This window comes from Ricinus communis, chromosome 10 (genome assembly GCF_019578655.1).
Source record: "Ricinus communis isolate WT05 ecotype wild-type chromosome 10, ASM1957865v1, whole genome shotgun sequence".
Lineage (NCBI taxonomy): Eukaryota > Viridiplantae > Streptophyta > Magnoliopsida > Malpighiales > Euphorbiaceae > Ricinus > Ricinus communis.
This window is the reverse complement of record NC_063265.1, coordinates 4,494,300-4,551,232: the sequence shown is the minus strand read 5'-3', so window position 1 is coordinate 4,551,232 and position 56,933 is coordinate 4,494,300. Positions and strand designations below refer to the sequence as shown.

The 56,933-nt window shown below is 31.1% G+C and overlaps 9 protein-coding genes and 1 non-coding gene across 13 annotated transcripts in view; 7 read left to right on the top strand and 3 right to left on the bottom strand.

Annotated features, from left to right (window-relative positions):
• Window positions 1–868: 868 nt before the first annotated feature.
• LOC8258373 (putative cyclin-D7-1) lies at window positions 869–3,145 on the top strand. The gene is made up of 6 exons (XM_002531506.3): window positions 869–1,556; window positions 1,656–1,742; window positions 1,822–1,923; window positions 2,038–2,257; window positions 2,487–2,620; window positions 2,711–3,145. Exons 1-6 carry the CDS (start codon window positions 1,296–1,298, stop codon window positions 2,954–2,956), a joined length of 1,050 nt encoding a protein of 349 aa, XP_002531552.2. The 5' UTR covers window positions 869–1,295; the 3' UTR covers window positions 2,957–3,145.
• A 4,621-nt stretch (window positions 3,146–7,766) lies between these two features.
• LOC112536698 lies at window positions 7,767–7,874 on the bottom strand. Its single transcript, XR_003080672.2, has one exon. It is a non-coding gene; the product is annotated as a small nucleolar RNA R71 (small nucleolar RNA).
• An 11,695-nt stretch (window positions 7,875–19,569) lies between these two features.
• LOC8258375 (light-harvesting complex-like protein OHP1, chloroplastic) lies at window positions 19,570–20,417 on the top strand. Its single transcript, XM_002531507.4, has 3 exons — window positions 19,570–19,844; window positions 19,973–20,095; window positions 20,211–20,417. The coding sequence occupies exons 1-3, from the start codon at window positions 19,689–19,691 to the stop codon at window positions 20,277–20,279; spliced, it is 348 nt and encodes a 115-aa protein (XP_002531553.1). The 5' UTR covers window positions 19,570–19,688; the 3' UTR covers window positions 20,280–20,417.
• A 525-nt stretch (window positions 20,418–20,942) lies between these two features.
• On the bottom strand, window positions 20,943–24,719 carry LOC8258374. Of its 3 annotated transcripts, XM_048380092.1 has the most exons (13): window positions 24,430–24,719; window positions 24,199–24,334; window positions 24,020–24,093; window positions 23,885–23,931; window positions 23,637–23,787; window positions 23,520–23,564; window positions 23,242–23,446; window positions 23,079–23,140; window positions 22,868–22,968; window positions 22,310–22,364; window positions 22,137–22,187; window positions 21,883–21,949; window positions 21,353–21,494 (listed from the first exon to the last, which is right to left on the bottom strand). In XM_048380092.1, the coding sequence occupies exons 1-12, from the start codon at window positions 24,590–24,592 to the stop codon at window positions 21,927–21,929; spliced, it is 1,113 nt and encodes a 370-aa protein (XP_048236049.1). In that variant the 5' UTR covers window positions 24,593–24,719; the 3' UTR covers window positions 21,353–21,494; window positions 21,883–21,926. The 3 variants fall into 3 exon arrangements, with proteins under 3 accessions (XP_048236048.1, XP_002531554.2, XP_048236049.1); XM_048380091.1 differs by lacking the exon at window positions 21,883–21,949 and having other exon boundaries at window positions 20,943–21,494; window positions 24,430–24,713; XM_002531508.4 differs by lacking the exon at window positions 21,883–21,949 and having other exon boundaries at window positions 20,943–21,494; window positions 24,199–24,331; window positions 24,430–24,712.
• A 2,201-nt stretch (window positions 24,720–26,920) lies between these two features.
• On the top strand, window positions 26,921–28,236 carry LOC8258376 (thaumatin-like protein). The gene is made up of 2 exons (XM_002531509.4): window positions 26,921–27,275; window positions 27,361–28,236. The coding sequence occupies exons 1-2, from the start codon at window positions 27,203–27,205 to the stop codon at window positions 28,032–28,034; spliced, it is 747 nt and encodes a 248-aa protein (XP_002531555.1). The 5' UTR covers window positions 26,921–27,202; the 3' UTR covers window positions 28,035–28,236.
• A 464-nt stretch (window positions 28,237–28,700) lies between these two features.
• Window positions 28,701–31,463, bottom strand: LOC8258377. Its single transcript, XM_048380093.1, has 6 exons — window positions 31,103–31,463; window positions 30,761–30,903; window positions 30,571–30,621; window positions 29,962–30,183; window positions 29,743–29,845; window positions 28,701–29,515 (listed from the first exon to the last, which is right to left on the bottom strand). Exons 1-6 carry the CDS (start codon window positions 31,186–31,188, stop codon window positions 28,933–28,935), a joined length of 1,188 nt encoding a protein of 395 aa, XP_048236050.1. The 5' UTR covers window positions 31,189–31,463; the 3' UTR covers window positions 28,701–28,932.
• A 6,381-nt stretch (window positions 31,464–37,844) lies between these two features.
• On the top strand, window positions 37,845–39,678 carry LOC8258378 (probable E3 ubiquitin-protein ligase RHC2A). Its single transcript, XM_002531511.4, has one exon. The coding sequence runs from the start codon at window positions 38,022–38,024 to the stop codon at window positions 39,090–39,092; it is 1,071 nt and encodes a 356-aa protein (XP_002531557.2). The 5' UTR covers window positions 37,845–38,021; the 3' UTR covers window positions 39,093–39,678.
• A 2,531-nt stretch (window positions 39,679–42,209) lies between these two features.
• On the top strand, window positions 42,210–43,222 carry LOC8258379. The gene is made up of 2 exons (XM_002531512.4): window positions 42,210–42,572; window positions 42,814–43,222. The coding sequence occupies exons 1-2, from the start codon at window positions 42,310–42,312 to the stop codon at window positions 42,953–42,955; spliced, it is 405 nt and encodes a 134-aa protein (XP_002531558.2). The 5' UTR covers window positions 42,210–42,309; the 3' UTR covers window positions 42,956–43,222.
• A 117-nt stretch (window positions 43,223–43,339) lies between these two features.
• Window positions 43,340–48,959, top strand: LOC8258380 (amino acid transporter AVT1F). 2 transcript variants are annotated; one of them, XM_048380184.1, is made up of 11 exons: window positions 43,340–43,902; window positions 44,338–44,621; window positions 44,812–45,026; window positions 45,137–45,160; window positions 45,263–45,443; window positions 45,556–45,775; window positions 47,825–47,960; window positions 48,066–48,231; window positions 48,338–48,381; window positions 48,475–48,537; window positions 48,638–48,959. In XM_048380184.1, exons 1-11 carry the CDS (start codon window positions 43,826–43,828, stop codon window positions 48,731–48,733), a joined length of 1,506 nt encoding a protein of 501 aa, XP_048236141.1. In that variant the 5' UTR covers window positions 43,340–43,825; the 3' UTR covers window positions 48,734–48,959. The 2 variants fall into 2 exon arrangements, with proteins under 2 accessions (XP_048236141.1, XP_015582331.2); XM_015726845.2 differs by having other exon boundaries at window positions 43,340–44,013.
• A 7,699-nt stretch (window positions 48,960–56,658) lies between these two features.
• Window positions 56,659–56,933, top strand: part of LOC8258381 (aspartic proteinase PCS1) — a 2,066-nt gene continuing 1,791 nt past the window's right edge. The window contains exon 1 of the mRNA XM_002531514.4: window positions 56,659–56,933. This exon is cut by the window's right edge and continues 1,791 nt beyond it. The gene's annotated coding sequence lies outside the window, so the exon portion shown is untranslated.

Sequence of the window (56,933 nt, the reverse complement as noted above, 5' to 3'; positions counted from 1 at the left end):
ATTCTAGTATAAATTTATTATAATTTAAAATAATATTCTAAATAATAAAAATAAAATAAGATGTAATAAAATTTAATATAATCGAGTTCGGGTCAAATCCAAACCTGATTTGAATCCGATATGAGTAGTAAACTAAAATTTCAAATATTTTTTAAATTCATTTATTATTATTCGAATTGGTCCTGTAAGGGTTCAGTCGGGTCAGATATCCGAAAATACTCGCTTGACTACCATACTTAAATATGTAATTACAAATCGTGATAAAAACATATATCTCAATGCTAAAAAGATTTTTTGATTCGCAATGATTTAGTCATCTTTACTCCTATTATCACTCATCTCATTATCGTGTTGTTCGTATTTGATAATATGAGTTTAGAATTTGATAACCCTAATTTTGTTAGTTGATCGTCAAATCACAGTTTAAAAAATTATTGACATGATTATATCAATTTAACTGTTAAATAACAAAATTAAAATTTATTAAATTTAAATTCATATTTTTAGATATTTACAACATAATAAAAAAAATCAGAGTAAAAAGAATAATTTCTTTTTTCAAATTAAAATTTCTTTAATATAATTTCTTAACGACTAAATATTTTTTTATCGATTTGTAACCCATAATTTTTTTTCTACTCAAAGTTGTAAATCATTGAAAGTTGTCCTTTTATCGGACATTGCGCCCTTAATCCAGCAGTTTTTCCTATTCTTAGGAAAAATAGAACGAAAAGCAGTAAAAGCAGTTGCCTGAGGTTGAAACGTGGGTCCATTACCAGCTGGACAATGGCAACAACTTACGTGAAATAGAGGGGTCCACGGAATGGCTTAAATATCTCCCTGTACTTACTTCGACTCACTCGGTGATGATGGTGGTGGTGGTGGTGGTGTTGTGCGCGCGCTGTCAACTGCTAATCTAAAGCATAACTACAGTAGACAGTACTCATTCCCGATATTGAGAGAAGGTGCACATTTATGCAAAGAGACTCCATCAATGTCATCCTCGTGCAATCACGCAATTGGTTACTGCAGTCAAAACAAATATATATATCTATTCATGCAGCATTTACCCCTTCTCATGAGGGTCGTCTCCTCTCTTTTATATCTTTCTCTTCCTCTTCAACTACCTTAATTCTCTTTTTGTGTTAACTGTTAAGTACGAACTGCATAGCCACAAATAATAATTCAGAGATGATTTTCATGTCAGACAATTTCCCGGGTCCCCATCTAAATTTGGTACTCTAAATTTCCTGCTATATATAGTTGTACAGGTTTGTAACAGTTTCTTTCAAACTATGGATAGTTTTCTTTGTGATGAGGAGTGGCTCCCCAGTCCTAGTAGTACTGCTTCTGGTCACTGTACTCAATTTCAGAGTAATGTTAATGTAGATAGCTATGATGATTCTTTCTATACTACCAAAGAAGATTGTGAGCAGGCGCTTTCTTTATGCTTAGAGAAGGAGTTAAGTTACATGCCCCAACAAGGATACTTTGAGCATCTACAGTCTAAAAATTTGTTCTTCGCTAGGTTTAAAGCGGTTCAATGGCTTATCAAGGTTTTTTTTTTCTGTTTCCCTTTTTCTCCCCTTCTTTATTGTATACATATATATGGCATATAGAGCTCTATGCTCACATGTGAATTTCATTTTTGCCAGTCTCGCAGTCGGCTGAATCTCTCCTTTGAGACCCTTTTCAACGCAGCTAATTATCTCGATCGGTTTATATCTATGAATCAATGCCTTGTAAGGGATATCATCAGATCACGAGCTTTTCTCTTAATCTTATTTAATCATGCTTTAAACTGTTTTTAATCATATATAGGAATGGAAGAATTGGATGGTGGAATTATTGTCTGTGGCTTGTCTATCTGTGGCTTCAAAGTTTAGTGAGAGTACATATGCTCCTTCTTTGCTTGAAATCCAGGTGACTACTATAACTGTAGCTAGTACTTCTTTTCACCTGCAGTGTTACAATGTATATCCCCATAGTCACTAATATATATACATCTGCCCCATGTATTTATGGTGGTGCTTGAAGATGGAGGACATGGATCACACATTTCAATCAATCACAATCCAGCGGATGGAGTTGATGCTATTACAGGCATTAGGATGGCGTCTTGGCTCTACTACTGTTTATTCCTACGTAGAACTGATGATGATGATGATGGTTATCAACAATGACTTCTTGAAATCTCATCTTCGGAAGGATTTAATAGTTGCCCGGGTCACAGAACTGATTCTTGGAACTATACTAGGTATATTCTTTTATTTGCCTAATTATTATGATGCTGTACTACTGCATGCATGACAATGCTCGTTGCTATAACTTTGTACATCATGCAGATGATTAATTTAATGTATATTTGGATTATCTGTTTCTGTTAAATGGACTGTGTGAAAAAATACGCACTTGAGAGAGACATTAAATTCTAAAAAAAAAAATCTGCATCTTCAAATAACTAAAGAACATCGAATGATATGCAGATTGCAAATTTGCGGAATTTAGACCAAGTATAGCTGCTGTTTCTGCTATCTGGTGTGGACTAGAAGAGTTAATCCCATCAAAGACCAGCACCCAGCTTACTTATATTACAGGGTTCCTTAATAAAGATCAGAAGGTAATGACTTATAAAATCCTAATTTACATACTTGAAAGTAGAAACTAATCAAGATAATGTTGCATTGACAAATTATTAATCAACTAGCAGGATGATATAGTGAAATGCCATAACATCTTGGAGCAGAAGCTGATAGATCAGCTCTACGACTTAGCAGCTTGTGAGAACTCCAGTTACTGCCCTTCAAGCCCTGTGACAGTTCTGTTGACCGAGAGGATTGATGTCTATGATTGCCATGTTGATCTCTCTCTTTTTAAGATGCCATCATCAAACACCAATATTCTTGAATCAACCAACAAGAGGAGAAAGCAGGAGGCAAATGAAGTGAGAAATTAAGGTGTTCAGAAGAAATCAACAAGTTATTTATCATGTATTTGTTAAACAAATTAGGGTGATAAGGGCTGTGGATCACTAGCCTATGTGCTGCAGCAGAATCAGTGAAGTACCCACAAAGTGGGCATATTCAGTTGCAGCAAATTATGTTTTCTTGTAACTCTATTTTATGCAATGCTTCAATAAAAGTAGGAGGAGGTTATATGATAAAATCATGAGTATGTTAATCTACAGTATCCATGAGTATGCATAACTCTTTTTCTCATTCAATCCTTGACAGTAAGCTTTTCAAGAGCAGTAGCAGTTGATGATCTAATGAGAGTTTCATGTATCTAATGATACCATCAAACGACTTGTCATTTATACACAAATCCTTTCATATGACAAGCCGTCACGTTTCTTTATGCAGACTATCCTTACTTGGATTTTTTTAAAATATTTTTATTAAAAAAATAATTAGATTAGATTTCATTTTTAAGAAATATATTTTCTTTATGAGATTGATTTGTAACTTCCTATTTTAATTTCTTTAATAGAAACATTAGAGAATATAATATAATTTAGAACATATTAACTGCATTTTGTTATTGTCTTTTTTATTATAATTTCCTAATTAATATAAGAAAGCTTTTGATTTATAAAATTTCAGAGAACTCTTTGGTTGTATTTTCTTTTTTAATTTTAGTATTCCAATTCTTAACATCAATGAATATTTCATGCTTATTTGTCTGCCAGCCATGGATCAATAAATTTATAGAAAATTGATTTTAATTTTCTACTTAATATTTTTATAGAAGCTTTTGCTGCATCACTTAATGAAATGCTTAATAATCCTTCACTTGATCTTCTTATTTGATCCGTCGAAGCGAGAAGTTCTGTGGCATGGCTGTGCTTTAATTTTATGGGGAAAAAACAATTATCGCATGACTTCTTTTCATCAAACACCAACTTGTTCACCGGTGGATATGCTTCCATTCAATTCCAATGGAAAATCATTTATGACCAATCCAGTTCAAATATATTTTTATTAACTTCACGATACACTATAAGAATTCATGTGCTTAGCGACGAATAATATTTGTTATCTACCAACGGTATTACCAATTGATATTAACATACAGGTTTAGCAATGGACTAGCGAAGTCAACCCAGCGACGGTGTCATTTCCATAGTTAAATAATTAGCGGCTACTGTTAGCTGACAGTTTTAGAATGCTCTAGCAATGGCATTTAGCAACGGTAGCGAATATCATTGCTAGATTTGGCAGGATGTTGGTATCAATTTTTGGCATTAATGCAGAGGTTTTAACGACGAATACTAGTCATTGTTATTATTTAAAATGTAGCGACGACCGGTCAGGCTCAATAACTCTAAAAATTAGTTTGGCAATGTTTGATTATGGAAATTTAGCGACGGACACGAATTCCTGTGTCACTAACTCTTAGTAAGTATATCGCAACAGTCCCCCTTACTCCCTCTCTTTCCTTCACTCACACACACACACACACACACTTTCTCTCTCTCTCTCTCTCTCTCTCTATATATATATATATATATATATATGCCATTTCTCCCTCACTCCTTTCCCTCACCGATGACCTCTCCATGTCACTTCGGTCCTCCCCGCCCCGCCTCCTGTCGCTAGTAAGTAGCGACAATTTTTTTGTTTAAGTTATGATTTTTTGTTATTACTCGGTTGTTATACTCCCTTCCCTTTCTCGATGTCCCTCGCCTGAATCTCTCCACCCCTTGTCGAATTCCAAGTATTATTTTTAATTTATTTTTTGTGATTTTTATTTTAATTTGTTAAATTTATTATATTATTTTATTGTGATCGCCATAATGACTCATCTTATGATTCGGATTAATTTTTCATTTTATAACTTTATAGTACATTTTTCTAAATAACTGTCTTTTTAGTACATTGATAAATTAATAGTATTATACATTTTTTTTTCAAATTAATCGCTCTTGTTCAATTCCACATCTAATATATAAATAAAAAGTTACTAGGACCTAATTCATATTATCTTAATCATAATTATTAGAATATTTTAATTAAAAAATATATTTTTTACTGACATATTATTGACATAATTAAATAATAATTTTTTTCTAATTTTATCGATGGCATAATGACAGTAAATTTATTTTATTTTATATTAAAAAATATTTAGTGGTGGCTATTAGCAACAGAATGTTGTTGTTATTTACCGATGACATTTTGTCACTAACATGAATGACGATGATGCAGATTACAGCTTTAGCAACATGCTGGTTGATGTTTAACGATGGCTACTGTCATCACTAAATTTAACAACAGACGATTGACAGTCAAGCTATTACGACAAGCTCTTTAACGATGCATGTCAGTCATCGCCATTCCGTTGACAATTTATTTTATTGACGAGATTCTCTATTTAGTGATGGCATCATCATACTAAGTATTGTTTTTTGCCGTGTAATTTGCATTGAAATTTTTAAATATGACAAAAATTTAACAGCAACTTTAATGGTACTATCTATTTTGAAGAGTACGAGCATCTTAAAGAATTAAAATATAGAAAGTGAACATTTCATTTAAATCTATTCGACTCGTTATATTTTATTTTATATTGTATTTTTCTGTATAAGTATTAATAATTTAATTTTTTTATTTTTTTCCAATAGAGAAAATAGAATCTAAATTTCAATTAAGAAATGCATATAAACTTATGTTGCATCTAATAAAACTAAAATAATAATATAAGATTTAGTTCTCCATGATCGATCTAAATTGTATATAGATATTTAAGGATATTTTAGAGTGTTAATGATTTGTTTCTATATATAATATGGTATAAAGATGTGTTTTACCTCACTTTAGTTTTTCTTGTCTAAATTCAGGAAATAATGTAAAAAAGGAGAATTTGAATTTAAAACGCACTAATGGGCGCTAATTGGACTGCGGCTATTAAAGGCTCGAGAATCAGACACGTGGGCTATTAATAGTTTCGCCCTAGCTTAGAATCAGACATGTGGACTATTAAAAGTTTGGGCCTAGCTTAATTCATTAAGGCCCAAAAAGGAAATTCTAAGTAATTATTATGTAATTATTAGATAATTATCATTTGAGTAGATTAGTTTGTTTAGGACAATAAAGGGATAAACTAAAGGAGTTATTTAGGGAGGAAAGAACTCTAAAAAAGGGAATCTTTACTAGGAGTAGAGGTGAATTAGAAGAGGGACTTCTTCGACTACTGAATCTCTGGAAGACAAGAATTCTATTGTCGGCAGAAAATTCTGGAGTGAATCAATTAATCTTTGACATCTTACTAGCTTGCGTGGCATCACTCTTTGAAGAATCGGAGAAGCTTTTCGAAGACGTGGAGAAAGAGGATCATCTTCTTCATTCCTTGAAGAGCCCTTTGAACTTTGAGGGAGTTTTAATTTTTTGTTTTATGAATCTTAAGTCTTTTTATTTAATTACAATGATCGTTGGATTGAGTATGTTAGGCTAAGTCTCATAAGTGTTTAGTTTGGTTTTTTTACTTATGTTTGAACCTTATATATTTTAAGTTTAATGAATGATTTCTTTACCTTCATATATTCATTAGTTTCATCTATTATTATTGATTGACCATCATATCAATTCAATAGTAATATGTGTTATGAAAATCTTTAGGTTAAAAGTATTAGAGACATCATCTTTACTTTAATCTATGTTGGTTAAGAAACCTAAGTTGCATCATTAGCTTGAGTAACTTAGGGAAAAGGCACATCACCATCTCATTTGTTAAATTAGGGCTTAAGGGAATTAAAGGGATTACTAAGTAAAAGCTAGACTAAATACTATTTTATCATATAGTTCATATTAATCATTCTAGTTGCATATTTACTTTCTGGTTATTTAATTTCTTTTATTAAACTAAGATCATTCTCAAAACATCGGCTTAGAGTGTTTATATTTACTTTCAGTAATTTGTGTGATAGTTGGTCTTTATGATATATGCTCTACAATTTCTTGTGAAATCGACCTCGTGGTGAGCTTACCCGAACTACCATTCGGTTCATACACTTACGAGTACTTATTTAGACACAGCAAGTTTTTGGCGCCGTTGCCGGAGAATTGTGTCAATATTATATTGATTAATTGTCAAATATCGTTCTTGTGATTTTTCTTTTGTGTGTTGCATGTTATTTATTTGTGTTTTATTTTTTATTAATTCTGTTTTAAGTTTTTTCTGAAGTTTTTCCTTTGATTTTGTATGCCTAGCAGGAAAACGAGATTAGGTGATTCATCAACTCAAAATCCTTGTAACTTGAGATCAACTGTTAAAAAAGCAGAAGGAGACCAAGAGGTAGAGAGTGAGTTTGTACCTCCAAGAGGAATTGAATTTGAAAAAAAGCCGGAACAAGAGTTGGAAGAAGCGGTTGTGGTAATGGCTAATGATCAAAGGGAAGTTGCAGCGCAAAGGCAAATGGCCATGAAGGACTATGCTCGTCCGATAATTGGTAACACTACTTCATGCATAGTCTTAGGCGATGCATCTAGGAATTATGAGCTTAAAAACATCCATTTTAACATGCTTCTGTCATTCTATGTATGCCTAGTGAGGATGCATTGACATTCATTAGAGAGTTCTATGCTATAGTTCACACATTCTCATTATCTGGACTTAATGAAGATCAATTAAAGATGAGATGTTTCCCTTACTCATTAAAAGATAAAGCAAAGGCTTAGTTAATGACCTTGCCTCCTAATTCTTTGATAACTTGGGATGAAGTTTACCAAAAATTTATGAGTAAATTTTACTCACATCAAAAGACCAAAGAATTAAGGGTTGAGATTTTCAATTTTTATCAAAAGGATACTAAATCCTTTCACGAAGCATGGGACCGCTTCAAATCACTTTTACTACAATGCCCACACCATGGATACCCACTTCCTGTTACTAACCAATCATTTTATGATGGTTTAACACAACAATACTAATGTATGGTTGATAATGCAGCTGGGGATGCTATGCTAGAAAGAACTGCTGATGAGGTTTAAGACATCTTTGAGATGTTAGGAGCCAATTCACAACAAAAGAGTGTGAGAAAAAAAAGAGTATGAGTGAATGAAGTTGTATCTAATAATGAGATGGCTATGCAAATAGCCGAATTAACTAAACAAGTTAAGATTCTTGCTTCAAATAAGAATGTACAAAGCAATGAGCTATGCGGTATATGTGGTGCTTATGGTCATGGTGCTAATGTTTGTTCGTCTTATGAGACTTATGCAGGAGATGATTATGAATAGGTTAACTTGATGGAATCTTATCAACCTAGGCAACCTAGGAATAATCCATACTCCAACACTTATAATCCAGGATGGAGGAATCATCCAAATTTCTCTTGGAGAAATAATGATCATAACCCACCATAAATACTAAGGAACCAAAACCAGCCCCAATATCAGAATCAAGAGCCTCAATACCCAAGAAACTAAAACTCTCCATTCCCTAATCAAGGACAAGCCCCTCAAAGAAAACCAAGTTTGGAGGAAACACTCAAATCCTTTATGATGGCTACCCATGACAGAATGGAGAGGAATGAGAAGAAAACTGATTCCATAGAAGCTTCAGTAAAGCGATTGGAAATTCAAATTGGGCAAATTGTTGAAGCGGTACAAGAAAATAAGAAAGGAAAATTGCCAAGTCAACCTGAGCAAGCTAAAGCAATCATTGTTCTTAAGGATGGTGAGTTATTTGATAATAATGTTGAAAATCTAATTGAAAAAGATTCTTCTTACGCAGGTACATCAAAAGAAGGTGGACTAGTTGATGTAGAGATAACTGAAGGAGGTTTACAAAAAGAAGGAAGAATAGAGCCCAATCTTGGGCAGAAAGAGAAAGACAATGAGGTGTTTTCAGGCCCTGAGTTTCATAAAGCAGCTTAGCCTTATAAGCCTCCTATTTCTTTCCCTAACAGATTGAAAGAAAGCAAACAGGATAAGCAATTTTTTTAAATTTTTGATATGCTTTCTAAAGTTAACACTAATTTGCCCTTGTTGGATGTGATCGGGAATATGCCAGCTTATGCTAAGTTCTTTAAGGAACTGAATTTCAACAAGAGGAGATATGGGAACAATGAAAAAGTTATGGTGTCTGAAATAGCAAGTGCAGTTCTCCAACAACAGTTACCTCCTAAGATGAAAGACCCTAGGAGCTTTACCGTTGATATTACAATGGGGGACAAAAAGGTTGTTAAAGCCATATTGGATTTGGGAGCGAGCATCAATTTGATGCCATATTCAACATATGCACAACTTGGCTTAGGAGAATTAAAGCCAACCACCATATCTCTACAACTAACTGATAGGTCAATTAATTATCCAAGAGGCATAGTGGAGGACTTGCTGATTCAAGTAGGAAAACTGATAATCCTTGTTGACTTTGTGGTTCTAGACATGGAAGGTACATCAGCAAGGGATAAGGAGCAAACAATACTTCTTGATAGACCTTTCATGGCAACTACCAAGACAGTTATTGACGTGCACAATGGGAAGCTGACTATGACAGTCTTGGGAGAGATTGTAGAATTTAAAGTGTTTGATTCTCTAACTATATCTCCTAGTACTTCAATTGATGAATGTTCATATGTTGATTGCATGGATTATTTTGTTTATGAAACATATTTACAAGATAAGGATGATAAGTTAGAAGTTGCATTAACATTGGAAAAGCATGAAGAATGTTTAGATAAAGAAGTCTTAGACTTACATGATAAGTTAGATGAAGCTATTCCAGTGTTACCTGATGAAAGCACTATTGAACCTTTAAATTCACCCATTGAAAGCAAATCAGAAATTATTGATGAACCACCTAAGGTTGATCTTAAGGAGTTGCCTAACACACTTAAATATGTCGTCTTAGGAGAAAAGAATACATATCCAATGATCATAGTCTCTAATCTTTCTCCTTTAGAGGAAGGGGCAACCATTAGAGAATTAAAAAGGCTTAAAAAAGCTATTGGGTAGGGAATTTCTGATATTAAGGGGATCAGTCCAATAATGTGTATGCATAAAATTATGTTAGAAGACAATTCTAAAGCGATTAGAGATACACAACGACGACTTAATCCCAATAAGTTCAGAAGTTATTAGATGAGGATATTATATACCCTATAGCTGATAGTAATTGGGTAAGCCCTGTTCATGTAGTGCCTAAAAAGTCAGGCACAACAGTTATTAAAAATGAAAAAGGGGAGTTAGTCCTCATAAGAATGACAACGGGGTGGAGATTGTGTATTGATTATAGAAAGTTAAACGCTGCAACAAAGAAGGATCATTTTCCTCTTCCTTTTATTGATCAAATATTAGAGCGTTTAGCAGGACATGAATTTTATTATTTTCTTGATGGACTTTCAGGATATTACCAGGTACCCATTGCACCTGAAGATCAAGAAAGGACAACTTTCACATGTCCCTTTGGAACTTTTGCGTTTAGAAGGATGCCTTTTGGGCTATGCAACGCTCTAGCAACATTCCAAAGATGTATGCTTTCTATTTTCTTTGACATGTTAGAAGACTGCATCGAGGTATTTATGGATGATTTCTCAGTTTTTGGTTCATCATTTAATGCATGTCTAAGTAATCTAACTCGTGTATGCATGTCTAGGTAATCTAACTCGTGTACTTGAGAGATGCATTGAATGTAACTTAACATTGAGTTGGGAAAAGAGTCATTTCATGGTTAAACAAGGAATTGTGCTAGGACATGTTATTTCTAGTAAAGGTATTGAAGTAGACCAAGCTAAAATTGATTTAATTGCCAAATTGCCCCTCACCTACTTCAGTAAAGGGCATTAGAAGTTTTCTTGGCCATGCAGGATTTTATAGGCATTTTATTAAAAAAATTTCTAAAATTGCTCGTCCTTTAACTGAATTGCTGGCTAAAGATGTTAATTTTATTTTTAATGATGCATGCTTATCTGCTTTTAACATCTTGAAAGAAAGATTAACTAGTGCACCGGTTATTGTGGCACCTGATTGGTCTCTTCCCTTTGAAATCATGTGATGCATCTGATTATGCTATAAGAGCGGTCTTGGGCCAAAGAGTTGATAAAGCGTTACATGTAATATATTATGCTAGCAAGACTCTTGATGATGCTCAAGTAAACTATTCGACAACTGAAAAAGAATTTCTAGCTGTTGTATATTCACTAGACAAATTTAGATCTTACTTGGTGGGATCTAAAGTCATTGTTCATTCAGATCATGCAGCTTTGAGATATCTTCTAACTAAGCCTAATGCTAGGTGGGTGCTCTTATTGCAAGAGTTTGATATAGAGATAAAAGATAAAAAAGGGAGTGAAAATGTAGTAGCCGATCACCTTTCAAGGTTGATTTCTGATTTTGATAACCTTGGTTCTAAAAAAGTAATTAATGAGACTTTTCCTGATGAACAATTATTTGTAGTAAGTCATGAGCCATGGTATGCTGACATTGTTAACTATTTGGCATGTGGTGTTATGAGAACTAACTTAACTTGGCAGGAAAAGAAGCAATTTCTATCAGGATGTAAGCATTATTATTGGGATGACCCTTATTTGTTTAAACATTGTTCTGATCAAATGATTAGAAGATGTGTTCCTAAAGATGAGCAACAAAGCATTTTGGCCTTCTGCCATGAAATGCATTGTAGGGGTCACTTTGGTGGTAAGAAAACAGCCTACAAGGTTTTGCAATCAGGTTTCTTTTAGCCTTCATTATTTAAAGATGCTCATATATTTTGTGCTAAATGTGATAAATGCCAAAGAAGTGGAAGTATAAGCAAACGAACTGAAATGCCTCAGACTTTTAATCTGGTGGTGGAACTATTTGATGTATGGGGTATCGATTTTATGGAGCCATTTCCACCTTCTCATGGTTATGAGTATATACTTGTTGCTGTTGATTATGTGTCTAAATAGATAGAAGCAATAGCTACACAAACTAATGACGCTAAGATAGTATGTAAATTCGTAAAAGATAATATTTTTAGTAGATTTGGAACACCTAGAGCAATCATTAGTGACGGGGGAACACATTTTTGCAACAAGGCATTTAGCGCCTTACTAAAGAAATATGGAGTAACCTATAGAGTTGCAACACCTTATCACCCACAAACACCGGGACAAGTGGAAGTGAGCAATAGATAAATTAAGTCAATACTCGAGAAATCAGTGCGCCCATCTAGAAAAGATTAGGCTATGCACTTGAATAATGCCTTGTGAGCATATCGAACGGTTTATAAAACACCGATTGGAATGAGTCCTTATAGATTAGTATACAACAAAGCTTGCCATTTACCGGTCGAATTAACATAAAACATATTGGGCTATTAAGGAGTTTAATATGGACTTAACTAAAGCAGGTGAAAAGCATTTGTTGCATCTAAATGAGTTAGAAGAAATGCGTAGTGAGGCATATGAGAATGCCAAGCTATACAAAGAAGGGACCAAGAAGCAACATGATAAGAGTTTACTTCGTAAATCTTTTATCCCTGGAATGAAAGTATTATTATTTAACTCACGCTTTAAACTTTTTCCAGGAAAGCTTAGATCCAGATGGAACGGGCCCTTTAAAGTAATAACGGTTTTCAATCATGGTGCGGTAGAATTACGTAACATTAAGACCCAAGAACAATTCAAAGTTAATGGCCATCGCTTAAAGCCATACTATGAAGGGATGACCTATGGACATGAAGTGGAGTGCATGGAAGCACCTCCAATTTGAAATAACTTTTGTCAATGTCTAGCTATAGACAATAAATTTAGCACTTGTATATTACATATTTTCTATTTTTACTATTTTAGTTTTCAAGTTAAATTATTTTCTCGCTTTGTTTTTAGGAACCTGCAAGAGATTCAACCGTCCGAGCACGTGCACGATCATCATCTACAAGAAAAGAGCATCATGTGGTAACACTTAATTTACTAGTTGATATTGTGCTTCAAGTATTTATAAGATTATGTGCATTAGATAAAGGTCAATTAGTTAGGATTTGAGTATCCCTTGCAATGCTTGTCTTTAGTTAGAAATTTAGTTTTTTCTATTAGTATTAGATACAATTCTGTTTTTTTGAAGAATAAAATTCCCATGAGGTGTGGCGGCACCCATGGGCCAAGCACCATGACGCGGATCTTGAGCAAGCACCGCGAGCCGCGGATTCGCCGAAGTTTGCAATAGCGGCGCCGCGACCTCATGGCGCATCGCTAAAGCGGGGAGGTGCGAGAACCCTAAAAAAAAAAGATAAAAAAAGAAAAAGGAGTGAGCAAGTTTAATTTGAAATACATTAGGACTCCAAAAGTTATTCATCTCCCACTAAAACAACAAAAAGAATTTTATTTGAATTCAAAAACACACCTTTTCTCTCCCTTCCTTCATTAACACAACCTCATATTTTCTCTCTCCTCATTTTTCTTTCTCTCTATACAAAAAACCTCAATTTTTCTTCCAAAACTTTAAAATCTTTACCCACCAATCCCTATTCTACCCATCCCATAAGTAAATAATGGCCTAAAGAAGAGAACAAGAAAGGAAAAAGGGGAAAGAGATAGTCTCAAGCTCTCATGAAGAAGAACAAAGCTTAAAAGCAACTTATGGAGCTCCTTTTGATCTTTATTCCCATGAAGAGGGCAATCGATTCCTTAGCCTTGCTTCAAGAGAGCAAGTTTCATGTAAGTTCTTGGATGCTCCCTCTCTAGTTAAGTTGAATATTTTTGAGAGAATGATGATACTCTTGGATAGATTAGGATGGAAGGATTTTACCTTTAACTCATTGTCATCATATAATGAATTAACTTTAGAGTTTTTCACAACTCTACATTGTGATCCTTCCAATAATAAGGAGTTTAAGGTAAGATTGTTTGGGCATAACTATACTGTTACTATTGATGCAATTGTCCAAGCTTTCGGTTTAAAGAAAGAAGGTATTTGTGAGCAACATCATAAGTTTGATTTGGATAAGTTTTAGAAAAACTAACGGGTCAAGACAAATATGATATTAATAACATGTCAAATAATGTCTTCAATGATCATTGTTATTTGCTTATTTCAAAATTCATGTGTGGAGGCATCTTTGGTAGGAAAGAGACAAATAAGGTGACGAAGCAAGATACCCATAAATCTATTTCTTCGGCATACTTTATTATACAAAGTTTACTAAGGACACCGGCTAGACCTAAGAATTGTATCGGGTTAGGACATATTGTTACAGGGTTGGCTATGTATCTTTGTAGTTTTAATCCGGAGTCTTCTCCATATGAGGCATCACCCTCCGCGGGCAATTTAGACACTAATGCATTGATTAGAGCTAATTTGATAAATTTTCGTGGTGGTCCTCTTACTTTTAAGCACGGATCGAGTGGAGGTAGTAGTAGTGTGGCTAGAGATGAGCCACCAAGAGATGATATGGAGGAAGAATTAGATAGTGAAGAAAGTAGAGGGCAAGAACGGGGTAATCAAGGTTGGCACCAAGTTTTAACTTAACTTTAAGCAATGAACACCAACCTTAACCAACGGCTTGATGCATTTTATTCTCGATTGGCTAATATGGAGAAGAGTCAACGTCGACAAGCATACAAACTCGATTGCTACTTCGAATCCGTCGACTTTGATGCTCTTTCACCACCATCATCCCCGCCTCATCATTGATTCTAGCTTTGTGCTAAGTTTTTTTTGGTTTGTTTTAGGATTTAGCTATCTAGTTACCATAGGGCATTTGCTTTGATATTTTTAGCTATCTTAGGATTTCCATGCTTTATAACTATTTAGGATTTTTGTTGCATTTATTTTATAATAATAACTTTTAAACTCTGTTTCATTTATGATATTTTATTTTAAGCTAATTAGTTCTTATCAATGATGATTCTCTAAATCTTGTTTAAGGTTTATACGGGATGATGATTACTTATGGCCAGTGGTGATTAAATGACACTCCAATTTCCAAAGGAAGTACTCTATCTTTTTCTCTTTTATGTATTTTTTTTTATGATTAAGATATTGAGGGCAATGTCTAAAATAAGTATGGGGGAAGATTTAGAGTAATTCTGTTATATATGCCAAGTATTTAGTAGCTTTTGATTAATTTTTTGTAAAAAAATTTAAAACTATTCTATACTCAGCTTTTTATTATTATTCTACACTGAAGAATCAATGAAAGAATGCTATTATGATAAATCTTTGAGTTCTTGAATTAATTTATAAGCACATATGAATGTGAACTCATGAGTTGATTGCACTAAAATGATCAAGTGTTCATCGTTTGCATAAGAACATGATTAGTAGTTTGGCAACATTTGACATGGGTATGATTAGAAGTGTATGATTTAAGTTATTATTCCCTTGTTATTATTTTGGTTTACCTATGTTTGTAGGAAATGATATGGGTAAGTTAAAAGCTCTAAGTTAATAATTCTACTTCGCTAGTTTTAGTTGCTGAGTAACCGGGAGTCTTCATGACCAATGTTGATTTTTGCGTAAAAAGGCAATTGAAATTATGAGTATGCAAAGCATCTTGATTTTTATTTTGTTGAGTAACCAGGTGCATTCATTACCCATGTTTGTATTTGCATAAAAAGGCATAACATATCAAGAAAGAAAGAAACCCCAAGTATCGAGTAAATCTAAGGGGTGAAAAGAAAAGAAAATTCAAGAAAAAGAGCTTGCAAAGCAAGTGAAAAATGTATATGCCTATTGATCGCTATTTGAACATTAATGTTTTCCTTCTTAAATAAGGTTATCATAAATTGGGTTATGTATTATAATTATATTCATTGATAATGAGTTAAGCTATTTATTGTGAACATGTGTAAATGATGAATACTTGAATCTTTTGACTAACTATGATTGAGTTTACAACATTTTTAGAAAAATTCTTATGATTCAAGTTTTCTTTGATTTGCATAATTTCTGCATTAGTGAGATTCTTTTGAATAGTACTTTGGAGCTGAGTACGAATTGCTTTATTGAATTTTTGCAACAATTGATTCTTAAGTTACTGTTTACTTGAGGACAAGTAAAAGTTCAAGTGTGGGGGTATTTGATCAATCTAAATTGTATATAGATATTTAAGGGTATTTTATAGCGTTAATGATTTGTTTCTATATATAATATGGTATAAAAATGTGTTTTACCTCACTTTAGTTTTTCTTGTCTAAATTCAGAAAATAATACAAAAAAGGAGAATTTGAGTTTAAAACGCACTAATGGGCGTTAATTGGACTGTGGCTATTAAAGGCTCGAGAATCAGACACATGGGCTATTAATAGTTTGGGCCTAGCTTAGAATCAGACATATGGGCTATTAAAAGTTTGGGCCTAACTTAATTCATTAAGGCCCAAAAAGGAAAGTCTAAGTAATTATTATGTAATTAGTAGATAATTATCATTTGAGTAGTTTAGTTTGTTTAGGACAATAAATGGATTGTTTTGGGAGGAAAGAACTCTAAAAAAGGGAATCTCTACAAGGAGTAGAGGTAAATTAGAAGAGGGACTTCTTCGACTACTAAATCTCTGGAAAACAAGGGTTCTATTGTCGGCAGAAAATTCTGGAGTGAATCAATTAATCTTTAACATCTTACTAGCTTGCGTGGCATCACTCTTTGAAGAATCAGAGAAGCTTTTCGAAGTCGTGGAGAAAAAGGATCAATCTTCTTCATTCCTTGAAGAGCCCTTTGAACTTTGAGGAAATTTTAATTTTTTATTTTATGAATCTTAAGTCTTTCTATTTAATTACAATGATCGTTGGATTGAGTATGTTAAGCTAAGTCTCATAAGTGTTTAGTTTGGTTTTTTACTTATGTTTGAACCTTATATATTTTGAGTTTAATGAATGATTTCTTTTGCTTCATATGTTTATTAGTTTCATCTATTATTATTGATTGACCATCACATCAATTCAATAGTAATATGTGTTATGAAAATCTTTAGGTTAAAAGTATTAGAGACATCATCCTTACTTAATCTATGTTGGTTAAGAAACCTAAGTTGCATCATTAGCTTGAGTAACTTAGGGAAAAGGCACATCACCATATCATTTGTTAAATTAGGGCTTAAGAGAATTAAGGGGATTACTAAGTAAAAGCTAGACTAAATACTATTTTATCATATAGTTCATATTAATCATTCTAGTTGCATATTTACTTTCTGGTTATTTAATTTCTTTTATTAAACTAAGATCATTCTCAAAACATCGGCTTAGAGTGTTTATATTTACTTTCAGTAATTTGTGTGATAGTTGGTCTTTATGATATATGCTCTACAATTCCTTGTGAGATCGACCTCGTGGTGAGCTTACCCGAACTACCATTCGGTTCGTACACTTGCGAGTACTTATTTAGACACATCACTCTATAACCAACTTTTTAATATGTAAGAAGTACAAAGTTAGTTAAACTCTCATCTTATAAGAGTTGCCTTATAAGTCCTATGATAATTTTAGTTTTAATGCATTTTTAGTGAAAGCTAAAGCAAAAAGAAAAAAACTAACGACAAGCAATAGACAAGCATTTGTCGTCTTGGGCATCGTTATTTAAAACGACAATTTTATATTTAATGAGAATGTAATAAGGAATGAGTATCATTCGTGTATAAATAGGAAATCCGATTCTTAAACATATTTTTTGATATCTTTCAAAATGTTCTATAAATTAATCTCAGACATATTTTCAAATAATTCCTTTAAAATCTTCAAAAGAAATTATAAATTTGACCTCTATTTCTTTTCTTTTTTTTTTTTAATTTTACTCCTAATATCTATTCATTTTTCTTATTTTGACCTATCTGATAAATTCTTTTCCGATTTTATTAGTCTTTTAGTATTTGCCTCTTTTTTAATTTATAAAAAGTCTATCGAGTCTTTAACTATATATATAATAGAGGATATTATATTCACCGTAAAAATAAAAACTCACTCAATATAAAAGAAATTATTTGAATCCAAAATTTCTTACTTCAAAAGCAAATACTATTACACTAAGGATGATAATCTGTACCTTTTTATTTTTTAGTATATGATCTTTTTGAATATAGTAATATGTATAGATTTATGGTAATTATATATTTATGCTTAAATTTTCATAGAAATTTCATAAACAATTTCACAATTATTAAGGTAATGAGTTTTTTAGGGTTACCTGAACTTCTACGGGTGTGGCTATCCATAATGGAAAGAAGAATTTACCTATTTATTTAATAGATCATACAGTAATTTTAAGTTTTTAAATAATTAATATTTAAAATTAAATTAGGGACGGATACAAGATTAATTATCCAATTAAGTACAAGTATAAGTATGTATAGATATAATTTCGTAATTATTGGGGTAATGAGTTTTTTACGGTTACCTGAATTTCTATGGGTGTGGCTATCCATAATGGAAAGGAAAATTTACCTATTTATTTAATAGATCGCACGATAATTTTAATTTTTTAAATAATTAATATTTAAAATTAAATTGGGAACAGATACAAGATTTATTATCTAATTAAGTACAAGTATGACTATGTACAGATATGTACTTATTTAGGTATGAGCAAGATTATTATATTATTCTATGCATATCTCATCTATTTATCATATCTATTTATCATCTTGTTCTCTCACTTAGAGCTAGATTTAGCTCAATTTCAAATGTATTTTTATATTTATAATAACTTTTTTCTTGTGCCTATATGTCAATAGTATATAATCCAAGACCATTGGACTTTCCATGCATATAAAAGAAATGCACAAATAGTCAATTCTTCTCCCAACTTAAACGTCAAATATATCTAATTTAAGTTTTTTTAGCAAATAGTTCTTTGAATTTATGTGCAATAGTCAAATATATTCCATTTAAATCAATTCAGCAAATAACTCCTTAAACTTGTGCGCAATGATCAAATATATCCAATTTAAACTATATTAGTTATTTCATTAATCTACTGATACAAATATCTAATGACGTGCTATACACGAGCTTGTTTGAAAAAATCTAGAATTTGAATTTAATTAATCTAGAAATGACAAGTTATAGAGTTATTTGTTAAAAAAATTGAAATTTGATTTATTAAATTTTTAGAAAGCTGAAGTTTGACTTATTTAATATTTATCATTTTTGGATCAATTAAATTCAAATCTTAAATTTTACCAAATACGCTATTGTATAATGTGTCATTAGATATTGTTTATGTAAATTAATAAAATAAATATAATTTCTAATCTTTATGTTTCAATTAAAATCTAAAAGTTTAATATTATTTCTTTTTTTTTAAAATTAAATTGAGTGTATTTGATCCTTGAACATAAATTCAGAGACTATTTATTAAAAAAATTAAATTGGATATATTTGACTATTAGACATAAATTTTATGAGCTATTTGCTAAAAAAATTTAAATTGGATAGTACATAAATCCGGAGGACAAATTGACCCTTTGTCCTAAAAGAAAATGGCAGGTTTTTTTGTAAACATATCTGCCATGAGTTAGGAGCAAGAAATACATTGAAGTAGGAGAAATAGACAATTTTTATGCAGTTAATATATTTGTAATTGTATAGAAATGTAGTGAACACCAAACTATACACAAGTGAGGCCTTATCCTCCACAAAACTTAATAGTGGACCAGCAGCATGATGCGTAGACGTACCACCACGCGCAGCTTGGAAAGATAATCTAAAGAAATAGAGTGAGGTAGACAAGGATTGGCCACGCTTTCAAGAGCTACAGAATTCAAAAAAGAAAAAGAAATGGCTTCGGTATCTTCTTCTTTGCTTGCAACTAAATCTCTAACCATTCAGCCTCAAAACCAGCAACTGTTACTTTTCAAGAATTCTGCTCAAATTAGAATAATTCCCAAGAAGCCATCATCCTTAACTGTTCGAGCTGCAAAGCTCCCTCCTGGGGTATGTTCCTTAATGGATTCCATTTGTTCATTTTTTGTTCTGGTTGCTACTATAATATCTGTTGTTAATCACCAGATCATGGAATTGAGAGGTTATCTGTTCGTTTTCTTCTGGGTTTCTTTTTATAGGTGGAATTGCCAAAAGTGCAACCAAAATTTGTAGCCCCTTTTCTTGGATTTACTAGGACTGCAGAAATATGGAATTCTAGAGCTTGTATGATTGGCCTCATCGGAACTTTTATTGTCGAGCTGGTTTGTTTTCCTTTCTTTTCCTTCCTGCTTTCCCTCTTACTATTTTGCATTAAAATTACGAAATCTTGAGATATCTTTTTTATATTACTTTTACTGTGGAATTGTGATTGTGTAGATATTGAATAAAGGCATACTTCAAGTGATTGGAGTGGATGTTGGGAAAGGTCTTGATCTTCCTCTCTGATGATACAATCTGCATATAACTTGAGCTTATGATACTTTTACAACTGCTTTGTTATGTTCGTTTATGTGTGCCAACTGCCAACAGAACTCTCTTCAAATTCATTGTAAATTTATGAAATTACTCTTCTTTATTCTGCTACTTTAAATTTGTCACAGAATTTTTCTTTCCTCCCAGTTGTGCACGTACCATCCCACTTCCTTTTAGAAGTTACAGGTTCCCTGAATAGCTTTACTATACATGGATAAGGATATTGTCTTTTGAGAGTATTATATTAATGTGCATATAAGAGCCCCGTTGTGCGAACTTGATGCTGACATTACTTATTTGCAAGTATTTCCTTGATAGTTGGGGTCAGAGATCTTGAATTCTGAGATATGGAGCAGGTTATCATTTTATCTTAATTCGCCCCACCAATAACAATTCCAGTTTCACTTTAAAATAGTCTGCTAGCGGCAGCTGCCGGATAAATTGCAGGATTTGTTAGAATTGTTACACCAAAGATGCTACATTTGTTATGAAAGGACTGCAACAATTTTCAGGATGCAAGACAATCCAGATGAACCAGCTAACCGCGATAATCAGTGAAACAGTTTAATAACCTTCCATCTGCAAAACAAACATTACAATCTCACACTGGTAACATATGAAAAAGCTGCAAGAACATGGAAGGAAGGGAGAGAGAACTCTCACGCATTGAAAATTCTATAGTCTCTAGCCAACATAACATTCTTGCAATTTTAAGAGATATTAAATTACAGAACTCTGGAATTTGTGCATACTCATCATAGATAGATATATGATATTAAACTTTAAATACTAATTAATATCTCATATGCTTGTGCAACTTCTCATTCTGGAAGTGATGCTTTCACGCCTTCGGTCCAACTTCTCTCACATGCTTGTGCTGTACATCAATTGACAATAGATCTGTTTTTGCCACATCGATATGCATGCATGGCTCTGCAGCAAATTCCATCACGTCCTTTCAAGGTACTGTAAATTGATATTGAACTGCTGGTGCCCCTGGAAAAAGAAACTACATGACTCTACCAATTCGAGCATCTATAACTGGCAACTTGTTGGAGGATTCTGAGATTTTCAGTGCTTCAGTTAGTGAAAAGCTATTGTTCCTCCATGCAGCAGCTGCCCATCTTTTCATCTTTTCTCCTTCACCCTTTCTGTTTTGCTGAACACAAAGTGTTTCAGCATATCCACCTGTCATACCAGTATTAAGATTCAACATAAGCCTTTAAAATGAAACATACATTTGGCAACACTTGAATTTACTTGCATACCCGGAAACAAATAACTCCTCAATCACCACATTGACGCACGAAAGTCAACACTCTAAATAACTTTTCAACCACAGGACTTGTGGCTAAGCAAAGGGTTAAAATAATTTTGGAAGTACAATGATGCAAGTTCATAGGGCAAGTCGCATTGAAGGGGGTTAATAAAAGGAATGTTAAGGTCTGATAAATTGGGTAACTAGAACTAAAGGTTCAAGATTTTAACTCAACAAACCTAATCTCAAGATGCCATTTCTTTTAAATATATATATTTAAAAATAAAAAAAAAAAGAACCTTAAATACTTAATCGTACCTCTTGCAAAGGTAAATCCCACCAATTTACTAGCGCACAGAGTTTTAACACCTTACACCCTCACCAACTAACATCCACAAAATCCATGTAGGCAATAGGTTAAAATGATTCAAGTTCATAGGTCATGTCACATTCAAGAGGTGTAAAAAATGAATGCTAAGATTTGATTAATTAGGAGTAACTAGTTCAAATGTTGAATATCAATACAAGCCCGATTTCCAAAAGAATGACAAGAAGCAGTTAATGCATTATACCTCTTGCAAGGGCAACAACATCCCTCCTTGGACTTCCCATCATCACGATGTCTATGCAATCAGAAAAGAGAACAGAAAAAGATAAGTAAACCAAATCTCAGAGGACGACAAAATAAAAGTTTCAACTAAATGAATAGGAGGGCTAATATATTAAAAAAAAAAATTCGCTCTACCTTCAGAGTCCAGAGATGGAGCTTTCAGTAAATCTATTGCCCTCCTGTAAAGTCCCTGCAGTGATACAGTAACAAAACCATCGCAAAGTGTGAAAACATTTGCACCATAACCATTGTATGAACTATCATACGCCATAACCCCAGAGCATAATGATAGTTATGCAACAACACACTTGATAATGTGAGCAAATAAAGGAGCATCCCAATTAAGAAAGAGTGTATGCGCATAGGAGAGAGACAAAGAAACCGAGGACAGAGAAACAGGTTTCCAAATACCCAGGGGTTACCATTCTGACATTTTTCTGTATGTGAGCAATGGTCTTATAAGCTTATTCAAACTAACTAGGATCTAACAAAAATCACTCTATTCTGCCACACTAGTTCTTCTAATCCAAATATGCATCCTTAACTTACAAATCAGAATTTATAAACCCAACCAGCTAAATTGATTTCTTGGATCTGGCAAACAAAAGATGATGATGGTTGATGGAGTAACGCATAGGTAGTAAAAGTTTGGGAATTCCAGAGTATTTATATGAGTCATGCTTAGGTACTGACCTCTTGTATTAATAGAGAACTTGATTGCTCTTGTACTGCTTTTTGTCGAAACATGAGAGCCAGGCAGGTTAAAACTACACCAACCTTCGGATGACGAGAGCCTACATGATAATAATACGACCCCAGAACTTATTGATATACTATCCATATATTGACTCCACTGAGATTCCAGATTATTTGAAATTAACAACAAAAATGCAAAGGAGCACACCAAAATGTTGCTCTGCCTTATTCAGTGCCTTTGTTAATGTCTCCTCCGCATCATTAAATCTCCTGAATTAAATGTTGGTGAAAATATAGTACTTACGGCATCAGAACTCAGAAGATCCAACTAGCACAAATTACCAACAATATGTAAGCAACTCTACACTTACCCCATATGTGCCTCAAGCTGCCCCAAGGCACAGATGGCAGCCAGCAGAACTTCCTCTGAAGCCATATTACAAGCTGCTAAGGCATGCATGTCACTGAAGTCCTTCTTTTCAGCTACCTCAGCAACAACATTTTGATACAAGTCCTTTGCCATTGAAAAGTTTTTTGTGGCATGCAAGAATTCTCCATATGATAAAGCAGCAGTTCCTGTATATCACAACATTAGCATATGGTATAATTGCATACCCTAGAAAGTCTGAAGAACAAAAGAGATGCTCACCAACACAACCTTCACTTTCCTGAAGCCCTTGGAATAGCGACTCAGCTGCATAGAAGCAGAAAAGCGTTCATTTAACTATACAAAAAACAATAAATTTAGCAATGCTTTTAGGTGTACCCGATCCAAGATTTCCACGGACAAGCTCAACTAGCCCTTTAAATGCTTTAGCACGAGCATTAGCAGCCTCAACGCCTCCAGTAGTATCATGTTCATCTTTTCCCAAGAGTTCTTCTAAGCATTTATCTGCGAGCACTGATGAAGCATCATCCTATATAGGGAGAAAAATCTCCAGATGAATTTAAAATACTAAAAATAGCAACATAGAAAGTTCAAAATTTTTAGAATCAATGCTTGAAACAACTTACATTCCCCAACTCTAAATTGAGCCCAACAAGAGCTTCCACTGCAGCAACTACATCGTGAACCAAAATTCTAATCAGAACCCCTTTGATAAAACCATAAGAGCAGGAAACTTTAAATCATGGACATAAATATCCTACCTCTAACACCCAAAGAAGAGGGTGCTAAATCTCGAATTCCCTGCAGCTTCTCCATTGCTTCATCATGATTTTCTCTATATAAAACCAGTCTAAAAATCAACATAACTTTCAAGACATGCCAAAATTAAACTAACTAGCACTAAAAAAGAACATTTGAAAAGAGGGGGAAAAGGGAAAACCTTTGAAACAATAAGTTAGACATTGCAAGTAGGACCATTCCCTTAGAGTTTTGGGTGACAATATCTTGGCCCTCACTTGACTGAGAGGACAAGCACTGCTCTAATACCAACATAGCTTGACCATAGGATTCATCTACTTAGATAAATGGAAAACAAAGAAACTGAAATTAATTCTATATGCCCATTAGAAAAGAAAAACAAGAAAGAGAATTGTTGATAGAATAAACAAACCTGATTTCTGAGATTTGGGTAAAGAGAGAGCGTAATCAATCATCTGAAGAGCAACTGGGCTTGCATATGGGCCGTTAATACCCTCATGAATCAATCTCAACGGTGATGATGATCGAGCAACTGCAGTGGCTGACCTTGATAACTTGAGCAAGGAGTGAATCATTGCTACTAATAAATTGCTTATCACTTATTTTTGTAAAACCCTAATCAAATGAAAGAGGGAGTTAGTGACCTCTGCTGCTAATTTTAGTTGAAGAGCAATGGAGCAGTTTGTACTGATGACAGCAATTACACACGTGTAGCTTCCATAGACCAAAAACAAAAATTGAAAAAGAAAAAAGACTTAAAATCCACATAAATGCCATAATAATCACTTGCCTTCCCAAATATTCAATTAAATCTCCTTTGTCCTTTTAAAATCAATTAAATCCCTAAATTTTGAAAGAATTATTTCTAAAAACTTTTCAGTTTTTACAATTAAAAGCGGATTTAAATCAAGAATAATTATAAATTTGATGTTTTAACTTTTCCATTTTTTTTACTTTGATTTCTAAATTTTTTTTAATTAAGTGTTTAAATATGCTAAAAATATTTAATATAGTGTTTTTAACCGATTTTACAAGTTAAAATACTTATTTAAATTATTTTGGATAATAAATTGACTTAAATACCATCTTTTAAAATAATATCATATTTTTTATTTTATTTTTATTTTTATTTTGTTATTTTAATGCCATTTCTTTAAATTTACTTGTTTCTCAAAAAACTAAAAGAAAAAAAAATAAAATTATATTTTTTCCTTCATTCAAATAAAAATTGATAGAAATCAAATATCATTTTTTTTATTTTTTATTTTCATGTATTCATTTCAAATTAAAAATAAAATATATTTTTTTACCTCAAAATAATAAGAAAGAAAAAAAAGGTATTAAATTTTCTAAAAAAATAAATTTTAAAAATTAAAAGATAATGAGTAAATTTTTTAAAATAAATAAAAATTAAAATAATTTTAATCCAACATTTTATTTAATGTTAAAGAAGATTCTATAGAAAATAGAGAAAATTAGAAAAAAAAGGAAAAAATAGAAAAAAAAGAAAAGGTTGTAAGTAACAATGATTAAGAATATTTAGGTCATTTTATATGTAAAATAAATTAAATCATTACTTTAACCTGTAGAATCTAAAAGAGACACTATAATATATTATAAATTAGCAGGTTCAGATGCTTGATTGAACAATAAAATAATTTAAACATTAAAATAGAAAAAATTAAAAAGTTAAAACACTAAATTTATAATTATCTCTTTTAACTCACCTAAAAATTAAATAATGTGTATATGTTGTATGGTGTTTTTCTTTTAATTATTTTTTGTAATTTACAATTATGGTCATAAAAAATCAAAAAATATTAATCTGTTTATAGTATAAACAAGTTTATAAGCCTATTTATAATTTATACGAATCAAGTTTCAACAATTCAGTTTTTGCTAATTAATCCTTAATCAACGACTAATTACTCTAGAATTAGTTTTGAAGCTCTTCATTACTCTTTTGAGCCTAATCTATATATTCATTATCCATAGAAAGCATATAAGAAATATTAAAGAGAAACTATAATGTAAAAGATTCATCTCAATCTCTTACAAGTGCTTACAGAACACGAAAGGAAGAAACTTGTGCCAGAAGAACAAAGCAAAGAGGCATATGATTATGTTTCCTAGATTTATTTAGTCCCCTTTCTTCTCTGTTAATCATGTACCCTAAATATATACATATTCATCAAAATTAAAGCCCACTAACGACTGTTTCAGTTTCCTTTGTCCTAATATTCTTGCAACTTGATTTAAGAAACAGTGAACAAAAGCTAATTAAAGATGTGTCTTTATTCTCAAATCATATGATCACTCCCATCTTGTTTAAGGTTCTCATGTGAAAGATAATGCTAATCAATTGTATCAGCCTAATGAAGGTTTACTTTTTCATTTGCAGTCCCTAATTTTAAACATATTTCCTATTATAGTCCTAAATTTCAATATGTATCTAAATTTTAAAAGAAATATATTGTGGCATATGGTACTATATGAATCTTTTTAAACCACAAAAATATCAAAAAGATGCCAAGCTGTAATGCATATTTTTTAGTGAAATCTTTTAGGATCAGAAAAAAATAATTTCTGTTTTTAAAATAACATCCAAAGATTTTTATATTACTAATTGAAATTTAGAAATTATGACATAGAATGCAGCTAAAATAATTAAGGGACTGCAAGTGAAATTTAGCCTACATGATGAACTTGATAACTTGATTGATCTAAGAAGATGCTTAGTTATTTATTTATTAGTTTGTTTTTGGGTCATATATAGATCACTAGCTAGCTTGTTGAGTTCGTATTAGTTTGTTATCTTTTGCTTTTGGGTATATATAAAAAAAAAAAAATTAATAGTGAAAGCTAGAGAAAAGAGACCCCTCTTCCAAGCAATGCACATATACTTCTCTCCCGTTAAAGTAAAAGTAAAAATTAAATAAATAAAGAGACCCAAAAAAGAAAAGCAAAAAGGGTCACTACTCACTACTCACTCAACATTATTTTTCATTTGATGAGAGGCTTAGTTAGTAGTTCCTTCCTTTATGGCAATATATTTGGAAGCTCTTCCTCACTAACTCACACACGCACCCCACTCTCAACAGACACCTTTTGCACTGCTTCTGCTACTACAATTTAACCCAGCATATCTTGGCAAGGAAAACAAGAGACGAGAAAAATCAGCAAAAATGCAGCTGCCTTCTACGTCTTCAGCTCTTCTTTCACTACTGCTCTTCATTTTGGCCTCTCTCTCCTCTACAAGTACTAATCTTTATAATCAATCATTTATTTCGTAGGTTTTGTGTTGCTAACTTATTCAATTTTCTTGGGCATTTGTTGGTTGCAGGTGGAGAACAGCTTATTATTGTTAATAACTGCAATGAAAGCGTATGGCCTGGAGTGCTTGGAGGTGCAGGTCATCCCACAATGAAAGATGGTGGTTTTCATCTTGGGAGTGGAGAGGAAGTAGTTCTTGATTTGCCAGATAAATGGTCAGGAAGGCTATGGGGTAGGCAAGGATGTTCTTTTGATAACAATGGGAAAGGCTCATGTGACACTGGAGATTGCTCTGGCTTACTTCACTGCCAAGGTACTGGCGGTGCACCCCCAGCTACCATTGTGGAAATGACCCTTGGATCTTCTACCTCTCCATTACATTTCTACGATGTCAGTTTGGTTGATGGGTTTAATTTGCCTGTTTCAATGAAACCAGTTGGTGGTGGAATTGGATGCGGAGTAGCATCATGTGAGGTTGATCTGAACATTTGTTGCCCATCTGCTCTTGAAATGAAAAGCAATGGTAAAATTGTTGGGTGCAAAAGTGCTTGTTTGGCTATGCAATCAGCCAAGTATTGCTGCACGGGGGAATTTTCTAACCCCAAGACTTGCAAGCCTACCCTTTTTGCTCATTTGTTTAAGGCCATTTGCCCCAAGGCTTACAGTTATGCTTTTGATGACTCTTCTAGTCTTAACAAATGCAGGGCTTCTCGGTATGTCATTACTTTCTGCCCTCCTAAATGATGAACCAAGGAATTGGACTTGTTGACGATATGGGTTCTGTTAGCTATCCTTTTGCTTCTCATTTTCCTTTTTGGTCTGTCGATCTGTAATTAGATGTTAATTACAACAAATAGTCCTCCTGCAATGACTATTTGTTATATGTTTTGGCAGTTATATCTAAGTCTTTAAATAGAATGATAAAGCTTGAGCTTCTTGTTACTTATATAGTGTTTTTGGTCAATCATATTCAAATTCCCATAGTAATGGCTAAAGCATTTTAAGGAAGATGACATCATGTTTATTAAGCATACTTTAGATTTCGTACAAATCTAACAGATACCTGGCTCAAAGAAAACCTGGGCCACTGGCAGATTGCCACATGGAAAGCGACAGTAGCTCCTCTTAACCACCATTTGTAAATCACACATTAGGAGAACAGTGTGGAGCAACAGACGACTACAGATTCACTATGCAAATCAAGCAATGTAGTCTCGCATTTATTTCCCATAGTGATCACAGATGGCTAAGATGGTCGAGCCATGAAGTACAAAATAAAAGGTAGGGTCTAAAGTACAATACAGATGACAAAGAATAAAACTTTAAAACTATACTACCAGTTAATAATAATCAGATTGTTCTGGCCATGATTTTGGGATAAACCCATTTTGAGACTTGGAGATCTCGAGCTCAACAAAATAATCATTTTTCATATATTTCAGAGAAATGAATTTTGAAGTAGAAACCTTTAATACTGATAACATAATGTTAATATAGGAAGAGACATCTAAAAATTGCAGAAAAGAAGCCTAAAACATGCAGGCATTGCAAAATTCAAAATCTATGATACAGTACAAGATGTCAGTTCGGTCCATAATCTTCTTTAACATACATACAGACTGGCCTGAGTTACATAAATACTTCATCTGGAATCACTCTTCTGCTCATTGTTATCGACTCCAGCATTTAAGTTTCCCTGGGCATTTGCTGCCTCTGGTGGAGGACCTAATCCTAATAATAGAGGAGGTTGTTTCTTGTCAGTACTGGAATCTTTAGCGGTAGTGGGATTTGCTGCCCATGCTCTAAGAGGAGGTTCAAAGTGCTTGCTGGCAACATCAGGTGGCAAGGAATCTTCTCCAGGGAGTACAAGGAGCCCCTTCTCCCGTAGGGATGATGGCTCATTATAGCAGGCATTCCAGAGGGAGTCTACCAGATGCCTCTCCTCTCTAGCTGCCCCGAGATCCTCAGGTGACATCAAGCTAATACCCTTAATTCGTTCTTCAAGTAGTTGCTTCAATTTCTCATCTTCTTCACCTATTCTACCACCATTTGCATGTGGCTTGTGTCGAGCAAGATCAAGAAGGCCCTGAAGGGCAGCCTCTCGTACTTCACCATCTTCACTTGATGCAAGGTGTAACATTATGCGTGGGAAGCCTAGTTCATTAACTATGCTGCAGTCTGAACTATTCTCATGCAGAAGGTAATGGATCAAGTTGAGAGCTTTCCTGAAAATATGGTTAGTTTTTATCAGAAGAATTGTTCTAAAATCAATTAGTTAAATATTGTATATCAATTTCACTATTTTAATTTTCAGAATCACTAGCATCTTTTCAGGTCGACTCAGAGATATTTTTTCTTCCCCTGTTTTTCCCTTACAAGTACTATAGATTGTCATCAAACAAAAGAACAATGGAAATAGAGCAAATTAATTTTACAACTTATCCAGGAATACCTTTGGAATCTCACACTCTCTGAACCTAGAGCATCTCTCATCGCCGCATAACCATTTGCTAGACGAAATGCAGCAATACCAGGCTTGTTGTGCCGAATTAAAGCTGAGAATCACCAAATATATCTCAAATAAATATTACTACAAACCAGGGAAGCAGGGTATGCATAATCAACTTCTAGCCATCATAAATATATAATGATAAATAAAAGCAGTGCTTACAGGATATTGCACCAAGTGCTTTGGTTCGGACATTCATATCTGGGTCTGACGAGAAATTAGAAAGAAGAGGTTCCAAGCCATTTGCTTCCATAACTAATTGCTGACTGCGGGGATTATTCTGGACGATAGTGGTTACAACCTCAGCAGCCTTTGCCCGAATGTTGGCATGGGAATTCTTCAGGTAACCAAGAAGAGGGACTAAACCACCAATTGAATGAAGATCTATAAAAAAAAAAACTCCTAGTTAGTCCAAATGCTAAAAAGAAATCCTCCTATTATGATGCCAATTTACCCAATTCAACAGCAAATTGATAAGCATTCAAGGAGATGTCTTAATATAATCAAAAGTTAAGAAGGGAAGATGCATCTAATTGCTAAGCTAAAACAATAAATATATGAGAGCGTCACGTACTATAAAGGTTTTAACTGTGGTAAACATATTGCAAGCCCGAAACGGCACCCACTAGGGAGAACCGATGTTTTAAGTGTGAAAATATTATTTAAAGAAAAAGATATATGTATATATATCATGCTTAATTTTCAATACGCAAGGAACTACATTAATAGATTTATACCAAATATTAGCAGCTTTAAATGTGGAAAGCTTACCATTTGCCATGTCAATGGACTCGACATGCTCTTGTAGTTCCTCCAACATATCTGTCAAAAGAATCAAGTTTGGCCACAATGAGCATTATTAAAATATCTTAATAACATAAATAAATAAACAAATAATCTAAGGAGAGCACATAATATAAATGGAAGACCAACATAGGAATAACACGGGATATAACAGTACCTTCAATATCGGCAGGTGTAACACCTTGAGCCTCCAAGACATGCTCTGGGGCTTGCATAACAAGAGTTATCTCCTTCATTCGCTTAATCACATCAACACTTTGCGCTTGCATTGCTTCCATAAACCATCTTCTATCTTCCTCACTAAATCACGTTTCACATATACATCCAATTGATTACTCACCAAAACAATTCACACCAATCAATACGAAAAATAAGTTTCTATTCACAAACTACTTAACAGCCAAATAACAAACTAATTTTCACAATACCCACCAATGCGATTCACTAAAAGCTTCAATCTTTAAACAATTTAAAAGAAAACTAGAAATATCATTATCACCTGAGATTGCGTGATGAACCAGTCCCATCGGAGTGAGCAAGGCTCCACTTTAGCAATCCTTCCCAGTTGGGTCCGTCTCTTGCCATATTCACAGTTTTAGATTATTTTGAAGAAAAATTGAAAATACCAATCAAAAAACAACAAGAACCCTAGTAATCACTTAAGAAAAGCCGTTAAATGGGACTATTTTAAATAAATAGAAATCAAGCACACTGGATAGAGAATTCGGGAATCGTCTACACAGTTCCAGAGAATTGTAGAAGAAAGAAAATTAAAAGTATGGTCGGCGCCGCTATGAGATTTTATATTTTCAGATCAATAAGATCATAGCCCTCCAAATATATGGGCTTCACTAACTTGTTAGCTGCATGAGCCATGCGCTACTGATATTCGGTGCAGGCCCAAACCTGGAACTAAACTGGCAAATCATAGATAGATGGTTCAGTTCTGATTTAGGAATCAGACAGTTTTAATTTAGGTTGTTTACATTGTCCCTCTTTTTAGTTCCTAATAATATTTATATCTTCGAATTAAATGAATTTTATTTCTTATTCTACATAAATTCAAAATAGACTTAAAGAACTAAAACAAAGTAAATCTTAAAAAGTGAAAAGCTTAATTTTCGGAAGAAAAAAAAAGTGAAGCTTAAATTTTTTTTAATTATTTATTTATATTGATAATTAGTGGAAAACGAAGTTGTATAAAAATTCTAGTTTATGAATTTCTCCTTTTGGATTATGTAGTCAGTTTCTAAAATTAAATTGGAAAGAGAGGCATCTCGCCTCGCTTACCAAAATATGTGCAATTCCTTTGGATAATGCATGTCATTTTTCTTTCATCTATATTTAAATTAAAACAGAGTAGTTTGCATGTGTTAAGCAGTGACATGTCACGGGTTGCTTTTTCAATGTCTCAAGGGTAGATTAGTTTTTATATTTATTTTCATTTATATAATTGAGATTCCTGATGACTTGAAAATTATAATGTTTACTACTGTAAATTTTAAAGTATTTTTTAGTTTTTTTTACGGAAGAAGTAACCGGTGATCAAAGTTATCCATCATAAAATTAGTCACTCATCATATTAGTTTTGTGTCTCTCTTGTAGGTCCTCTTCCGTACCTATACTAAAAATGTATTTTGTACTGATTATAATTATTATGAATAAGAGAAATAATCTTGAATTATATTTTATTTGTGTGCCCCATATATTACTTTTCGCTATGTTCTTAATATGTTCTTTGTGCTTGACAGTTTTACCCGATTATCCTTGGCTAGCTTGTTGAATTGCTTTGACAACAAGCGCCACAAGGTCCCAACATACAAGCATTGGCCCGTGACATGTGTTACCAGAGCAACTACGACTCCTTGCTATGTACGAGATGGCAAAAGCTATGAGTACGAAATTGGTGTGAATCGAGGCACTAGAGAAACGAGTTCAATCACTTTAAATTTTAGTTGGCTGAATCGGCTCTTTTCAGAGTGTGTTAGAGAAAGTAAAATTGCTTGAAGTTGTGGTGGCTAAAGCGTATTTGTTTGAGAATGTGATGAAATATTCAAATGTGTTTGAGCTGTTGTTGGCTAATTTTTTTGTCACGACCGATAGGCTTAAGGCTACTGAATCTCGTAGTAGGCTTTACAGACTAATAATTCAAATAAACAGTTAACAAAATATAATTAATCATGATTGACATTTCATAAATAATTTTATTAGGTCTTTATAACATGTAATGCTTAAGTAAATTTCAAGCTGCCACGTCGGCAAAAAATCACAAGAATTTCAATGAGTACTTATGAAATATTCAAATGTGTTTGAGCTGTTGTTGGCTAATTTTTTTGTCACGACCCATTCTGGACCCGTGTACCTAGGAAATGGATAGGCTTTGAATCTCGTAGTAGGCTTTCGGACTAATAATTCAAATAAACGATTAACAAAATATAATTAATCATGATTGACATTTCATAAATAATTTTATTAGGTCTTTATAACATGTAATGCTTAAGTAAATTTCAAGCTGCCACGTCGGCAAAAAATCACAAGAATTTCAATGAGTACTTATGAAATATTCAAATGTGTTTGAGCTGTTGTTGGCTAATTTTTTTGTCACGACCCATTCTGGACCCGTGACCGGCACCTAGGAAATGGATAGGCTTAAGGCTACTGAATCTCGTAGTAGGCTTTACAGACTAATAATTCAAATAAACAGTTAACAAAATATAATTAATCATGATTGACATTTCATAAATAATTCTATCAGGTCTTTATAACATGTAATGCTTAGGTAAATTTCAAGCTGCCACGTCGGCAAAAAATCACAAGAATTTCAATGAGTACTTATGAAATATTCAAATGTGTTTGAGCTGTTGTTGGCTAATTTTTTTGTCACGACCCATTCTGGACCCGTGACCGGCACCTAGGAAATGGATAGGCTTAAGGCTACTGAATCTCGTAGTAGGCTTTACAGACTAATAATTCAAATAAATAGTTAACAAAATATAATTAATCATGATTGACATTTCATAAATAATTCTATCAGGTTTTTATAACATGTAATGCTTAGGTAAATTTCAAGCTGCCACGTCGGCAAAAAATCACAAGAATTTCAATGAGTACTAAAGTCATAAAAAAATATAAGGTAATAACAATGTGATTCATTTCTAGTAAGAGCTTAAAAAATAATGTTGGAGGTTGTATTAGCTTAGTCTTTCATCAATATTTCAAGTGGTTGTTTATAGAAGAAGTGTTAGTTATTTATATGCGCGGAATGGTCCTAAAGGTTAAGAGAAATGGGAGTCTTGATTTTTTTAAGAATAGTGCTTTGTAGGTATATGGAATAGTGGTTCGCATACTGTATTAAATATATTAGTGGTCTAGATAAACTGTCAAGTATTGATGAGTTTTTAACTCGAATGTAAATTCGTCTTTAGATGAGTTCCCATCAGCTACCATCGAATAAAATAAAAATAATGAATGTGATAAATAAAAAAAAATAATAAATAATAAATTTTTAGTACTAATAAGACAATTTATTAAAATCAAGTGTGAAATGGAGTCAAAATACTTATATGGAATTCTGTCCAACCTATCATTAAAATTTAAATGGATTTATAATAAATATTATTGTTTATAATAAAAAATTAAAATTTTAATATTAAAAATTTTAAAATATTAATATGAATTAAAAGCGTAAACTAAAAATTTATACGCGATTGGGTTATTATCCTTGAGATATTCCTTTAGTCTCGAATTTTGTTTTAAAGCGGAGTTGTTTTTTATTTTTAATTTTGTTGGTTTTATCAGTGATCGGATTTGGAAGGTTGTGGAAGGGAACTTTGAATATTCTTTCTCTTCTTAGACTTTGCATATTTGGCATTTTATGCACAGCGTTGAGTCATATCTGACATCAGAATTCACAAAACAAACAACAAAGAAAAGCATCATCCATGTCACATAATTCTCATTTTCTCTTCTTAGCTAATAATCCCACTTTCTTCATAGTCCCACGTAAACATCACCTAAATTCTACCAAGTCCAAGGGCTCCGATATATATATATTAATCATATTATAATTATAATATTTTAAAAATAGATAAATTTATTAATTTATTAATTTAAATTAGATTATTTATTTATTATTTATATAAAATATAAAATAAATAAAATAATCATACTATATAAAAGTGCTAATTTTCATATATTTACAATATATTATAATTTTATATTTTTATGATACGTCTTACTAATTGTTATATGATAAAATATATTCAATGCTATAATGATATATTTAGGAAAATATACATATATAAAGAAAAGTGATAGTATAAAATAAAAGAATTATTGAAGCAGTATCTGCCATTTAAAGTAATAAACAATTCTTTAATTTGATCGATAATTTTTCTTGATTTACAATGTTATGAATTGATATTAAATTGGCTAAATATATAGCACAAGTTAGACATCATTCGTATGCATCCTTATATTGGATTAGCACTAGACAAGTTATTTCCACTAATTTATTAAAAAATGCAATGATAAAATTATTTTATAATACATATTACCGTTTAACTAGAAAGTATATAGCACTCGTGAATGAATATTACTCTTAAAAAAATTACATAAAAATATTGAAGTTGATTCAGTTATATTTAATAAATATATAATGACATACTTAGAGAAAAAATTTCAATGGATGATTATTGTGATTAGTAAGAAATCAACTCATTAAGAATTTCATTAATTTTCATTGATAAAAGATATTTTAAATTATGAGAATATTAAATTTAATTATTTAAATATTTAATAATTAACTTAGCTAATACATTTATGGATATTATGAATCATATATAAATACAATCAACAAAAACCATAACAGATTAATTAGTTTTACAAAAATAAAATTTAGACTTATTGATAATAATATAAAAATTAAGCAATGTTTTACCAATAGAAGTACTTATAATTCTAAATTAATAATTATTTTATCCTTTACTATAAATAAATAAAAAGTGTAATTTTTTATATTTACGTGCAATACAGGTAAATAAAAAATTAATATTTAATAAATTAAAATTAAAAAATATTAATATGTATATTTTTGGTTTAAAAAAATTTATATTTTACATTTGTTATTAAATTTAGTATATAGTTTTTAAATTTTTAATTTTTAATATCATTATTTTAATTTTAACCTCCAGTAAAATTGTCAATCAAATTTATTAACGTGACGTAAACTCTAACGATAAAAAAGAATAATTGAGTCTGTACTTCTATTACTAAACTGTTACTATTTAAGCATGTAATTTTAATGAAATTTTAAAGTTAAAAAAGAAAATTTCAATTTTATGTATGTAAATGATAATATTTTAATAATATAATGAGTCAATAAATATTAATTCAACTTTTTTCTATTGTCATTGAAATTCATACAATATCAGTATATTTAGCTAATAATTATACTCAAAGCCAAAATTGATTACTTTTATAATAATATAATTTTATATTAAAATATATAAAAATTTATTCTTGTGAATAACAATTATGATAATTCTCTTAAAAAATTACAAACTATATTTAACAAATAAAAGTATAAAATTGTTTTAGCAATTAAGTCTATTTGTTTTTGAAAATAAAAACACTATAATGAAATGAAATTTTTTATATATTTTAAGATATTATATTGACCAAAGCCGAGATATAACAAATAGTTGATATATAAAAATTAGAGCGATGTGTAATTATAATAAAATTATTATATTAGTAATATGATAATATAAATAATATATTAATTAAGATGTTAGTTTTAATCACTAATAATTTTAATTTTTAAGATAGTATGTAATTAATATGATAGTTAATATATTATTATTTTAATTAGAGGTGAGTTTTAGTTGAGAATAACAATATTAATTATATTTTAATATTTTATATGATAGACTTTATCTTATTAACTATACTTTTTTATTAAAATGTTATTAAAATATATAACTTGATTAGTTAAATTTTTATATATCTAAATTTCTTTTAATAAAAGATATTCTAAATTTTATAAATTAAAACTATTTATAAATTAAATGATAATAATAAACTATAGCGTGCATAGAAATAATTAATATCTAGTGTTGTGATGTCCGACTGGTAGGATTCATTGTATTTTATTATCTTTTTAATTAAATAATAGAGGAAAAAGGGACCAAAAATAAATAAAAGTGAAAAAGAAAAAGAATCAGCATACACATCTGCAGAGTTTTCATTGTCTGGTCCAGTTCACATCAAGATGATGACAATATATCGGCCGACACGGATGGTGACCGGCCGATTCCCATTGGTGTACTTCATCGCACTAGTATCGTTATCGAATAATTATATGTTAATTAATTAGTTAACCTTTTTAAAAAAGATTTAAATTTGGTTTTAGTTTTATTTTTACTTTTATATTTTCTTTTAACATCAATTATTTTAATGTGATTGAATTATGTTGAATTGTATTAATAAATTTTATATTTTCAGCAATTAATTTTGATTATATCAAATTATCATATTTTCCTGCAAAAAAAATTAAATATGAATAGAATGCTTAAATTTTTAATGAATTAATTACTTTAATATTTCTAGACAATTTTATTAATTAATTTAGCATTTTTACTATTTTATTAATTAAATTATGACTTTTCTAATAAAAATAAAATATAAACTAACAATAATAATTAAATAAATATTATATATTTATTTTTTAATTAGTTTATATATTAAAAAATAAAATACATATTTATATTAACTATTATTATATGAATTTAATAACTATTATATAAGTTTTATAATAATTTTATGCAAGGTATTTATTTTCGTTAAAGTATTAAGTAATATATTTAATTTTTTTTGTATTTTGATATTAAAATAGCTAATTTCTAAATTTAAAAAAATTAAAATGACTTAATAAAATATAATTTATTGAAAATAGAAAATCTGTTAATGTGTTTTAATAATATTTTAGAACATAAAAGTCATCCTGTTTATAAGAATAGATCTAATATTTGAAATAAAAAATATATAATTAATAAAATAATTAATTCTATCAATAAAAATATTAAAATTAATTATTAAAAATAAAAGAATTTATTATTACAATATAAGAAAACTCACGTTAAAATAATAAAGCATTTGTTTTACTATTTTCTGCTTTATACTGGGGAAGGAAGGAAGAAAGAAGAGCGTAAGCAGCACGCTTAACAAACAAATGAAGACGCGCTTTCGTCGTTAGTACTTTCCACGCCAACTCTTAAAACCTCTATTGCTCTCTCTCTCTCTCTCTCTCAAACATTATTATCATTGATTGTGTGCTCAGTTGCTACATCTCAAAAGAAAAAAAAAAAAGAAATTCAAGTTTTTCTAGGGTTCTATTTTTGAAAATAATCAATCATCAGATGGCTGCTTCTATAGGATCGTCGTCTTTCTGGTGCTACAGATGCAACCGCTTTATCAGAGTTAGGGTTCCATCAATTCAAGATTCAATCTCTTGTCCCGATTGCGGCGGGGGATTTATAGAAGAAATCGGGACTCCTTCTCACTCCCCTCTTCACCACCACCACCGTCGATTCCCTAATAATTCGGATCATAGACTCCGGCGCAGCGCCGATCGCTCTCCTTTCAACCCCGTCATCGTCCTCCGTGGACCTCCAGCCGCAAATTCCAGCAACTTCGAGCTTTACTATGACGACGGCGCTGGCTCCGGCCTCCGTCCTTTGCCGTCGAGTATTTCGGAGTTCTTGATGGGGTCAGGGTTTGACCGGCTTCTTGATCAGTTGACTCAATTGGAAATCAACGGCGTAGGTGGATTGGAGCAGTCGCCTGCTTCAAAAACGGCGATTGAATCTATGCCTGTGATTAATATAATTTCGGATCACGTCTCTATGGAATCTCATTGTGCAGTTTGTAAAGAAGCATTTGAGATTAACACAGAGGCGCGGGAGATGCCATGTAAGCATATTTATCACTCTGATTGTATCCTTCCTTGGTTATCGTTGCGTAATTCTTGTCCAGTTTGTCGACACGAGTTGCCCACAGACGTGCGAAATGGCAGTGGAAGTGGGATGACTTCGCCGGAAGCAAGTGAGGGGTTAACCATATGGAGACTGCCAGGTGGAGGTTTTGCTGTTGGGAGGTTTAGTGGAGGAAGGAGAGCGGCGGAGAGGGAGCTTCCTGTAGTGTTTACGGAGGTAGATGGCGGGTTTAATAATAGTAACAGTAATAATAATAATAATGCTGGTGGGGCGCCCAGGAGGATTTCATGGGCGCCCAGTGGGAGAAGATCAAGAGAGGGTACTGGTGGGTTTGGTCGTGCTTTTCGCAGTTTCTTTTCCTTCTTTGGAAGGATTGGAAGGAGGGTTAGTGATGAATCCGGTTTCAATCGGACGAGAAGTAGAGCGAATTCTATTGTGGACAGGTCTTCAAGAAGGGATACTTCTCTTTGGGTCATGCATGATAACAGATGGTGAATATATGTATTGTCTTTAGGGTTGTTTATCTAATTACTGATATCACCCAGTCTTCCTTATAAGAAAAGGGATATATGTACATTGTACTGCCATTCAGTTTACTGTAAATATCAACGGTCAAGGAAGATATGGAGATTTGCCTAGTTCAAATTGTATCAAGGAGAGAAATTTTGTATTGCTAGGAGATTAGTTTTTTCATTCATAATGAAGATGGAGAATAAGAAGATGACGGTGAAAGAAAGCTGTGTGGTTAGTGAGCCTTTTCTAGAAGTTACTGAGGTACAATTCCTTGTGTGTGATTGTACCTCTTATAATTTTAGGCCTTTTAAGTGTTTCACTTACTGTTTTTGCTAAAATTTCTATTGCATATCACCTTATTTATTTGTAATTCGTTGGCTGTAGTTTTGGTATGTTTATATGTACTTCTTTATGGAAAATATTGAGTTGCTGTTGGGTACTAGTCTCTCTGCCTTATGGGCATTTACTCAACTTGATGTTCTCTGCTTATGTACCTCCAAGTTCCTTGTACCATGGATTGGTTCTGAGAATTGTAGTTTATATCCAATAATTCATTACATTACTGAAACTTATAGTTGGGAATGGGATCGGTGCTGGCTACTTGAACATGATGCTTGTTATCAAGACACGACACAAGTAAGACAAATTTTTTATAGTCAGGAGTGTTGTGATGAGAAACTATATCAAAGAGATGCTAAACTGTGAACTCGTTTCTTACTGTTTGGCTGTATAGAGCATTTGGAGTGGAATTACCTCAATTATCAAGAACACGAATACACTCGGGTCTAGCAAGTCGCTTGAACTCCCAAACTAATTGTGATTAGTTATATGAATTATTATAAACTTCTTCCTTGCGAAGTCATGCTCACTAGGCATCACCTATTTAATAGTCTGAGTATGTATTTTCCATATGCCTCCTGCTTTGGAGTTATCTCAATTATCAAGATCATAAATACTAATGGGGTATAACAAGTCCCTTGAACTCCCAAGCTAATTGTGATTGGTTACATGAATTTATGAACTTCCTCCTTGAGAATTCATGCTCGCAGGGTTTCATCTATTTAATAGTTGATGTATTTTCCATATTTCACCTGCTTTGGAGATAGTAGTTTGATATTTGCTTTGGGTTACTTTTTAGATAATCATTATTGTCAAGTTCTTCAGGGTGAAAATAAGCAACTGAATTGGGAAGGTTGAGGGTGGCTATATATTGTGGGTTTCTTATGCTACAGGTATGTGAAAGAGTTCCAATACCTTCTTAGAAGCTCCTTTTTTTGTTTTTCTTTCCCCTTTGTTGGGTTGGTAGCATTTCTTGTCTCACAGCATTTACAGCTTAGTTGAATTATGGTTTCAGATGTTGATAATTGGTTTTTAAAACATGCCTTGTAATGTTTGAATTGTAATATAGCCCTAGATAATGTACGATATTCTGAGAAATATAGTTATTAGTCCCCTTAATTAGTACTCGCATATGCTTAGGATGGTATCTATTTCATATACTTCATGATATCTCTATTCTTCTCATGTGCTAATTTTTAGAGGATTCTGTCTATAAAAATTCATAGAAACATTTGCTGATTGTACTTTTGATAATTTCATTAGAAAACATTGCATTAAGCATGAGAAGGTGGAAGAAGTCAAGCAAGTTACTGAATCTATTTATGAAATCCTGTTAGAAAACATTGCATTAAGCATAAAAAGGTGGAGAAAGTTAAGAGAAGTGGTGATTGCAGAAATTTCACAATTAAAATTTAGTTGAGCTGAAATTCTTGTTCTTGTTTTATTTAAATGTTTTTAAATTGGTGCCTTATGGAAAGGTTAAGAATCTCGAGCTACATTAAGCTTTCAATCTGTAGGTGCTCTGAATACATATGGGCATGGTTGTTGCTAATACCATCTTAATATGACCCTGAGCAGCTGCCATATAAGTGGTAAAAGAACTGATGAGCACTTTGTTCTGCATTTGGATTCTCATTATGTCTGAATTGTAGGTGGACATTGTCACAGTGGATGTTTGTGGGGGGAAGGATCATAACTTTTTTACCCTTTACATGTTAGATACTGAATAATATCTGATTCTACTGTTCAGGTATTTGTTAGGTTTCACTATTTCATTTGTGGCTTTTTAAGTTGTCTTGAGTATGATATGTTTTACTGAAGAATTTATATTTTACTTAAGTTGGGAATGTTGCGCTATAACATTGACATATTCTGTTATTTACTGCAATTTTCTGTTGCTTGTACAGCTGCAATTTTGTTTCTCTGTGTTTCACCTTGGCCCCTGTAGTGTGGGAGGTGATAATGCAAGTGCTTATTTTCAGTTTTCTCCTCACCATTCTTTATGTCAGCTGTGGGTTAGAATTGGATCACGTAGCATTGCTTAGGGTACTACTAATTTGCTAATGGAATTAAGAGCATTGAAGGCACAGATGTGCACTTAGAATGGCAGACGATCAGTCTCGCCAGGCATTGGCAGGGTGTAGAGGATCCATGAAAGTCCGGTGGTGAGGTTTCTACTTCAATCAAGTGCGAACTAATTTTAGAATGAGAAAGAACAGAGACGCCTGATCTGCCATTATTAAGGTCCTTCATATTGTGTGGCTGGAAATCAAGGAATCGTAAACAAATCAGTTGTATTTTCCCTGTAGTTCCTATTTGTTATTGATTTTCTTTGAGCAAGTGCACAAGTTATTGCAGTCCAGTCCTGGCATTGCAATGAGGTTTGCAAAGTGGCTCTTTTAGGAGGTTTCTTATTTTACAGAGATACTTGGCTCTTCTAGCTAAGCAAAACATTTAATGGGGGCCACCCTTGAATAATCCTGTCTGAGTTGGTATTTTGTCAGGGTAAATTAAACAGTATGTTGAGGGCTGGCATCAGGCAAGAATTTGTGGTTGTGCTCATTCTGGGGTCTCAAATACTGCCTCTTGACTGTAATCTGTGAAATTGGTGACCACTTGACAAAATTAACAAAGTCAAAATATAAATATTTAAACTTTGCATCATTGGTGGACTAAGTTTTGGGGACCACCCTTATCCATTAACCAACCAACATGAATCTTGAGGCCTTATCCACACCAAAAATCCATAAAGCTAGTCAGATGCAGAGCCAAAACATCAAATGTCTTAATCCAACCCCATTCTTTATAGCCATTTTAAGCATTTATCTTCGTTTTCTTAGCTAAAAACTCTCTCGAGTGAATGATGGCAACTTTAGCTTCTCTGCAGACTTCTTTTGCCGCCAAGATGTCTGCAGTTCCAGCTCTAGGCTGTAGCTTATATCTTCCAGCAAGACCTGCTGCATCGTGGAACTGTACCCAGAAGAACAACAAGAAGAGATCTTTGACGGTGGTTGCAGCATTTGGAGAAGTATCAGCTGATGGCACAAATTATTTAATTGCGGGTGCAGCTGCTGTCGCCCTTATTGGGACTGCCTTTCCCATCCTTTTCTCCCGCAAGGACCTGTAATTTCTTCTTTCTCTCTGACAGCTATAAGCTATTCCTATTCTTTGTATTTCAAATTTAATTATCATACATTTGAAAATTTTGGTACATACAAATAAATCTTGAGCATATGTTATTTGAATTTCGTATTCGGAATATCAAAATACTTTTGAGAGTTTTTGTTTTTGTTTTTTTATATAAAAAAACAAAATCCTTATGTTGTATTATTCTATTTATGATCAATTGGGTAATTAATCACAGGTGTCCTGAGTGTGACGGAGCGGGTTTCATCAGGAAGTCAGGGGGGGGTGCATTGAGGGCAAATGCTGCTCGGAAAGACCAGGCTCAGATTGTCTGTCCTAATTGCAATGGTCTTGGCAAGCTCAACCAAGTTGATAAATAAGTCTCACTGTTGTTTACCTTAGTGGTTGTTTGGTAGGGTGTGATTGAATGTAATCAAACAAATTGAACTTTGAACTTTTGTTGCGTTTCATTACGTTCAATTTCTTATCCTGCCAAACACCCTTATTATTCTGTAATTTAGGAAGTCCTACTTCCCTGCCAATTTGTAATGTTATCAGAAAGCTCCCTGTCTGTCTCACCCTATTTGTAGCATATGTTTTGCTGTACATGTTTTTATATGAATACAAGCCTGTGCCAGTTGTCTCGATTTTCATGAATAAATCCCCTTTGAAGCCACTTATGAATGAGTTCTCTCTGCTATAACTTCATGGAATTTAAACCTCTGAGGAATGCAATCCATGGGCATCTCACCATTTTGTTCCTCAACAAAATCTGTTAAGTTACAACCTTCACTTAAATGTATTACCATGTTAGGTTCCATATATAATTTGGGATGTCTTATAATTATGAAACTTTTCAAAGGAAAATAAATGCCAATATCATTCAACAGTGTTCGAATAAAAAAGGGCCATGAGTTTCAAAAGGAAAAAGAAAAGGAATATATATATATACACACACAATAATTACATTATGATTTTCTTACAATTTACTATAAATAGCGAGGGTCATTAATTAAAAACTTTCCTGTTTCTGGCTAATGATATTGACAAGTGTGCAATTACACAAGAACATAGCCTTTTGTGTCTCAGGCATCTCCAATTTGCTCTACTTCCAGCATTCATTCTTTTTTTTTTTTTTTTTGATTTTGCTTTCTGAAGAAGAGACGGAGAAAGGACGCAATGTTATTTGTGCGTGAATTCTATTTGCGTTAACGGTATATAAAGATAGATAGAAAGAAATAAAGAAGGAAATGAAGAGAGATGAGGATCTTGGTCGTGACCGAGGAGATGACTTCCAAACGGATGATGAAGAAAACCTGGCAGAAAGGTCATGTGATAATGGATATGATACATATTCAGATAACTCAACTCCTCCTTCACATAACTTATCAGCTTGTAGTATTGAGGGTAGTAATCCATCATGGCCTCAGAGTTACAGGTGTACTTTTTATGATTTTCAATGTTCATGTCCCAACTTTACAAGGATTTTAATATTTGGGAATTCTTGAGATTGGTGGAACTACTGAGTGTGTAGGGATTTCAATCTGTTAAAATTAGCTCTCAGGCACTGGCGGCCTGGCTAGAGAAATGCTACATTGCTACATTTTGTATATTGTTTTATGAGTTTCTGTTTGATTCTTCTGGTTTACCTGATAGAGATTTAGATACTGCTCCAAATGAACCTGATTTTACCTTTCATACCTTGTTGCTGCTAGGAATATATATATAAATTGCCTTATTTTTTTCTTATGAATATGTGCAGGGGGTCAATAGACATGCTTACTAGTCCTTCAATCAGCTTTATGCAAGGGACTAGTCTGGCAGGCATAACCAGTTCCTTAACTTCAATGTGCAAGAGACGTTTAAGTCCTGAATCTGCTTCTTTCCTAACTAAACCTCTCATCTGCCACCAGAATTCTGAGAAACAAGAAGTCCCAACCTCAACATTACCACTAAAGTCATCTGCATCTTCTCAATCAAAATTCTCCCTCAATGAATTGACACAAACAAATAAAGAAAGTTCATTTGCCCAAGCAGTCATAAATGGTAAGAAATTATACTCTTTCTACCTTGATTCACTCACACTGCAATGTCCTGGGAATGTTTTTAGCAAAGAAGCTTGGCGTGATAATGTAGCATTATCAGAAGCCTAGTCTAACTTCAAACTGCAGATATTGCATCTTTAACGTCCTTTATTTGCTCCAAAGCTGATTTATCTTTATTTTCATGTATGGAGGAATAAATATTCTATGTGGCATAGGACTCCTTACAACTCCTTATGCGGTCAACGAAGGAGGATGGTTAAGCCTCTTGATTCTGGCACTCTTTGGCTTCCTCTATTGCTATACAGGGAAATTACTGAAGGATTGTCTAGAAAGCACACCTGGACTCCGAACTTACCCTGATATAGGGCAGGCTGCTTTTGGAGTGGCTGGTCGCCTGACAATATCAGTAAGTTGAACACTAACATAATTCCTGATTAAAATTTAAGTTGTTTGATACACCAGACATTCTTGGTGTTTCATCAAAGAACTGACAGTTGGGTTTTTGGCCAAATGCAGATAATGTTGTATTTTGAATTATATGTAAGTGCACGAATTCTTCCCCTATATATGTTCATTCCGATTCTCCATGTATTTTGGACCTCGTTTTTGTTTTGCACTAAAGGTGACAGCTTTGCCCTGTAGGCAGCCTGTGTGGAGTATGTGATTATGATGAGTGATAACTTGTCAACATTGTTCCCAAACACATTCATGAGTCTTGCCGGGAAAAATCTTGATTCTCATGAAATCTTTGCTCTCATAGCTACTATTGTTGTTCTTCCAACTGTCTGGCTTCGAGATCTTAGTTTGCTGTCTTACCTTTCAGGTTCCATGACCTTCCCTTTCTATATTCTGCTTCATATTGAATTCATTTTCCCTTCAGAAAAATAAGAGAAATTGAGATTATAGATGCTGATCTTTAAAACTGTTTTCTTCAGTCGGAGGAGTTGGTGCATCAATATTGGTGGCTTTCTGCTTGTTATGGGTTGGGACAGTGGACAAAGTCGGATTTCATCACAATGGAACAGCTTTAGACCTTGCAAAACTACCTTTTGCAGTTGGTATATATGGTTATGGTTTCTCTGGCCATGCAGTGTTTCCAAATATTTACTCCTCCATGAAAGAGCCATCTGGCTTTACATCAGTTCTAATTATCAGGTGAAACAAAATTCTTACATGTGAATCAAATTCAAAAGCTGTTCACCTTCTTTTTTCCATTAATTATATCGATTCATTTGTTCAACCTGCAACAGCCTGAAAACCATTATAATATTTCATAAAAGTTGAAGAAAAACTAAAAAGATAAAATTGTTCACTGAGCACAGCGCTCCTAGTAATATGACATTCTTGCCCACTGCATGAAATGAACCAAATATCTAGCGAGTTATTCGGAGCTCGAATCGATAAAAAACTCAGATCGTTTATTAATTTAAACGAACCGAGCTCGAGCTCAATTTTGAGTTTGATAATTTTATCAAGGCGAGCTTGAACTTCACAGAATTTGGTTCATTAACTTGCAAACCTGCTCGTTTATTGACTCGCGAACAAGTACGCGGATAGGCTCGTGAGTTCGAGCTCGGTTCGTTTATAAAACTTGCGAACACGTTCGCAATCTTACTCGTTTGTAAAGCTTATAAAATGCTTGTTTATAAGCTCGACAAGCAGGCTCGTGAACAAGCTCGTTAATAGGTTTGAGCTCGAATTAAAATAATAATAATAATAATATAGCTCCAACATTTAAATGTAGATATTGTTATTAGTAAGAATTACAATAAAATAATAAATAATAAATAAATATATTCTATAAAAATTTAATAAAATAAATATTTTTCAAATTAGATAAAATAAAGTTGATTCATCAATGCAGTTTTATTTTACTTATGCATTATTGTGTATTATAAAATTTAATTATATTTTTTTGACTGTAAAAATATTCTAAATGCATCTTTTAATTATATTAATTTAATAAAAGAATATTTATTATTAAAACTTTAATTAGTATATAATAGGTCACCACAACCAAGTACTAGCATAAAAAAGAAAAAATTAAACATTATATCTAAATGAATATAGTAAGTGGTACTATTATCATTATGAAACCTTATGTATCTTAACTTTAACACATAGTATTTTTTTTTCAATCTCATACTCTTTGCTTCTTAGATATCTCATATTTGTCTGACTCAAATCTTTGATTCAATAGAGTAGAGTGTCGGTGTTGAATCATATAGTCTCTTTTGAAAAAATCTTAATTTAATTAAAATTTTAAATTGAATTTGTATTTATATTTGTAAATGGTAAAATGGTAATCAAATTGAAAACTAAGCTAAAAGAAATCAAGATTGTAATTTACATAAGTTTATATATTTTTTAGCTATTTTGTTATTTCATATTTTGACTATTTTATATTTTTAAATTTATTTTAAAGTTTATAAATATTATTCATTAAAAGGTGAGTGCCACTAGAAAATGAACTATTGGGACTGGTTTATATGCTTTTTTAAGTTAACATAAACTTGTGATATATTTAGTATAGTCAATTTTTATGCACCGATAGTCTTTACTTTCATTATTCATGTTGTTTTAGTAATATTTTTTTTCATGTTTTGCTATATTTTTAGAAGCTGATTTGATTATTTTTATTACAAATTTAATTTTTTTTATTCTTTTTGTTAAATTTGATACTTTTATCATTTTTTATTATATTTTTCATTGTTGCAATTGATTAGTTAATTATTAAAAAATACTTAACGAGCCCGAGCTCGAACTTGAATTGTGCTTAACGAGCTTGAACTTGAGTCCATTATACAACCACTTAATGAATCAAACTCAAATTGAGCTCGAGCTATTCATCAAACCGAGCTAGTTGCAAACCGAACTCGAGCTATCGCAAGCCTAATTATTTCCAGACGAGCCGTGCTCGAGCTCTGTTATAAAAGCTGGAACCGAGCTCGAGCTCTGTTATAAAAGCTGGAACCGAGCTCGAGCCAAGCTCAAGCCTCTGCCAGAATTAAACAAACCAAGCCTGAACTTATTGATATTCGACTCGGCTCAGTTTGATTACAGCAGTATGCAGGTGTATTATGCCTAAAATTGGATAATATTTTTCTCCCTTTTCTTTTAAAATACTTTCTCACAACCTTGCAATTTTCTATGTAAGTGAATATGTAACATTGCTATGCTGATCATGTTTCACAATTTCTGCAGCTTCATTTTTTGTTGGTTTATGTATACTGGAGTAGCAATATGTGGCTTTTTGATGTTTGGGGACACCATCAAATCTCAGTTTACATTGAACATGCCCACAGAACTTATGGCTTCTAAGATTGCATCTTGGACAGCAGTATGATAAGATGCACATTTTCTTCTTATTGTTAAATTTGTTCAATTTCTTCATAATCTAATTTTAGACCATACTCGATACATATTGTGCCTGGCGAACTTGCAGATCGTGAACCCAATGACAAAGTATGCCCTGACAATGACACCTGTGGCATTGAGTTTGGAGGAACTCATGCCTTCAGGTTGGCTTAGATCTTACGGTGTATCATTAATCATCAGAACAATTTTAGTAATGTCAACTTTAGTTGTGGCACAGAGATTTCCATTCTTCGGTAAGAGCTTTCTGCCTTTATGCATTCCTTAATAATCTCTGTGTATCCCCCAAAGTTGCATAACTTGTAAGACTGCCATAAACCTACTTTACCAACGAGGCTGCAGGTTTTATGATGGCCTTTATTGGATCTTCACTTGCAATGCTTTCTGTAAGTTCTCTCATCATACATAATCATTACAAGTGTTCCCAAATACTACTTAATGGTCGTACACTAAATTCTCTGATCATCGTTCTATGGCAGGCTGTTATATTCCCATGCGCATGTTATCTCCGTATACTCCATGGAAAATTAACTAAGTTGCAGGTGAAGATTCTTCACTTCATTCTCAGTCATAAGAATTTATATCTGTAGGGGAAACTGCTAACTCTAGTTGTAATGTGTTGTGTGTTCTTTTTATCATCAGATTGCTGCTTGCCTTTTCACCATTACTGTGGGGCTGCTAACTGCTTGTCTCGGTACATATTCATCGGTAGCAAGAATGGCTGACAAGTTAGTATGATGGAAAGAAAATGAAGTTCTCGCATCTCTATATTGGGTGCTGCCCTGTTTGTTTGTGATGAAATGACAAATTCAAACTTTGTTTCTCATTAATGAAAAAAGAAAAAAGAAACAAAGCCATAGGTATTGCAATACTAAAATTGGGACAAATTTGTACTTTGCTTTTTAAGGAAGCGTGCGAGGACATGTATTCGTACGGACATTGAGAATGCAAATTATAATATGGATACGGGTTCATATAGCTTTCTGGATATAGAGGTCTTATTTGTAAAAAGATTAATATCAGTAACTAACACGTGTTAGCATCTGACGCAGATGCTGAGATGCTTCTCAGACGCTGATGCAATTCTTTTTAAGAAAAATAATTTATGTTCATTGATTTTGTATTAAATATTTATTAACTTATATTTATTAAATATGTGTTGAATATTCATTATTTAAAAGTAAATATTAATTATTTGTTAATTTAATTTTATTGAAAAGATATGTATACTGCAATATAAATATTTTTAGTATAATTATAGTTTGATTTGTTTTTAATTTTTCATTTTTTATAAGGACAATTTATGTTATGTTTATATTTTATATATTCATTTGAATGAATTAGTGGTATGATTTTCATTAATTATGAATATCTATTGACAAACTAATGAATATTGTACCCATAAATGATGAATGTTTATGTCAATCATAAAAAATTTCAACATACATCACAAAAATAATAAAATATTTTATAAATAATTAATATTTTTATTTGAGAATATTGATGAGCATTATATATACAAATAATGAACATTGCAGTACCAAATAATAAATATTAATATTAACATTGATGAATAACACATCAAACAAAATGAACATGAATATTAACCATAATGGATATTAAGTTCACAGATAATGAATATTTCAATACAAAAAAAATTAATTATTATAGAATATTATATTTGATGGACATTATACATATAGAGTTCATTTTAGTACATATAAATGGACAAAAGATATTAATATATATATAGTCTAATAAATTTTTTTTGACATTTGTTACTATATTGTAGCACATATGATTTTAATTTTGGAATGTGTACTTATTATTGACATGTAAAATTGAAGGTTATGTTATATCTATATTATATATGTTTATTTGAATGAATTAGTGTGTATGATTTTCATCAATGACAAATATTCATTGATAAATTAATAAATATTATACCTATAAATGATGAATGTTTACATCAATCATAAAGACTTTGCAATGTGCATGACAAAAACAATAAAAGATTTCATAAATAAATAATATTTTTATTTGAGAATATTGATGAACATTATACATACAGACAATAAACATTGCAGTATTAGATAATGAATATTAATATTAACCCTGATGAATAATACATTGAATGAAATGAACATAAATATTAACTGTAATGAATATTAAGTTCATAGATAATGAATATTTAAATATAAAAAAATTAATTATTATAGAATATTACATCTAATGGATATTATACATATAGAAAATGAATATTTTAGTATATGTAAATGAATAAAAAAATCTAATCTAATAAAATTTTTTTGACATATATTACTATATTCTAACATAGTTGATTTTTAATTTGGATACGTGTACTTATTATTGATACATAAATTCAAATATATGTATAATTTTATAATTTTTTATTGATTTTTTATAATTTTTATATTTATGTATAATAAAATCTTAAAATATAAAAATTAACAAAAACGTTAAAAATATTTAATTTATTATTATTTTAATATTTTAATTAATTATAAAATATTAAAAGATCTATTTAATTTTATATAAATTAAATTTATATATAAAATAATTCGCGATGGTCGTACATTAGGTGGGTAAACAAGTAGTTTTCATAAATATATAAAATGATATATTCAAAATATTATTTCTAATATAATATTAATTTTAAATTTATTATTACAATTTTAAAAAATAAAAATCTCATATATGAAAAATAAATACATATATCAAGATAAAAATCTTTAAAATAGTGATAGTAAAATAATTATAACAGTCGTATAATAAGTAAATAAACGACTAGCTTTATAAATATATAAAAATTTATTTAATATAATATTAATTTCTATAAATTTATTTTATTATAATTTTAAAAAAATTTAAACAGTATAATTTAAAAAAAATAAAAAAAAACCAACGTTTTCTTAGACACGTGAGATGTGATTGTTTTCTTAATTGAAATTATGAGATTCTTTCTTTTTCACTTTCAGTTTTAAATGACCAATATTATATGTTTGGAAAAGTCCCTTTCCACGCATGTTTGGACCTATTATAACAATTGCATTAAGACATCCTAGCTAATAAGACTGACCTTTTATTGTTTTATGAATTGAAGGAGGATGGGAAAATGAGAAGTTCCATGTAAAGAGCTTTCGTGAAGGTGCTCTAAGTGGCCAGGGAACAAATTGCTTTCTTTTTTCTTAGCAGAAATGGTTGGTATACATTAGGGAATATATATGTGGAATTGTCTATTTAAAATCGCAAAATTATATCGTATATCTCAGTCCAAAATGTTTGAGATTTATAGATATTATGTGTGTAAATTTATTTATTTTTCTTATCTGAACGTTTTGTTATTTTATTTATATTTGTAATTATATGCAACATGGTCCAACACCAAATCACAAATATAAGATATGTATGTTGTCTAAGTTATATTTTTTTTCTTTTTATTTTGTTTGTAACATTTACAATTGAAATTATATTTTTCTTTTAATATTCAAGAGAAAATCAAATTAAATTGATTTCTCTAAGAAAATATTACATTAATAGTTTAATTTTTATTTAGTTGTTTTAATTAAAATTATATTAATTCCTCTAAAAATATTATATTAATGGTTGAATTTTTTTGATTAATTCTTCTAATTAAAATTATATTAATTTCTATAAAAATATTACATTAATAGTTGAGTTTTTATATTTATTTAATTCTTCTAATAATAATTTTAATATAGTAATTATCAATGGAAAGAAATTAAATTTTGTTTTGCAATCTTTCAATGTAATTTTTATTTATAAATTTTAATATTTTTATGAGTAGTATCTTAAATCCTATGGACTGTGGTTGCTAAGCTGGGCGTCAATCAATAGTGTGAGTGTTTAGCTACCACATAAAGACCAACGGTGTGGTCTCTATTTTAATTTTTAGAATTATATTATAATAATAATAATGTAATAAGATTAACTAAATTGAGAATAATAATAATATAGTAAATAATATAATTTAATAAGAATAATTAAATTAGATTATGATCATATTATTTAGATTAATTATATTATTTGTTATATTGTACTTATTTTTATTATATTTTTTATTTTATTAATAAATATTATTATTCATTAAGTATAATAATAAGGGCAGGAAGTACACGCCGAGATAAAAATAGGATGCCTAGACAATGAGCAGCTTCTCGCAGACTTTCAGGATAACGGTACTCTAAAGTACGAAAGGATATGATGAATCAAATTGCACATAGAAATAGGACGGGGAATAGTTAATAGTATATATGTAAAAAATTTGAACTAATAAAAACTCCAAAGTTAAACGTGCTTGGTTCGTGGAAATTTAAGAATGAGTAACCTTCTGAGAAGTTCTCGAATCCGCCAAAGGAACAAAATCGTAAGGCCAATAAGGGCTAAAGTGGATAATATCTCATATAATATGGTTTCGGATTGTTATAAATTTAATAAGTAGTATCTAAATGGCGACAATTCCTGTGTGGTATCTAAATAGCTATCATCTTAGAGTTTGTCGCTATTTTCGTTAGCGATAAAGATTGACTTTAGTGACCACTTTAGAAACCACATATAATGGTCTCTAAACTGCTGTCTTTTTATAGTATATATAAAAAAAAAAGGAAAGAAGATCGAAGAAAAAAATAAAAATTGGGATGAAAACTATAAAACAAAGAAAGGAAATGATGCAAAGTAAAAACAAAAAAGAAAGATAAAAAAAGGGTACAAAATAAATAAAGGATTAGCAAAAAAATGAAAATCTAAAACGCATAGTATAAAAGTAAAATTTATAAAAAAGGGAGTAGGTGGTGTAAATTCCTTTATATACTTTAAAGAAATGCGGGCTCATATATAGAATACAGAAACCATATATAAGCATATAAGGGGAGAAATTTTTCAACTAATTAAAATATCTTTATAATTAATTAAAATATTTTTATAATTAATTAGTAATTACTAATTTTATTTTATCCTAATTATATATAATTAATTTAATTTTTTAATCATAATAAAATTAATTAGTGGTTAATAATAATCCAATCTTAATCCTATCAATATATATATTTCTAATCCTATAAAAAATAAATAAATAAATAAATATATATATATATATATACTATAGATTTTCATAAAAATTAAAGATAAGAAGTAAAAAAAAAGGTATGATACTTTTACTTTTATTTTATTAATTTATTTATTCACATATATATATTTTTAATCCTATGATGTTTTCCTATACATTCTTAATTATATAAGAAGTCGATAAATTACTTTATATCAAATCATATTTATATCTATGATAGAATTCAAATAATTCAATACAAATTCTTACAAAAATTAAAGATAATAAATTATAAAAAATTTATGATATATATAAAATTTAAATAACTCAATATGAATTTTCATAAAAATTAAAAATAAGAAATCAAAAAATTTATATTACTTTTAATTAATTTTATTAATATATTAATTTATATGTTCATTATTATTATAATACTTTGTTAGTTTATTTGAAGTCTAAGTATCCATTAAATTTATAAAATATATAATAATATATGAGTATCTACTGTACAATAAAAAATATTCATAAAATAATTAAATAATATAATAAATATTATATTGTATGTTAATTTATTAAATATATCTTTGTTATAATTTTTTAATAATAATTTATGCGCACGGGCAAACTATATATAATACAATCTTTAAGTCCAATCTTCATAGTATTTCAAATTTAATTAAGATTGTAATACAATCTCATATTTTTTTCTCAAATTATATTTAAACCGACTCTCAAATTCACTCACTTAACTACTTTTCCCACATATAGTACTAACAAATAGACAATAAATAAGAGGTCTTTGTGTTTCCAACAACAATTAGAATTAAAATCGTAAACCAATGGACAAAGGAAAATTACAAGTTTGGTATTTTAAATTTTTTATTTTCTATTTTAGTGTTTAAATTATTTTTTTCAATTAAATATTTAAACGTGTTAAAAATTGAATTAAGTACCCAGTTCTTTTTCTTTTTTTTTTCCGTTTTTAACATTATTATTCTAATATTTTATTTATTTTTTGAGAAATTAAAGAAAATGATAAAATTCTTTTTTCCTTGTGCATTTGAGTAAAAAATTGAAAAAAAGTAAATGCTATTTTTTATTTTTTTATTTTTTGACATTCACCCCAAAAATATTACATTCTTTTATTTCAAAACAATAAGAGAAGAGACTAAGGTATTAAGTTTTCTTTAAAAAATATAATTCTTAGAAATAAAGATTATTATTAAAATTATTTTATTTTAAAAAATTGGTTAAGAAACTAAAACAAATTTAATGTAATATCTTTGGTAAATTATAGGGTGCCGTAGTTATAGTGAATTTTCAATACTTTTATATGTCTATTTAAAAAGAATTTATAAAATTTAGATCAAATTTACATAAAATATTTTAATATATAACTTTTATATAAAATTAAATAATAAAATACTTTTACGTAAATTTCTTAAAGAAAAAGTTTTTTATGTAAATTAATTTAAAATTTTATAATTTTTATTCAATGAATATATAAAGGTACTGAAAACTCACTGACAGTACTCTAGAATTCACCAAATATCTTTATTTTTTAGTACTAAAAGAATATTTAAAAATAATAGAAAAAAAGACCAAGGAATAAAAAAAAAATATAGAAAAAACTACAAGTAACAATGAGTAAGAATATTTTGGTTATTTATGTATAAATTAAATTATTACTTTAACTTATAAAATCTGTAAGAGACGCTATAATATATATCTATATTAGCATATTCAGATATTTAATTAAATATAAAAATAATTTAAATATTAAAATTAATAAAATTAAAAAATTAAAATATTAAATTTGTAATTATGCCATGAACAAACAATTGTTGACTACATGTAACTGACAAAGATGTAAAACCTAAGCCAAGTGAAATTTTTTAGAAAATTTTTATCCTCCGAATCAAAGTTCCTATAAGATATAAACACGATAATTCACTTTAAGAAAATATCACCGTCAAATAGAAGAATTTCTTTTTCTTTTCTGTAAAATTCATTATTAAGCTCTTTGTATTTTTATTTTTTTCTGTTGAGTTTTTATATTTTTATTTTAGATTTTATTAAGAATTTCTTATACATATTTCATGATATTAAACCCTTGTTATTTTTATTTTTACTTTGATTAAAGACTATTAGATCTTCAATAAAAATAAAAATAAAAATATAAAGACTCAAAGAAATAAAATAAAAATTAAAAAATTTAACAAAATAAAATTAAAATATTCAAGAGCTTAAACTTTTTTTTATCCATTCTTGCCCCAAGAGATAGTGTTGATAATATCATTAGAATTTTAATCTACAAGTAGACACAGTTAGATCAGATCTGCTCATGCACAATGGAACCAAATTTAATTGAAAGAAGGACAGCTTTAACAAAAGTATCCCCTTATTTTGGAATGGGAAACATGAGGGTGCCCCTTTAACTTTAGGGTCCCAAACCCACGATCCAATGTCCTGAAGTGCAAAAGCAAAGCATGTGCAACCACCTGAGTCACTGGTTTTGCACCATCCAGTTAGATTGATCTAGCACAGCAATCTAGTACACATAATCACATGACTTGTTTAATTACTATTTTTTGTTCTCTCTTTGTTTTGTTTATGTAAACAAATCAAATTTTCAAAAAACATTCTCAATACCATAGTGTGCCATATTTGTTAACTTAAAACTGAGTTAAAATTTTTAAAATTATATTTTGCCATTTATAATCCCAACTCTAAATTATATTTTAGATGTATATATAAAGAAAAAAAAAGAAACTTCATTGGTACCTTATTTTCATATTTTCAATCTGCTGGTTTCTTCTTGTCCCTTTCCACTTATTAATGCATCTCGACATAATTTTCCAATGTTAATTAAGTGACACTATGGGATAGTTTGACATTCAAGTTGGGGCAAAATACTTTACTATTCTTAATTTAATTTAATTTAATATTTTTCGTAAGAATAAATTTGAAAAGATAAATTACAAAAATATAAAAAATTAATATATTAAATTAAAGACTTTTAAATCTATTTTTCCAAGACGCTATCATCTCGTACTGATTTCTCCACATGTATGGGACGGCCTTTTGATTCTTTGTCCAACATCTACTCTTCCCATACAACCCGCATACATTCTGAAAAAATTTGTGAAAACTTGGACTGATTTTAAGTTAGGTTTCATAAATGATCACTGTATGTTTTCCATATATATCTACTACTCAATTACTTTTATCACAGTACAAAATATATATCATCATGCCCTATTAGCACTGATAGTATTTCTGGTTACTCAATCAGCTATCCTGCTTCTAATACTTCACATAATTTTGATCTGACATTAAAAAACTTGATGGGGGGCCTCATTTTGTAAATCATTATGCAGCCCTAACTGCTTCTGAAAATGCCAACTACCAAGCCAACTGATTTTAATAATTTTTAGTGAGTTCCAACAACCAATAAACGAATAATTTCAAAGGCTTAAGGTAGACCATATGATATAGTACCCTTTTATAACTTTTATTTTCTACGCACTGTTAGTTTGAGAAAGTAAAACAACAATAGTTGGTCAAGCTTTTCGACAACAAAAACGTCCTCGTTTGGGCTGCAGTCTGTAGATTCTTTATTATTGCCCTTAAGTTCTGCTACACGTACCTTCACGTAAACCAAAAATCTATTAGTTGACTAAGAGTAAGAAGAGAAAAGAAAAGATACAAAACCGGTCTCTGTGTTGGTGATCTAATACGTCGCCGTTTACCCTCTGCTTTCCGACACACACGCACGCACAGAAGTTTCTCAAGACAGAATCTCAGTATTTACAAAATCCTCATCGTCACATTATTATATTCAGACTTCAC

Excerpts from the sequence above, each read along its gene's own strand:
- LOC8258374 (XM_048380091.1), bottom strand. The coding sequence starts at position 24,592 with ATGATTCACTCCTTGCTCAAGTTATCAAGGTCAGCCACTGCAGTTGCT. Across the intron at positions 23,932-24,019 it reads CTCTTCTTTGGGTGTTAGAG|TTGCTGCAGTGGAAGCTCTT; the intron begins GTAGGATATTTA and ends TTCACGATGTAG. Across the intron at positions 22,969-23,078 it reads TAAGGCAGAGCAACATTTTG|GCTCTCGTCATCCGAAGGTT; the intron begins GTGTGCTCCTTT and ends ATTATCATGTAG.
- LOC8258377 (XM_048380093.1), bottom strand. The coding sequence starts at position 31,188 with ATGGCAAGAGACGGACCCAACTGGGAAGGATTGCTAAAGTGGAGCCTT. Across the intron at positions 30,184-30,570 it reads GTCCATTGACATGGCAAATG|ATCTTCATTCAATTGGTGGT; the intron begins GTAAGCTTTCCA and ends TTTTTTTTATAG. Across the intron at positions 29,846-29,961 it reads AGCACTTGGTGCAATATCCT|CTTTAATTCGGCACAACAAG; the intron begins GTAAGCACTGCT and ends GGTGATTCTCAG.
- LOC8258380 (XM_015726845.2), top strand. The coding sequence starts at position 43,826 with ATGAAGAGAGATGAGGATCTTGGTCGTGACCGAGGAGATGACTTCCAA. Across the intron at positions 45,776-47,824 it reads ACATCAGTTCTAATTATCAG|CTTCATTTTTTGTTGGTTTA; the intron begins GTGAAACAAAAT and ends CAATTTCTGCAG. Across the intron at positions 48,382-48,474 it reads CTTCACTTGCAATGCTTTCT|GCTGTTATATTCCCATGCGC; the intron begins GTAAGTTCTCTC and ends GTTCTATGGCAG.
- LOC8258375 (XM_002531507.4), top strand. The coding sequence starts at position 19,689 with ATGGCTTCGGTATCTTCTTCTTTGCTTGCAACTAAATCTCTAACCATT. Across the intron at positions 19,845-19,972 it reads CTGCAAAGCTCCCTCCTGGG|GTGGAATTGCCAAAAGTGCA; the intron begins GTATGTTCCTTA and ends TTCTTTTTATAG. Across the intron at positions 20,096-20,210 it reads GAACTTTTATTGTCGAGCTG|ATATTGAATAAAGGCATACT; the intron begins GTTTGTTTTCCT and ends GTGATTGTGTAG.
- LOC8258376 (XM_002531509.4), top strand. The coding sequence starts at position 27,203 with ATGCAGCTGCCTTCTACGTCTTCAGCTCTTCTTTCACTACTGCTCTTC. Across the intron at positions 27,276-27,360 it reads GGCCTCTCTCTCCTCTACAA|GTGGAGAACAGCTTATTATT; the intron begins GTACTAATCTTT and ends TGTTGGTTGCAG.
- LOC8258378 (XM_002531511.4), top strand. The coding sequence starts at position 38,022 with ATGGCTGCTTCTATAGGATCGTCGTCTTTCTGGTGCTACAGATGCAAC.
- LOC8258379 (XM_002531512.4), top strand. The coding sequence starts at position 42,310 with ATGATGGCAACTTTAGCTTCTCTGCAGACTTCTTTTGCCGCCAAGATG. Across the intron at positions 42,573-42,813 it reads CTTTTCTCCCGCAAGGACCT|GTGTCCTGAGTGTGACGGAG; the intron begins GTAATTTCTTCT and ends AATTAATCACAG.
- LOC8258373 (XM_002531506.3), top strand. The coding sequence starts at position 1,296 with ATGGATAGTTTTCTTTGTGATGAGGAGTGGCTCCCCAGTCCTAGTAGT. Across the intron at positions 2,258-2,486 it reads GATTCTTGGAACTATACTAG|ATTGCAAATTTGCGGAATTT; the intron begins GTATATTCTTTT and ends AATGATATGCAG. Across the intron at positions 2,621-2,710 it reads TCCTTAATAAAGATCAGAAG|GATGATATAGTGAAATGCCA; the intron begins GTAATGACTTAT and ends ATCAACTAGCAG.